General features: G+C 32.6%; 1 protein-coding gene across 3 annotated transcripts; it reads right to left on the reverse strand.

Moving 5' to 3' along the window:
• Positions 1–12821: 12821 nt before the first annotated feature.
• Positions 12822–60308, reverse strand: LOC148610035 (DNA damage-regulated autophagy modulator protein 2-like). 3 transcript variants are annotated; one of them, XM_088541942.1, is made up of 9 exons: positions 60144–60308; positions 21715–21814; positions 20797–20850; positions 20166–20233; positions 19132–19292; positions 14884–15070; positions 14455–14516; positions 13908–14063; positions 12822–12941 (listed from the first exon to the last, which is right to left on the reverse strand). In XM_088541942.1, exons 2-9 carry the CDS (start codon positions 21804–21806, stop codon positions 12903–12905), a joined length of 819 nt encoding a protein of 272 aa, XP_088398068.1. In that variant the 5' UTR covers positions 21807–21814; positions 60144–60308; the 3' UTR covers positions 12822–12902. The 3 variants fall into 3 exon arrangements, with proteins under 3 accessions (XP_088398068.1, XP_088398069.1, XP_088398070.1); XM_088541943.1 differs by lacking the exon at positions 60144–60308 and adding an exon at positions 31580–31714; XM_088541944.1 differs by lacking the exon at positions 60144–60308 and adding an exon at positions 23812–23976.
• Positions 60309–60948: the final 640 nt, after the last annotated feature.

Raw genomic sequence — 60948 nt, forward strand, 5'->3', positions numbered from 1 at the left:
ACAAGAATCCATACAAACAAGGTTACATAGCTGGATCTGCAAAATGTACCACGACACCTCTTTCGAAACATTTGACTTCTATACTCACAGCTGACTAAGAGGGTTTGCAGTCCTACCACAACACTTGTTACTCCCGTTGTGGTATTATTTCAATGTGGATCCTGAAAAATTTTGAAAGATCTTTGGAGACAATCAGTTCAAGACTATTATCAGAATATAATAGCATTAAAACCTATGATTTTTCAACACTGTATACTTCTATTCTACATGCTCAGTTAAAATCCCGACGTAAAAACATTATACATCATTATTTTACCAAAAAGGATGGTACACCTAGATACAAATATATAGTTCTTGGTAGATATTATTCATACTTTGTAAGAAATATTTCCAAATCGTCTTCCAAATATACAGAACAAAATGCTGGAATTTTTAATCGACAACATGTTTGTCCAGTGTGGTGGACGCGTTTTTCAACAAACGGTCGGTATTCCAATGAAACAAATTGTGTTCCTCTACTTGCTGACCTATTTCTTCACTCTTATGAGGCTGACTTTATAGCTGATCTGATCCGAAAGAAAGAATATCGTTTGGCTTGATCCTTTAATATCAGTTTCCGCGATATAGAAGACGTATTATCTTTAAACAATCCTAATTTCGGGGATTTGATACATCGCGTCTACCCCAAAGAACATGAGATAAAGGATACTACAGACACTGTGAAATCAGCCTCATATCTTGACCTACACTTCAAAATCGATGGTAAAAGGAAACTATTGACCAAACTTTACGACAAACGTGATGACTTTTCATTCAGAATTGTCAACCTCACTTTCATCTGTGGAAACATCCCTTCAGCACCTGCGTATGGAGTGTTCATATCATAACTCAAATGTTATGCCAGAGCTTGCCGCAACTACGCTCTAGAACGCTACAAAATAGGCTTCTGGAACAGGGTTATGTTGCTACAAGATAGAAGTCATCACTACAGAAGTTTTATGGTTGTTATTATGAACTGCTGGATCGTTATGGTGTATCCATATGATTTATTCAACGGGTCATAGTTTTCCTTTCCTCGTTTGTCTACCCCGAACTTGACTTTTTATGAGCAACTCGGTGGGTGTTTCTAGAAAAGCAGAGGACGCTTACCCTACCGATGCATCTGTTCCATGCTCCCAGTTTTTAGTGGAGTCCGAGTTGCTCATTTGCTTTTGTTACTTTGTATGTATGATTTAATTACTTTATGTTCTTTGTTGTGTATGTCTGTTTTCCATGTCTGGTCTTTGTCCCTGGATTGCATTCTTTTGATTACCGGTATAACCTTGGTTCCCTTGATTACTCTTCTACATTCCAAGCCATGTACTCAACAGAGAGTCAAATAGTAAACAATCGACTACATTACTGACACTGATAAGCTGAAGGCCCTTGATAAATATTTTCAGGTCCTTACTATGTATTAGTCACCTAAATTACAAATTATTCAAATTACGTTCTAATTCAGTGTCCAGTAAGTGTAGTACACCTACATGTTTGTCCTATTACCAGTGCTCTTATTTATCATAAACTATTTTAATAAAGCCTACCAACATGATGGTGTTAGCTATTTTTGGAGTGTGAACAACTCGATGGAAGTTTTGGATAAATAACATGCTTTGGGTAAGTCCGTAGAAACTGTTGACTGCTACTATTTCTCCTCACTTTATACCACATTTCAACATTACCTTATTAATTAGCAATTTTATCATCTTATCGAATGGTGCTTCGATAAAAAAATAGATAAAAAAATATATTTATGCTTTCATAAACAGTGGTCGTTTTTCTCAGAGACAAATATGAAAATTATGCTTACTGGACTTGTGAGGACTTGATATATTCAGTCAATTTTCTTCTTAACGATCAACATTGATATTCGTTTCGGCGATATAAATATCAACAGGTTGTAAGAATTCCGATGGGCACAAATTGTGCTCGTTCAGTAGCAAGTCTACTCCTGTACTGTTATGAATCTCAGGTTATGGTCAAACTTAATAAAGACCCTTCCAAATCTGATTTAATAGACTTTTATGATACTAATCGCTTCCATGATGATATACTTGCGCTAATAACCCTGACTTTTTTTAAACACACTGTTGAAACGTACCCTAAGGAATAAACTTTAAATAAGGACAGTTTTAATTGTCTTTTCCTGGATATGGATGTTTCTATTTCACAAAGTAATCTCAAAACTAGAATTTCAGACACTTGTTACTTTTCCCTTCCTTGACGGCGACGTTCATACAGTGTATTCATTTCTCAACTAGTTGGATATGCCGTGTTTGTATCGATGTTTTAGACTTCAATGAAAGAAATATCTGTTTTATAACTTTTTGCGCATGCTCAGGACACAAATGTATTGAAAAATTTGCTCCAACGAAATGTTAAAAATATGTGTTTAAACCTCTCTTTTTCGGGAAGAGGTTTGCAAAATATGTTCGTGTGTACCATAGATTGACTTTATACCAAGATTCGTGTAAAAATGTGAAAAGTGGGAAATTGGTTATTTACTATTTACCGTATAATCGAGTATGTGAGTACATTTAATCACGGTCTTTCCTACGTCACGCAATTATATTGCCAGTCAATATATAGAACAATAACACTGTCCAATACAAACAATCATCTCATGTGTCATTCAAATGAATCCTACCATATACTTATCTACGCCGGGTACAAGACCATGAAGGCACAGTAACCCTACTCCACCTGAACCAGAATTTCCAGTAAAAAAATATGCAACAAGTCTTCTTCAGAAACTTCACAAACTCAACCATATCCTCATACTAGTACGCAATATCAACAATACTCATCTCCTCCACCTATAACCTTTGATATCATGAACATTGTGATGCAGCTTAAGGCTGTAATTCACGTGAAACTTCGCGGTTCGCGGTACAATAAAAAAAAACATAATAAAGTAAAAGACGCATTCCAAGAGTACATCTTAGAACTTGAAAATCGTAGACAAGTGGACAACAAACTTCGCGACGATTTAGACTCAGTGGAAATATACGGAAGGCGTGAATTAATGAGGTTCAGTGGAATCAAGGAAAACCTATCCGAAAATACAGCTATTGTCACCGATATTGTCAAAAGCATAGACAATGATTTCCAGGATGGTGATTTCGTCAGATCTCACAGAGTTGGTAACCCGGTGCGTAAAGATCGATTTGGTCGGCCTTTACCTACGAGACAGATAAGAGTCAAAGACCGATCACCAAAAAAAAAACAAAAAAAAAAAAAACGCATTCTGTACTCTTGTGTACATTCATTTTTATACTCTTATTGAAGTGCATATTTCTTCTACATGTATATGTTTTATATCTTTTCACTATGTAAACTACTTAACTTGCTCGGACAACATTAATCAGATCAAGGGTTACGCAAACATGTATGTTATTCAGGAATCATTTTTATAGATAATTTTCACATGTATATATAGGCCACTCTCTATCGCTCCTGTACCACTCAGGAGTGACATGATGGGTGTAGGGATAGATGAGTATAGAATGAGAGTAGGCCTCTTTCATGCAAAGCATACTATTCATGGTAAAAAGATCCTTAACTATGTAGAATCGACGTGTATTTATATACTATTTTTTTTCTAGTGACCAACAAAAAGCAGTATCTGTTGTCACTTTATTGTTTGTGTTGTTTTCTTATCTTGTTCACCATATAAATGCACATAAAAAAGGTTTGTCAAATGATATATGTGGGTATAGAGCTCAAAAAAGTATTTTATCTGATTGTGTTGTCAACATTGCTTTTATTACATTTGTTGTACAAATTTCGCTTATTATATCGGGCATTGAGTTTAATCCGGGGCTAATCTCAGATGATGACATTTCATCTGTATCGGATGCGTCTAGTCTCTACGACACATTGACGTCTCCAGTATATTTTTTTCATCTAAACGTACAGAGTCTAATTCCAAAACTCGATCTCATAAACGTCGAATACACAAACTTCGATATTTTATCTTTTACTGAGACGTGTTTAAATACACACCATTCCAATGATTCTATCCTTTTCATAATCCTTTCCGTAGAGACAGAGTTTCCCACAAAAGAACTGGCGGTGTTATATCATATATGCATGAAAACGTTCATGCCATCAGACGGTTAGATCTCGGATCCGACGTATTAGAGTTTGGGTCCAACTCAAACGAAATCAATCTTATCCGGTACCTTTTACGTCCCCCCGAATGTGGATGCTGAAACTTGGAAAATTGTCGATTACTAAATCGAGGCGGACTGTGACGATGCCAGTATCCATTACGTGATAGTTTTGCTTTCCACCAGTTAATTGATGAGCCCACCAACTTCAACGATATCTCTTCCTCGATCATAGACTTGATTTTAACTAATGACGTAAATGTTGTTCCCTATTCGGCAGTTGGTCCAATGTTATTAGATCAAATACGATACCATTGTCCTGTATTATGTTATATTAACTGCACTAAAAACGTTGTCAAAACAACTAAAGGTAAAGTTTGGTTGTACAATCAAGGTGATTAACCCAAATATCGCAGAAAATTATCTGCTATCGACTGGGACACGTATTTCCTGAAAGATGATATTGACCGGATTACGGAGAACATCACAAATTGACCCAGCGGAGGCAGCTATTCCAAGTAAAGTTAAAGCCGTCCGTAAGGATGAATTGCGTTGGTTGACTAGCAATATCCGCCGTCATATGCGACATAAAAACCGGCTTCACAACAATGCCAAACGTACTAATTCACCCGAGGACTGGGCGATGTTTTGTAAAATCCGAAATGAGGTAACAGGTCTCATACACAATGCTCAAATTGAGCACCAAGATAAGCTTTTAAAGTCTTTGTTTGAATATTATACTTCGTCGCGATCATGGTGGAATACATGCAACCTTATTACAGGCATGAAATCCGCTCACGCTGGTATCCCGCCGCTACCTCGAGATGATAACTTAGTATTTGACGATCTTGAAAAAGCGAACATGTTCAACGATTACTTTGCTTCTCAGGGTTTACTAGACGACAGTAATGTCCGTCTACCTAGCACCCCGGCGAATGATGTAAATAGATTGGAAAATATTGCCATTCGAAATCTCGATGTTTTTGATGCATTATCTATATCAAATTCAACAAAGACGTCTGGTCCTGATTTATAAGTCCTAGGTTATCGAAGGAAGCGTCTCGTAGATTAACATTTCCGCCATGTAAACTTTTCATCTTGTCGGTTTTACAAGGATTTTTCCATCACTTTGGAAATTAGCAAACGGACCCCCTTGCGATGTGACGAACTATAGACGGATATCGCTTTTAAGCGTGATGTCAATGTATGGAACGGTGCGTTTACAATTATATGTATAATTTCTCGTAAAATAACAAGATCATTTCCCCTCAACAATCCGGTTTCACCCAAGGTGATTTGATGGTGAATAGGCTTGCTAACATATCGGACAAGATTGGGAAAGCGCATGACAGTGGGAAGGAATTCAGGGTTACATTTTGTGACATCAACTAGGCCTTTGATCGTGTTCTACACAAGGGTTTGCTTTTCAAATTGCAAAAATGCGTGTTTTTTGATGTTGTAAAAAGGGTTGAAAATGATATTTTCGAGAGACGTCAGAGAGTAGTTCTTAATGTGAGTAACTCAAACCTGGCGGATATGAACGCGGGCGTACCGCAAGGTTCCATACTTGGACCTTTACTATTCATTTCATTCATAAACGATATTGTAACGGATATTGATGCCCAGACAAAACTTTTCGCCGATGATATTAGTATATGTCTCGTAGTTGACGATCCAGTGCAATCTGCTGAGATTCTGAACTCAGATTTGGAAAAGATCCATAGATAAGCTCATACCTGGTTAGTAAATTTTAATCCCCAGAAAACGGAGACTATGACTATATCTCGCTAGGTCAATAAGCCTATTCATCCGAGCCTCAAAATGAATTCTGTTCAGATTCAGGAGGTACCCAAACACTTCGGAATTACTTTCTCTAGCAGCGGTCTGTGGCACGACCATATGCACACTGTTGTCGATAAGGCATATCGTCGTCTTAATATCCTTCGAAAATACAGGTTTACTCTTGACAGATATTCTTTGGAAAAACTCTACATGTCGTATATTCGACCAATTCTTGAGTATGGCGATGTCCTCTGGGACAAGAGTAGCATCAGTCTAGTAAACAAATTAGAGGCTGTCCAAACCGACGCAGTCAGGATTGTTACGGGTGGTACTAAGCTTACTTCATTAGATAAGATATATCAAGAAACGGGTTGGGAGAAATTGGTTGGCAGAAGGGATGGTCATAAGTTAGTTCTTTTTCATAAATGGTTAACAAACTTGCACCACCATATTTACAAAACTTGCTGCCTAACTCAGCCGAAGGCCGGCATTTATACAACACTCGACATTCGAATAGCTTAGCTGTCCCTCGAGTTCGTACCCAATTGTACAGAGATTGTTTTCTTCCATCGACTATAAAACTTTGGAACAATCTGCCAACGCCCATTCGCAGTACCGATTCTATAAATAGTTTTAAAAACATGTTATGAGGAAGACAAATAAGCCCTGATTTATTATTATGCAAGACATCCACGTCCGGATGCGAATGTAATGTGCCTCGCTTATATGCTCGTAATTTGGTCGATTCTCCCCTCTGTTCATGTGGACAAACCGAGACTACAACCCATTTCTTTTTCTGAAGATTAGGTCGATTTCCTCTTTCATGAATAGTTTCACTTTTTTGTTAACTTTTAGGGCCTTTTACAGCTTGTTTTGTGGTATTAGTGTTTTGCTCATTATTGGAAACCGTGTGGTGACCTGCTGAAGTTTAATTGTTCTTTGTTTTGCATTTGTTGGGTGACTCCCTCATTGGCAATCACAAATTTGTCAATATTCATACTTTTGTAGCAATTTATTTTTGTAAACAAATCCAAAAAATGTCTATAAATACTTTTTTATCAAAAATATTTAGAAACGGATGAAAATTGGCATTTTCGTCTAAACACTGAGTTCGCCGTGAAATATTAAAATATATTTAAACTATCTGGGCGGGTTAACAATTTGTTTCTTAAGATTTAGGACAAAAATCATGATTTAGATGCCTTGGTTACTCTAAATGAACAAAGAATGACTTGAGGCGGAATATGACATACGCCAAGCAGCAAACTATTTTCTTGTGATAAACAATTTCAAGACTGTTAAATGGTCTGACACAAACTGGCCCACAAAATGATAGCTCTGACGCTGTGACATGTCGTACAGCCAAAAACACGGGAAACCTCTTTTACGTATGCGCAACTGCACATTCAACGCTGAAAATACTACCCGAGTGCTATATGGCGTCATTATTTCGAATAAGCTTGGATTCCACTATATAATCCGGGAATTGAAATTCCGGATATTTATTTTGATCGGTCCATGCTAGTTCCTGGAACTGCAAGAGGAGTCGTTTTTTCCCTTTTACTTTGTCACGTACAACGTTAAATAAATAAATGTTTTATCTATTTCATTTTGTTTTTCTCCAATCAGTAAAATCTTATGTTTGATATAAAGAGTTGTATCGTTTCTTTAGTTGACTAGTACATACATAATACGTTTCATATGTTTAAAGTTATTTATATTTTTGGTTGTATGTGATCATGTTCTTACCTCTAAAATCTAGACCTCTTTCAAACCTTTTTTGTAGCATCTTTGAATTCCATATAAGACATTTGATGTTGCCCATTATGACAGATGACAATTTCACGCTGCCCGTTTGTATTTTAATATACTGTGATAGTTAACCGTAATGAACGCTAGAGGGTAGTTGCCCCATAAAAAACTGGTTTAAACCACCATATCCATTGGACATTTGTTGTACGGAATTTCCTGTTTGAAAATTCTTTTTCACTGTTGCCTAGAGTTGACCAGTTTGGTAATTGTGTTATTACCCTTCATCTACTAATTATGATATAATTATGATAAAATATTGAAAATATATTACAAAAATACTCCAAAAGTCCATATAATCTTCAACTACTTATTATATGGATCAACGTAAACCCAAAACAGAACAAAAAAAATGGACACCTGAGACACCTGGAAACTTAGACTCGAGAGTTTCACCCTACATCCCTGAAATAATCAAGGTAGGTTTTTGTATTTTATGTCATGATAACAGCGGATTTATACACCTAAGACAAATGGAAGCTTAGACGCGAGAGTTCCACTATGTATCACTGAATTAATCCAGGTAGGTTTTGGTACTTAAAGTCATGACAAAAACGAAATGAGACACATCGGACACGTGGAAGCTTAGACGTAAGATTTCGCTTTGTATTCCGCGAATAACCCGGGTAGTTCTGGTGTTCAACGTCATCACAACAGACAACGAGTGTTGGCTGTTTCAAAATACAATGAGAAACTAATTGTATTCGATTTTGTGAGACAGATTCATCTTTAAAAAAAATAAACAAATACTTATTGCAACAGATCTAAATATAGAAAGGCTCGAATTTAACATGTTTTGGTTTTGCTTTTTATGTGTTTTAATGACTGAACTAAAATTCATGTATGTTGCGTTTTTGATAAGATAATAATTCTATACTGTTATATATATTTTATAGTGATGAAAATATAAACCTTTATCCCAGGATCAATACCTTTTTGTCTTGTTTACAAAAGCTAAATACTTTCATTATACTTTGAAATCTTTCTTTTTTCTCCATAAAAATATATAATATTGGTAAGTGAAGGTGAATTTCCTTTTTCACAGTAATGACGTCAACTGAAGTCATCTAACCTTACTATAAATTAGTTTTGGATTTCCTTGAAGCCATGTATAAGAGTTGATATGCTAGTTGTTAAAATCATGGCAAAAATATCTCTCGGCTGACAGAAACTACAACTATTATCGTACTTTATAATATCAATTGACAGCGATGTACTTCAAGTGCTTCATGTTTAGCGTCAGAAGTAGCAATATAGTATTATTAGTGTCAGTATTGTCAGACACAGAAAAAGCTCCAGATTTGTATTATTTACTACTTTAAACCACTAGCCGTTGAATGCATTTTTCTTCTGTAAAACTCTTGCGTAATTGTGATTATAATTATGTAGTTGCTTAATAACAAATGAGACCGTAATTTTGTTTTGTTGGAAAATTCATCCTAAATGTAATCAATTCAAGGTGATGTAAACATAATCAGAAGTGTTTTTATGCAATTAAATGTTAAGAAGTCTTATGTTTACACAAGGAGAATTTGAATGTAAACAAACTGAGCGTATTTCTGACAATAACTTCCTTTTTTATTGTAATTACATCAACCAAAGTCATCAAACATTGCTACAAATTAGTTTCCGATTTCCCTGAAGCCAATTTTAAGAGTTATAACATATAGTCTTGATAACCGAATATCAGCAGATTGCTACGCTATTATCAATTCCACTGCACTCTTCTTATGTGTCTTTTAATTGTGTAATACATGACATTAATTATGAAATAATTGGAGTTTTTGAAGCAAATGAGTGAGTCGAAACGGCAATTTGGATAAAAAAAAAGACCAGAGAATATCATATATTTTAATAAAAAAAGGAAATTTAATTTCACGAAATTTTATGACGGTACAATCATATCAGTATACTACGGTGTATATATGGAATTGCTTTACAGATTTATTCCTAATATTATGTCATAACAACGAATGTACATGATGTATATTGACAGGTTTTCATTTTTTACTATTTTTACTGAAGTCATATCGAGCTTCACCCTATCAAATATAATGATCTCTACTTCTTGCATTTACCATGTAAATTATTAAGCAATGTATATACATGCTATAAAAATGACAGTGTATGCCTCAAAAAATGATATTTTCAGCACTGTTTTCAGTGTTAATAACCCTGTTAGTAAACCAAGTTATAAAGGATAGACACGAAAGTACACCATAAGTAATGTTATAACCAATGCTTTGTTTGTTCATTGTTTTTACAGATGTAGAAAAGAACGTAACAAAAACATGTCATTAAATAAAATGTATTCAGAATAATGAGTTAGGTTATCCGGGACAGACGTGACAAGAAACGATATATTAAGGGTCTACTTTACGTCGATGTTATATTTGTTGCTGATCCTGGGTCGAATAAGCTACTAATGACTTCCTCATATGTATTATCTAATGTGTTGCTTAACTTGCCGTTACCTAGTCGGAAGCACTTTAACGAAATATTCATATAACTTTACTTCATGAAGAAAAAAATACCGAAAGTATCACTAATTCCCCGGTTGTTTCATATTCATATACAAAGTGTTTCAAGTAGAATGTTACTTCTCTATTTTTTGAATAGATGCAATGTATCTATCACAAAATATTTGAAGTTGTAGTTGTAAACCACTTTTCAGTTATTAAATAATGGGTTTTTGTACAGATGATTATTCATGTAAAGTGTACAGATGTATTTCAGTACGATTATGTCAGGCTTTAAGACGTTGGTATTTTCGTGTCAGAATACTTAACATGGAGATTTACTAATTCATTTTTTTCTAAAGTATGCATATATTTTACTTTCATAATCATACAAAAGTATGAAAATGGCGTTTCTATTTGTATTTTCTCTTTTGCCTACATTTAATCTCATAAATGTTTCATACGTCTTGATATAAAAATCATGTAATTTTGGTCTTTAACTAACATTGTTAATAAGAAGAAGCTGGCAGAATGTTCTGTTTCATTAAACGGTATTTTATTGTTCATAAAAATTTCTAATTTATTTTCAAATTTATTTGACCTGGGTACGTCATTTGTCAGATTGTCTAATATTTTCGATTTGTCTCACTTTAATTGGTCATTTTGTAACTTTCCTATTGTTTGTTAGTTTCAGTGTGACAATAAATTTTATAAAAACATAAAAATTTGGTATTTCACGACGGAATACACTTTATCAATCTAAACTGTACAAAAGGACACATCATTTGTTTTGAATAATGAACTATCACATATACTTCAGTATTGAGTGGTATGAATTATTTCACCATTCGAGATTTTAGAGAGCTGTAGAGAGCATGCTAAAATCTTAGTAAACAGGGTGGCGGAGTAGGTTAAACCAAGAAAAAGTTGAAGGAGAATCAGTTTCGACAATGAAATGTATAGTGAACTTAGAAAATGTAAAAAAATTTCGAGAAATTTCTCGGTGGTTAAATTTTAACCATAACTTAAGCTCAGTAAGGGAGATAAGTATATATACAATTTCATTACCTTTTTGCACATGGCTGAACATCATAGATAATGCACTGTCACAATCAATTTGAATTTATTGTTATAGATTCGGATCATATGCCCTTTAGGTTTAGAGTAGTAGACACTTTCTAGATTTAAACGAATAGTTTTATAATGCCGTCCGTGGTAACAAAGGCAATACAATTTAGTATTAAAGCTTATTCGCGGTTCTTAGAAAATAATAAACGATACATTGAGTTTTCAAATGTATAATTATTTTTCCATACTGACACTTCGTATACGTTCGCTTCCTCAATTACAAGTCAAAACGGGCCTTACGAAATTCTCAGACATTACTTAAATCATACATCGCTATGGAATTGGATAATACAGCGTTAAAATCATTCACTGTTTGATTTGTGCATTTAATGAGAATGCAGTAGTGCCTGGAGTGAGTTTCAAACTGTTCGGCGGTTGCATTGACATATTACTTTGATTTGTCTGATGTTACTCGGTTTGAGACGGCATTGGCAATGATTTCCATAACTATATTAGAGTTTATTGTCAGATATGACAATTACAAATATAATTGATTAGATATGTTTCATAAAAAGCAATACACAGTTGAAATGATAAAGGGAACAGGGCATACATGCCGCGTCTTAAAATTAAGCAAATTTTGAAAGAAAAAAGCTTTCCTTGTGTTCTAGTGACATTTGTTTTTGTTTTTTTTTGTTTATGGAACTTGTAATAGCAGATATGCATTATATATTCAATGCACGGGACAATTAATACAAAAACACTTTATAACACGTTATAAAAAGATGATGAAAGAGTAATCAGGGGAAGCAAGATTCCAGTGGAAAACAAACGAATGTAATCCAGGGACAAAGACCAGACAAGGAATTCAGACACACACAACAAAGAACATAAAATCACCAAAATAATACGTACAAAGCAACAGAAGTAAATGAACAACTAAGACTCCATTAAAAACTTGGAGCATGGACCAGGTGCACCGGTAGAGTAAGCGTCCTCTGCTTATTTGGAAACCCCCTCCGCGTAGCTCATAAAAAGTGAAGCCAGGGTGAGACGAAAGAGGAAGGGAAAACTATGACACGTTTAACAAATCGGTTCTCAGATTGTGCAGATAGACAAATCACACGAGTCCATGATAATTAATATAATTATAATTAAAATAGTTTACAACAGGCTAGAATGTACTGGAAAATATATCTATTCCACTGTATCCTTCAAAGGCTACATCTTTCTTATGTTTCAGCACTATTGGTTGTTATGGTTGTGATATCGTCAATTAAAAAATCCCGCAAAAAGTATAGAAACTTACTTTTTACACGGATCAGTACCGTTTGTTTGTACCGATTGTACACATTTATTGGTTATTTTTTGTATTGAAAATCAAATTTATTTTTTTTTTGACTTTTTTTCTATTGTGTCGATATAATGATAGTTCTTGCCAAAGGATTAAGATTATCTTTTTTTAAATATTTGCATAGTGAAGCTCTGGTTTTCTATGGAGATTACTGAACGAATATTTAAACGTTAACAACATAAGATAAAAAGACAACCATTGAACAGATACGATACAAACATTTTATTTGGAAACAATGTTTAAAAAAACCCATCTCAACAAAAGTTTAACCAACACATTTTAAATACTACAACAGTCCACCATCCTTCCACACAGAACCTGCAAAGAGCAATAGCAGTTTTTATTGTCAAACATAGATATGTACCCTTAATTCGTCATATATTCGTAATATTCCTAAGTTCACGCAACATTCTTACGCACTCTAAACAGAATAAACAAATCATTGTACATACAAAACACCCGAAGTACCTTTTAGAACACAGATCTATGATGGGTAGGAAATATAAGATCATTTTAACTCTGATAGAAATGCACTACCAAATTTGGAGAATAACGCAATTTATTTCTATAAAGGAGTTTTGAAGCGCTTTGATTCGTGCCAGGGGTAGTTCTATGCGTGTTAAGTGCATTTCATTAAAACAAGATACTTCATTTTATATAAATTCCTGGTTCAGATTCTGTTAAGTCAATGGTACATTAGTCGTAGAAGTTTTATAATTTTGAAGAAAAAATATAGATATAGGATCCCTTATATCTTCAGGCGGAGGTATAAGGGTAGCTGAAAATGATATTTTGGATGGGGGGGGGGTGCCGGGGGTTATCTCGGCCCACGTACTTTTCTATCTTCAGTATTTCGTATAAATAGATACTCTGTTCCCTAAAAGGTATCTCTTTTGTCATATATGTTGTGAATATACATACATATCCAAATGACACATTAAACAAACATAAAGGTTAATGATTATGGAATAAATGAATAGCGCCCGTTAAAGCTAGTATCAATTGGAATAAAAAAACATAAATGGTACAGTACTTGGATGTGTAAATTTACCACATTTACGAAGTCGATACACGATATACAATTTACGTTATACGATGTGCGATATACGATGTACAATACTCGATATATGATGGAAAGGTAACTTTACATGATCCGAGTACTGTTAATAAATACACTAATCTTGAGACCATGTTGAATTGACTGTCATTGTATCGGTTCCAGAATTGATAACATTGCTTTGTGCATGGTTAAAGTATATATGTTGGTATATATATTAAACTTACCGACTTTTCACTTCCTGGCACCTTCCATTTGGTCATAATAGAATCGAATTCCATCTTTTTAAAACCAGGGACAAATGTAAGTAAAAATACAATAATAGAGAATAATAATAAAAGTTCTGATACTGTTGATGTTATGTGAACATCCCATAGATCTTCCTAGAAGAAACAAACAAAATGAAACTTACAAATCGTAATGAGTCGGTTCTGTCATGTGGCATGTATTATCACGTGATCTAAAAGGGCTCGTGAAGGTTATTTGGTTTTCAAAGTTTCGGCGATACAATATCCTTGTGTGAATCTGCTACATTTTGTATAATTTGCCAGTTCAAAGAAGATTCATTAAAGCCTTGTTTATTCAATATGTTGCATTAAAAGTGTCACTCACCGTTGTGAAAAATGGGTTAAGTGATATTAGTAAAATGTACTCGTTATAGGCTACTTCAATATGTAAGCTAAAACTAAATATATATTATAGATATGAAACTCTTGCTAAATGTTTGTTTAAATGTACCCCTAGAAACTTACAACTCTTATTACAAGAACTCACCGTAATAATAGAATCTTCTTGTGGTTGCTTCTGATAGTGGTATGACCCAAATGAGCCAGAAACTGGCACAGTTAAGGATAAGTATTTATTGTTAACAAAGAAGAGAGAGTAAAGCTTCCGATTTATTGCATTTGTATGCTGTTAATCTACCTTTATTGGTAGAATGAAAATATCATTCCAATTTTAAGTTTTGTACCTTGCTATAATGTTCTTTTTACAAAATCAACCTACATTATAGCCTCAAATTGCTTAGTTACCAAAGACAGCTCCTCCTTTCAGTCACATTATATGTAAAATCCAACAACACTCCATACTACTTTTTGTTCAGTGAATCTTTTTAGAATGTTTGGGCTTTTGCTTTTACAGCCATGAAAGCTAATATCTAAGGGTCATCTGAAGAGAAAGAAAAAGTAGATATACAAAGGATACACATTATTAGTAAGCAAGATGACATAACGCTCAATGCCACTTGACACAAAAATGTGATTAAGAACTCAGTCTTTCTTTCCTCTTTATAGGTCTTCCATGTAATGGCAGAATGTAACCAGCAACATACAGGTCCAAACACAAATGTTAAAAAGGCACCCAATAGATGAGGAGCATTCATAGCATCAAACTGAAACAAATATATATTTGTATTACTAAAACTAAGTTCTAGTGTAAGCTTCACAACGTTGTATCTGCATCAAAAATATTTTGACAATTCATCGCTGGAAGTACTTTGATACATTTTTTTTATAATAGAAATATGTGCAGCGGTTATCGTATAAAGTTCTTGAAACTGTTGGTTGGCATTGTGGCTATTTTGTTACAATTATGACTAATCAGTGATGATTTCTGATTTCCAATACATGACGTCTCAATTTTTTCAAATATATTTCGAAAAAAAAAAACCATACTTTCGGTATATCCACAATTTGTTTTTTTTCTCCAATATAAAGAATGTCTACAATGAAATCGATATAGCTTTTATAACTTAATTTTGATCCATTCCTTAAAGAATTTTGAATTCTTTGAACACAGACATGTCTTAAGATTACAATTTTCTTAACTCAAATTGCCCTAGAGAAAAACTACTTTGATCCTGATAAAAAAAACCAACCTGATAGCTTCCTATACAGGAAATAAAATTAAAGTATTAGTTTGTCTAAAAATCATGCACTTATTGATTGCCATCATGTGCATTTATTTGACTTGTTAGATAAGTCCTGTACTGTCTTGTTTTCCGAGAAGTGCATCGTCGGAAACCCGCAACTGACTACGCTTCAAACCTGTACCATGTACAAGCGTAGTCAGCTGTCGGTTTCCGGTGCAAGGCACATTATATTGATATGATATCAGTTTGCCTGGTTATAAAATAAAATGGTGGGCAAAAACATTCTTTTAGACAAATTGTACATCATTTTTCGTTGTTTTACGCCCCTCTCTGAATAGTTGCAAATCAAAATAGTTTTCGCAAAAGATATCCATGACCAACGTGTTGTCTATCTCTTCATGATTTTTAAGTTGGGCTATACCTAAACCTCTTGACATTAAACTGGTCTCGTGTCTTGATTCAATCAAACAAGATTTAGACTGCTTATTTCACTATTCAATCATAGTACGAGACGCTGAGGAAATATTATCCAATTCATTTCTAAGACCAGGAGAATAACAGTAAACTAATTATCTGGCTTTGTGCTAGGAATGATTGACATTCTATACTATAAGGGATGCCTTACTCTGACAGATGTTAGGAACAAACGACATTAACCGTGTGAAAACTTTCAGTAAATGTCGTAGAACTGATACGACAGTGCTAACAGTAGTGTCCGTTTAGGTGTCATGTCAACTAAGTGAAATGTTCCAGGAATAAAGTGAGGGACTATACCAAAAATGTTTTATGCTAAAATATTTGATATGAATACAATGGTATATAATCAATACAAAACCCTATTTATGACTACATTTTATAGATTTTAGTAATTAAAAGAACACCAGTAAGCCCTTATTCATTTAAGGTAGTAAATCTGGGGTATCTCCAAAATTTTCCCATCTTTCAATTTTCTTTAAATTTGAACATGATATTACACTAATTCTAGTGGATCATCTGTTAATTTTTTAAGAAAATTCACCTTGCGGAATTTAAACAATAAAGACTAAAATACTGCTACGTTTAGAAATCTGAATCATTGGGAAAACTGAACAATCTAGTATTTCAGGGTCATTTTGAAAACAAATTAAAATAAATAACTGAATATTAAATCAAATTCATTTTAAAATGATTAATATTTCAGATTTAATATGAAATTTTATTCTGGCCATTTTGTACAAAAGATAGTAGGCTTTTAATTTATCAAAATAACCAAAAAAGGGGATAGTTTCCATCTATTTGCTTATATAAAAACATTTATTTTGCGAAAAATCTATAATTAAGTTTTCGTACAAAAGTGATATGATATGAACCATTCATATGCAAACCAATAAACACATTTTCAGTAAAGTTCACCATGTTTTTTTAAATGCTTTAATGATTGTAAGGTAAGGCATTGAAAAAAATGTTTCATAATTAATCATGGTGGCTAAAATCATGTTAATATTTAATAAGAGTAATCAAGGGAACCAAGGTTATAGCGGTAATCAAAAGAATGCCATCCAGGGACAAAGACCAGACATGGTAAACAGACAAAAACACAACAAAGAACATAAAGTAACTAAAATCATACATACAAAGTAACAAAAACAAATGAGCAACTCAGACTCCACTAAAAACTGGGAGTATGGACCAGATGCACCGGTAGGGTAAGCGTCCTCTGCTTTTCTAGAAATACCCGCCGAGTTTCTCATAAAAAGTCAAGTCCGGGGTAGACAAACGAGGAAAGGAAAACTATGACCCGTTGAATAAATCAGTTTTCATGGTGTTGATGGATACACCATAACGATCCATGATGACGAACATAAAACTTCAATCTTGTAGCAACATAACCCTGTTCCAGAAGCATATTTGTTAGAGTTCTAGCCCGATACAAAAAGTCTGCGTAGTTTTGGCAAGCTCTGGCATAACGTATAAGTTGTGATATTAATACGCAGGTGCTGAAGGGATGTTGCCACAGATGAAAGGGAAGTTGACAGTTCTGAATGAAAAGTCATCACGTTTGTCGTAAAGTATGATCAGTAGTTTTTCTTTACCATCGATTTCTAAGTGTAGGTCAAGAAACGAGGCTGACCTTACAATGTCTGTAGTATCCTTTGTCTCAAGTTCTTTGGGGTAGATGCGATGTATCAAATCCCCGAAATTAGCATTGTTTAAAATAATACGTCATTTATATAGCGGAAACTGAGATTAAAGGATCAAGCCAAACCATATTTTTTCTTTCGGATCAATTCAGCTATTAAGTTAACCTCATAAGAATGAAGGAATAGGTCAGCAAGTAAAGGAGAACAATTTGTTCCCATTGGAATGCCGACAGTTTGTTGAAAAATACGTCCACCACACTGGACAAATATGATGTCGATTAAAAATACCAGCATTTTGTAAACATCTTCCCCTGTAAATTCGAAAGATGATTTAGAATTATTCCTTACAATGTATGAGGAATCTCTACCAAGAACTATATAATAATAACAAGGTGTCCAAATATCAAATTATAATGACTTGTATTGATGAAAGAGCATTGCCAGGTACAGCTTGAGTCAATTACAGTTGCAAAATTGAATGAAACACAAGTATTCATACATCTGCATGAAGGTAAAAACTTATATACAAAACAAAGTTCAATGTTGTGTAGAGTTGTACAATTTACGCTAAACAAAGCAGCAAAATGAAAACAGAAATCTTAAAGTCCAATAATGAATTATAATAAAGAATATATAAAACTGGCAAGGTTATTGGTTAGCCGTACTGTCTCATGACAGAGATTATTTTCATATTTCAATTTGAATATTTTATCTAAAGGAATCTTGGTTTGCAATAGAAGGTATAATTTCAGACAGTTTCCCACCTTATAGAAATAAAATCCTCAATATACCCATTTGAAACAATTAATTAATACTTCAAAAGAGCAGAGCTCCTTGGGGCTGACATCTTTGACCTTGTTCTAGAAGTTGAACCCTTTCTTGGGAGATATTTCCCCTTTACATCAGTATCACTTTGAGGCTTGCATATCAGGAGTCATTCAAACGCTCTAGTAGCTAAAATCCCTTCAATTTGGATTACCTCCCTTACCCCAGGCCTACTACCTTAATTGTTTATATTAAGTGAAAATAACTACTGTTTATATGTGATATGATATATGCACACAACGCAAACACAGATCTTTTCAAATACAGATATTAACAATAGGCAAATGTTTAAGCACAAAACGCTATACTGTATCTAATAAGTATATGCATTTAAGCGTCGTTCGATATCATGGCGGAAATTCTAGTTATTTTCTGTCTATGACGCCAATAAAACGAGAGAACAACGTTATAAACGTCTCAACGTGGCTTTCGACCGATGTAAATGCGATACAATCACAACAACCAATTGCCCCTCTCCATTTCTTCTATTTCGACAAATCCTAGCCGTAGAACTCGAATCTCTCTTGAGACGAGAAGTATTTTTCTCACACCATTTACGAAGTGTGAAAGTTAATTAGAAATAGAGAATCGTTATTTGTGTGTTAGGTATATTTTAAAATGTATTTGTACACATACCTGGAAGCTAGCCAGCATGACGAGACCTAGAGATGCTATGTGGCTTAAATACAGCGTCATTGTATTTGTTGTCATCCACCTTGCCTTCTCTGTCGGAGTTAAGGACATCTGACTAAAGTTCAACTTCACATATTCATATCGCATCTCTATATTCATACAAACTGTTAAAAGACACTAAAGTGTAATTTGGATCTGAATAACTAGCACACTAGACTCTATGCATTATATTGTGATTTTTAGAACTTGGACTTAAATGATAAGATAAAGGCATTTCTACGTGTAGCGAAGTTAAATGAAAATCTCTGCCTAACTTAGAAATCGTGATATAAACTCCATATTGAATATACGTATATTTTAAATATACCAAAATTGTATATAAGGTGCATGATTTTTTTTAAAATTTTTTGTTTAATAATTAAATCACTTCAACGGTAACATAGCGTCCGAGTTTGACTAATTTAATGACATGTGGTAACTCGTGAAAGAATTATTAAATCGATTTCAAATTATTACTTGTGTTAATGATATCGTCCAGAGAGTATGTTGTACATGACAATTAACCTTAATTATAATCGTGACACGATGTGAGCTAAAGTAATAGTGTAGGAAATATGCAATAAGGACAGCGACATGAATTGCAGCATCTTGATATGCACATAATATTAGAGACTTAAGAAAGGTCACTGTGTCTACTTATGTAATATTTATCCATATGATTCTAGTCCGAACCCAATTTTTATACATTGAACTTGTAATTGACCTTGTGTCTAAAATGGTTTTGTTTTTATTTCTAATTTTTTTTTCACATTTTAAAATTGAATATTATCCCCGGTACTTCTATAAAAAGCGTTGTAGAAAAATTTTCCTACTAAGAGTGAGTGCATAATGTTTGGCGCTGTTTTTTTTCGGAGGCAGGAAAAAATGAGTTATTTACAATATTATATCTGTCTCGATTTACCACATGCGATAATCAACTACTTACATAAAGAGTAAAGTACACACTTCTATTTCATGATTGACAATATAAAACTTACATAGGACTGCTGTCAATGTCAAACCGATAGTAAATATCCCTCGTTCCGGAACTTCGGTACCGGTTTTGCTGAAAATAAATATATTTGAGTACAGGTATTTTTATCTTGTTCTTGCATTTTGCACGTTTTTCGTTTTTTATTTCATCCAACCTGTATAGTTTTTTTTTTTAATTTTGTCTTGGATTTCAGTAAATCTTATTTTGTTTATAGTTATCTAAACTGCTTTAAATAAATATATGTTAAATCGAAGTTTCATAGTGCCAAGGCAATACAATCTAAATGCTTATAATATTGTATTTTTTTGTTTGCTGATGGACGGTTTTCGTGATAGATGATTTCTAACGTAAAAGTGTCATTATGAGACAAGTATTAACAATTCCTAAGAGGGGATGGGCTCATGTGGTAAAGAGAGAAACATTAGCGGATGTAATCTATATTTCATGCTTAAAATGTTGCGTGATACATTTGTCAATGTCCTGATTATTTTAAACAAGCATAAGACAGGAAAAGAAATTACTTCTAAGTAAAATATCAAACAAAGGATAACAACACTAAATGTAATAAAACAGTCCTGACAATTACAATTTCAATTACTTGCAATATCTTTAAGTTTCTAGTATTTTTTATTTACCTTACATACGGGAAACTAACTTGTGTGTGGTTCAGGCCGATAGCTATCCCATATCTAAAATAAATGGTGCATGTTATACAGATACATTCTTTTCATTTCGTATTGTCAACCGTTTCATCTGTGGCAACATATTCCATCAGCACCTGTGTATGGAGTTCTCATATCATAACTCATACGTTATGCGAGAGCTTGCCGTTGCTACATAGACTGTAACGCACCAGACTTCTTACAATTAGCCGTCTTGAACAGGGTTATGTTGCTACAAGATTAAAGTCTACCCTGGACCTAAGCAACTCGGCTGGTGCTTTTTTTTAAAAAGCAGAGGACGCATATCCTACCGGTACACCGGTTCCTGGTCTATGCGTCCAGTTTTTATTGAGTCCGATTTCCTCATTTACTTTTGTGTCTGTCTTTTCCCTGGATTGCATTCTTTTGATTTCTCATAGAATCTTGGGTCTGTTGATTACTCTTTAATAATAAACAGCACCCTTGATAAAATATTAGCCACAACATGTTATCTTTCCACTAAAACTGATTTTAGGGGTTACAGTTTAACTGTTCATTCGATTTTTATCCACAACTCCAAATTAACCGTTCGACGGAATATAACGATATTGCCATCATGTGTTAATGCGTCTAAAGGAAGATTGAACGGAATTTTATCCCAAAAGCTACACAACGTTTTAATATAAAATTTATTTTTGTTAAAATGTTCAAAATATCTAACAATTTATTTTTATTAGACGGCAAAAGGGTCTTTATCATCAACTGTCTTGTTACATGTATTCATCACCATAAGATCTTTTACTTACATAGTATACTTATTAACAGATCATATGACTTTGTTACAAATATATGATAACATTAATATTATATGACGGTATTACCCATCTTAATCGTGTGGTAACAAAGACTTACGTCGTGCTGACTGTCATCAACACCAACGTTACTGTGAGAACTGGCAGTAACCACAGGGACCTCTTTAGAAGGCCATAAAAAGTCAGGCACATCGTTGAATCTGTAAAATAATTAAAATCATTAACAACAGCTATATACTTCGTGCCTGGTATGTTCCTTCAGTAATACTCAAGCATTTGTCTTTCGTTGTTTTTTTCAAGATTTTGTTCTTTTTTGTATCTTTGCCTTTTTTCGTTTTCGTTTGTTCATTCTATATCGTTGTTGTTGTTCTTTAATGTATTGTTTACTGTTTTGCATTTTAATATCCTACGCTTTATTCAAACTATGTATGTTTTTGTTTTGTATACCCAATAATGTATAGGTTCAAATTTAATACAGAAACTTGAATACGCAATATCCGAGAGAAAAAGTTAAATTGCCACACGCAAAAGAAATATTTATTTAAAAAGGAAAGTCATTATTTTTGTCATAAAGGATTGAGTGTTTCTTCTTTCTCTTATAGTAGGTCAAAATATGAGACAGATTGCTTAGTAATATGCTGAACTGAATACTTTTTTTGTTAGGGTTTCGTTTTGTTTCTTTTTATTTTTGTTTTCTTCTTGATATCTTGAGCAGTTATTAATGTTTCATTCAACATTGCTAAAGAAGTGAACAAAAATAATACTGCCTTGGTGGTGGTTTGATAGAAGCGTGCTTGCTACGGGTGCACGGTGTAAGCGGGAGTAAAGACTTTAAGATTTGTAATCACGTTTTTTATTTGTTTTGGGTTTTTTTTGCCCAGATATAGTTTGAGTAGTGACCTCGGAGTTAGACCAAGTGGTATAAATGCGTATGTGCGACTATTGTTTGTTTGAAATAACACATTTAAAATTCTACAAATTAGTATATGTTCGCTTCATCCAACGTTCTAGTCCTTTAATCTACGGATTGTCTACAACAGGGTGTATATCAATCAATCAATCAATCAATCAATCAATCAATCAATCAATCAATCAAAATTAATGTCTTTGAAATGAGTCTTTAAGAAGCAAGTTTCAGCGGAAATGTAAACTTCTCATCAGGGAACAAACTATAAAGGACATAAATCTGGAGAAATTCTGGATTGTGCATTATGTAATTGTTTGATGCATATCCCATGTAATTTAAAACGGCGTCACTGATAATTATCAGGAAGATGAATCCGGGTTTATGTTCGTCTCTTATTACCCAAAAGAGAAAAAAGTATAATATGAGATGGAGAGTGTTCCGTACGGATATGTTGATGTACAGGCAGTTTTCGTCTAATTAAACAGGCGCTTTACTTATTAGAACGGATGAATGAATTTACTGCACCGGAAGGATTTTCGTATGCATTAATAAATTGAATATTATATGATCTAGTTTGAGCCATTGAAAATACCCCAGACGAATCGAAGGGATCTGTAATGGGTTTGAATGTACTTTATTGACGTTTAAAAGTTATTTCAATCAAATATAAAGTACATATACATGTATATGTATATTGGGGTCCCATATCGAACATCAAAGTATTTAGTGCTGAAATTCGTTTAATGGAAGGAAAAATCCCTTTACAAACTAAAGACCAGGCGTAGAATTCACAAGAAGTCGTAAGAGTAAAGTTGATCGTAAGCAATGACGTCACAATCTAAAATAGCATGGTGGTGTCATAATTTACGATCAATTTCACACTTACGACACCATATCCAAAATGTCAATTCTGCTAGAAACGTTCTGCCGACAACATGACATAACCAAAGAAATCCCGTTAATCATATTACAAAGTGCAAATGTCAAGCACCGACGAAGCTCAAAATACCATCTTAAAATCAATTTAAATATGTTAATAATGTTTTGAAAATAATCAATTACTTGATTTATCAAACAATGTCTTTTTATATAAACATACACTTACATATATCATTATATCATATTTGTGCATTTTCGATAAAGGTAACACTTTCTAAAACAGAAATCGAGTATATTAATCGATTTTTCTAGAACATTTGAAATTATATCAATTTTGTTCCTCCGATCATAGAATATAATTTCACGATATTTTTATTTCCCTTTTAATTGAATTACAAATTAAGTACTTACCTTTTGATAATGTTACTATTTCAACTCTTCATATAAGTATACTACACTTTTATAACAAAATATTGTTTTGAAAAGAGTAGACATCCGGGATCATATAAGTGTCACCGATAATAAATCAAACTCTTCGGACTCATTTACATATTAACTGTCTGCCACCTTAATCTCAGAAGTACTAATATTAATCATCTGAATCGGATATATTGATAATCTGACAATATAATTTCTTTACAAGCCAATAAAAACAAAGTCACATTCCTTCAGCTAATTCTAGAATCATGACTGAATTCAATTTGAAATAAGATATACGAGCCAAGTTTCATTATTTGGTTTCTGTTATTTTGCAACATTTAATAATAGTCAAAAGTTTCTAGAATCGCTATTCGTTTCGTTTTTAATCAGTTACAGAAACTTCACAAAAAGTAGATATAGAATAAAGATTAGTTTCATACGAAGCTGAATTTGAAGAAATGAAACACAAAGTAGCATAAAATTGCAAGAATAGCAAGGTTATTTATAAAATCGTTAACCCCTCATATGAAAGGAATTCATCTTTTGTCGTTCTATATAATTTGTGTTTCTGATTATACAAAATAAATGTTAATTCTTTCTACTTGCACAATATTTCTTAAGATTACAATCCTATTCTCTTCTCTGTCTTTCTATGCAAACATTCCGTGTGTTGAAAAAAATAAGCAAATTTTGCAACAATTTTAAATTATGCAATCCAGTAAAGCGATGCAAATCATTTATGTATTAGAGTACATTTCTAAGAAGAACCCGTTGTTACAGTAAAATTTAATATTAAAAGTCATGCTGCCCTGACGACACTTGTACATGTAGCTGGAATTAAAGTATTGGATATCTATCAAAATGGTACTTGAACTGTAATTAGAAATCCAATCATTTAGACTTATCGTATCATTTAGGGTTTACCTTATATGTTTGCATAGAAAGACAGAGAAGAGAATAGGATTGTAATCTTAAGAAATATTGTGCAAGTAGAAAGAATTAACATTTATTTTGTATAATCAGAAACACAAATTATATAGAACGACAAAAGATGAATTCCTTTCATATGAGGGGTTAACGATTTTATAAATAACCTTGCTATTCTTGCAATTTTATGCTACTTTGTGTTTCATTTCTTCAAATTCAGCTTCCTATGAAACTAATCTTTATTCTATATCTACTTTTTGTGAAGTTTCTGTAACTGATTAAAAACGAAACGAATAGCGATTCTAGAAACTTTTGACTATTATTAAATGTTGCAAAATAACAGAAACCAAATAATGAAAAAAATAAGCAAATTTTGCAACAATTTTAAATTATGCAATCCAGTAAAGCGATGCAAATCATTTATATATTAGAGTACATTTCTAAGAAGAACCCGTTGTTACAGTAAAATTTAATATTAAAAGTCATGCTGCCCTGACGACACTTGTACATGTAGCTGGTATTAAAGTATTGGATATCTATCAAAATGGTACTTGAACTGTAATTAGAAATCCAATCATTTAGACTTATCGTATCATTTAGGGTTTACCTTATATAGATATGGGTTAATGCACTTTTATATCCCGGTGTACTTTTAAATGGGATAATTGTTGATTGTCTTCTTGTAAAGTGCGAGAAAAACGATAGTTTTGAATTATGCTTACATGTACAATTTTAAAGAATGTATACCTCTCTCTCAAAGTTTGCAATAAAAAACATCTAATAAAAATAAAATTAGAGACGGATTAATGATGGAAAAAAATAACAAAAACTTACTGTATATACACCAATAATAAACAAACATACATCTAGATGAATAGAGCGGAACGAACAAGACCGAATCAGAAATTAAAAGCATAGTTTTTCATAATATTTCAAACCTTTCGCACTGAAGTTTTCTAAACCATTGTTAGAATCGATAAGTTGAAGACACGATATTTGTGTTTTTAAGGTTAAATTAAAATCTTTGAGGATGAAGTCAGATGAAAGAACCAAAATGTTGTTATTTTAAAGGTTTGAGGAAGCAATCCTGCATAAAAAAATCAATGGGAATAAATTGATAATTGCATGACTTATTCTTCATTCTTTGGTATACATAAAGTACATCAGTATCGTTTGTTTCGTTCAAAAAGTCTGATGGTGAAAAATAAATCATTTGATACAGGTTTCGTTTCCTTTTTGATGTTTAAACATCAAATTACCAAACAAATCAACACTTTGTTTAATGAGATGCAATAGTTTTGGTCTAGACAATTTATGGATACAACGATTCTGACTTCAATTATCAGGCCGTCATAAAGTGTAAATTCTCAATTTCTTGAAAATAAATCATTGCTTTCTCTGATCCTCACTACATGATATGGAAGCTTTATTAGCAATCATCAGTTAACAAAACATTAATGGCAGTATACTGCACTTTATAAGGTTATGTTACATGAAAGGTTTGGTTCCGCCTAATGACTTTTGATGATGGATGCATTAACACTAGTACTTTACCAAACAGAAGTAGATTGTCTGAAGACATATAAGCAGGTGTCCACAGAAACTTCTTAAAGATTTTGTTAAGCTTTGACACGAATCACTTATAATATGATGTAGTGTTGCAATTGATTCAAAGATTTAAAAAAAAAACTAGTATTCTTTTCTCGATATATGGATACCATACGCCTTATATCAATGTGAGAAAAAAAAATTAAGTGTAAGTATTTGGAAGAATCAGGCAACATGGGAAAATTCAGAAACATGAATGTCAAAAATCCCACTGATCTGACAATGCAACATCACTCAAGGCTACTTTCTTTTTGCAGAGACCATTATTCAACTCTGCCTTGGCTTCGCCCAGAATGTTTTTCAATAGAATCTTAGAAAAATTCAAGAGTTGTCTGCCAATGAATTGTTCATTTTCAGTGCATTTCAATGAAATTGTAACTCAATGGTCCAGCATGATATGGCAAATCTTGCCTGTTTTCATTGATTCTGATGATGCAAATAGTCAAATTGCACTGTCAAATGAAGGTTTTTTTTTCATTCCATGTTTCATCTACTGCCTAATTCTTACAGGGACTGACACATAATGGCATATCCTTATATTTGAAGTCAAATATTTGTTATCTGTCTTTATAAACTTTTGTTATTGCATTAATACTTTTGTAGAGCTTTCGAGTATATGGCTAAGCAATTTGAATGAATACATTACTTTTGAAGTGCAATAATACACATGGTAAGACGTTTGATGCAATCGCAAGACCTGTAATAGTTTTGTTATGAGATGAGACAAATTAGGGACATTTAAACTCATTTTGCTTTGGGTATTACAAACTAAGTTAGATTTGTAAATAAATTTTCATATGACATACTTAAAGAGCGGCTTGCGGTCAAATTAGTTTGTTCTTCAAAATAAAACAATTTTGAAACAAAATTCTCTTTTATTATGCTTGATATTAGTTCTAAATACTGGTTTGTGATTCAATTTATACATAAAAGAAGTATTGGCCTGAAAGCAAGATCTCGTTACGGTCAAGTTATCTTACCAAAGACAGTACATTAGCCTTTCAGAGCTTACTCGAAAGTGTGTTTACATTTCAACTAATATCAACAAGTTAACCGTTTTGTAGAAAACGAATTTAAGCTCTATAGATAAAACATCTATTTTCTAACGTTTTAATAGACGCAGTAACAAAATATAACTTCTAAATCAGTGTCTGGACAAAATACGGGCATATAAGAGGGAATAGAAAAGTAACCTGAATTTCATTTTGCTGTATTGAATAGGGAAATAATCGCATCATTAAGCTATAGTTCCCTTAATATGACGACAGATTCCTAGGATGGTACTTTACGCAATCAATGTTCGGTTGCGCAGGGGGAAAATATCTTTTCCGGGGTCGTGACGTTTCCACGTGTGACGGCGACATCATTTAGTGAGCATGAGAATTAATTGGAATAGCCGCGTGCTTGGTCCCATCCTGAATTATTCTTACCGTCTTGTCATGCTTATTGGTAGTAACCTAGCTTGCAGGGATTGTTTTCCACTTTGTAGGATATCAAACTGTTGACCCATTGCAGTAGCCTAAATATTAACAATTCACAATTTTAATCCTTTAGAAATTCATTGCAAACTCGATGACTGGACGGAAAAGTAACATTCTGGGTTTAACATAAACTGCTAAAGAAGTTTAGATTGAAAGGTATATAAATATTGACAATTTTAAATTGGTATCGTTCATTTTTTTGACTAGTATTTAATTTTATTATTATAATTGTTTATAATTTACGTATTTTTTTAAACAGGCTTGCATTATAAAACATGTTTTGATGATCAATTTTCAACTTTCACTCAAGTTATTCCAGCAACATAGAATAAATAATCGAACTAAAAAGATTATTTCGTCAATTTCATTTGTACCTATAAAGATTATACTTCCTTTATGATGATAAAGTATGTAACTAACGGTTTGCAAAAGCTGATTGTACAATTAAATACACATCTTACTTACTGAGCTTAGAATCTTAACGAAACCTTTGTACAGATATATATATATATATATATATATATATATATATATATATATATATATATACAGGTCGGTCTGAAAAATTCCCAACGATGTTAGAACTGTCAAATTTGCGATGCTGTGACATCTATGGCAACACCGCCTGCACAAAGTCCAGCGCCCTAGACCACTCGGCCAGCTAGGCTATATTAGAATATAGCTTTCGCTGGCCGGGTCATTCCTCCTCGTAGGATTATGGGCTTTGTGCAGGCGATGTTGCCATAGATGTCACAGCAGGGTTCGAGTCCCGCGAGTAACATCGTTGGGAATTTTTCAGACCTTTCTATACGTTTACATATCTTCCCTGTATCAATTTGATCCGATGGAGCAGTGTAGCGAATAGAGTGGTCACATTCTGAGAAGTTGTATAATATTGATTTGTTGTGGCATGCATCATTAATTTGATCCTCTATCCTACATAATAACATCTAAATGAACTGTTCCGTACTACCATACATCGTGTACTAAGTTACAGCCCTAGATTAATCCTACGAGGAGGAATGACCCGGCCAGCGAAAGCTATATTTTATATAGCCTAGCTGGCCGAGTGGTCTAGGGCGCTGGACTTTGTGCAGGCGGTGTTGCCATAGATGTCACAGCATCGCAAATTTGACAGTTCTAACATCGTTGGGAATTTTTCAGACCTTTATATATATATATATATATATATATATATATATATATATATATATATATATATATATATATTCCTATACGTTCCCTACTTTCTTTTCGTAGTTTGTTTTGTTTACTTTTTACGTATGGTATCGAATTGTACTTTGATATTTAAGAGAAGTATTGCTACTATTGATTTCACTGTTTATAAAGTTTTCATCAATACAAAACACATGACAGCATTAAATCAAGATACTTCTTTAAGGTGAGATATGTTTAGAGTGCTATTTCATATGAACCATGTCGTCATACGACATATGAATGCTTTGTTTATACATAATCACTACTAAAATTTAGGAAAGACCTAGTAAAACGATAAATTATTTGCATGGAAAGTTTGAAATATATAATAAATGAGTTTCAAATTAGCGTACAATATTGTATATGTCTTGTTTAAAAAAATCAATGGCGTTATTTTATCGATAGAGGGAACAACAGTTGAAAAATCCAGATATAAATAAGGTCGGTGTTGTGAAATGAAACTTTTATAATGGAAACGCAAATTGCAGTCAATGTTAAGTGATTCAAAAGTTGTTTTGTTTTAAATTAATTTACTACTTACTATAGAGTAACACTTATAACCAAATTTTATTTTTCCAACAAATTTGTGTGTTAAGGCAGAATAGCATTCAAAATTAGACAACATTTTATATTTATCGGCAAAACAGACAAACATACAATAGTTGTTTCAGTCTGATATTGGAATCAATGTATTTACTAATTTCATTAAATTAAAACTGCATATACAAGTGAATTATTTCACAGATAATGGCAAAATCATCGTGTATAAACCTTTACAAATAACTTGCAGCACAACTTGCAAATGTACACTGTCATACAAAATATAAGAGGAACACACATACATTGTTAATATTTCCATTATTTTTAAGAGATAATAAGCTTTATGTAATGAAAATTCATTTATATGGGTATGAGTGCGTCTTAGATTTCGATGTTTGAATAACTCTAAAAAATAACTACCGTTTTAAGGTCTTTTTTATACCAGTACTCATTCCATTTAACATACTCTTTAGATTATACCCGAGTTATCAGTACAATGTTATTGGTATTGAATTAGCATAGCAGTGACTCTGACCTCAAATTACTTCATTTACACTCGCTGGAAATATACATTAAATCAATGCTTGAGTAAATTATTTGTATGCTGCCTTTTTTGCAAAGAACTGCCTTCTATTCTAGAAATATTCTAATACTGTTTCAATTGGGAATGAGACAAAACAATATCTGGCTTTTTAAACAATATCGATTTTCACAAAAGTATATTTGTTGAAATGAGGTTTTAAAAACAGTAAAAATAAATTGTTTCTAATAAAAAATACAGTTAAAAAGTCGACTAATAAAACAACCGTTTTCCTTATGATTTTTGTTGTATTTCTAGTTGGCTGGTATCCAAATAATTGGCAAAAAATAAAAGAGTAATCAAGGGAAATAAGGTTATAGCGGTAATCAAACAGTAATCGAGGGAACCAAGGCGATACATAAAATCAAATTCTTATAATCAAATTTAAGTTTCTGGTTTTTATAATGGGCAATGTTCGCCCCATGGATAGACTTTGATGCAACTTGTTGTAAATGTAATTAGGTCAGTGGAAATAAAACCTTATCCCGATAATTCTTCATTTCACGTGACAAACAAAAGGATATCGGTAATTTTATAATTTCGTTCATTGTTATCTTTAATGGCGGGCTACTTCTGTAAAAAAAATATTGGCAACATCAAACATTTCGTCCAATCGACTGTGACATCAGACAATAAGAATAGTATGTTCTAACACATAAATGCGGATTAAAATTAACGGGGTATCTTTCTTCAAAAGTGGAGCGTAGCGGTACGCGTAAAAATACTAATAATTTATCTACCGAGTGAGAGATTAACCCGATCTTTGATCTGCAACGAGTATAGGTACCTAATTCCTCTTGAAAACATGTATATATGTTCACATCTCCTAGACAGTACCGCCATTTCTGGATTTTTTGACGTGAAATTGGTTTACCTATGTTTTCAATCAACTCTATGACGCCGACACTTTTTAGACCTTTCATTGATTCAGAGAACAAGTAAAGACGAAGGAACGTGATCTCGTCTTACAGTGGTCGTCGCGACTTGCAAAGGGTCATTTCCGAAAAATAACATAGTGTATGTGGACGTCCCGATGAAATATTACATCTTGCCGTATAAGGCTGGCCTTGAATGGTAAAGCCTCTACTAAAAGAACTGAATTTTTCGGTAACGTTGTTTTTTTTAATTTACACTTATGCTTTACCTGGATGATTTATGCCAAAACAATAACTAAAGTACTGAGTTTTGAATTTATTGTATGCGTTACAAAACTTAGATATTGGCCTATAATAAAAATGAATGAATGATATAATAAAATTAAAAAAAAAAAGAAACATCTAAAATGTTTTTGTTTTAGGTCCACAAAAACAAAAAAGTTTCTTTCATAATTCATATAAATATATTTCCTTCATTAGTACCTATTAAAATTGAATTTCTTTTTATTCTGAATATTAGTATTGCATACCGTTTCTAGAAAAGGTAAGTCCTTTTTAGCCAATTAAAGATGGTTCACAAATGACTAGACTCTATGTCTTTAAATATATCCAGTAGCATGAACTTTCTTCGTGTGTATCGTTTTCAGGATAACCGTTAAGTAATATTGTCCTTTTTATCAATCTCTCGAAAGGAATTCCATATGGAATCCAGCCAATAACAGGATATTGATAGTACAAAAATAGGTAATTAATTGGATTTTAACAAGGAGGGTATTTTAAAATGACGTCAATCTGTAAGAAGAGTATTGACCAGGACAGCAGTGATTTTCGAAGCTATATTCAGCGCATTTCAGAACTAAATTTACAAATTATTACGACGTGTCAACTGCAAATACTAGAATAGAAGAGAACAGAACAGAATAGAATGTATTTTATTTACTAATCATCGGGTATTTCTGAAAAAAAAAATAATGCGACAGAATAACAGCGAAATTTTTCTTGTCGATATGAATATGATGATACATTTACATTTCATAACACGTCATTGAAGATACTTTATACCTATTTCACAAACTTGTAATTCGAGAAAACATTTTGAAGAAAATTGCAAAATAACCCATAATGAAAGCAAAGGCAATAGTGATAAAATTATCTGATTGAATACATACAGAATGGCAGACGATATATTTTTCTTAGGAGATAAGGCTAACGATTTCTATTTTCTATCAAAAGCCAATTAGAGAAAAACACCATAGAATAAAAGTGTACAAACAGGATGGTCAATTCTGCTCTTCTTCGTTTCTTTATTTGGAACAAAGTGATTGTCCAAAAAGCAAACTAAGGGGTGATACATAAGAGATCTTATTCAGAATAGCGTAAGGAAGATTTATAAGCACATAACTGCTGAAGAAGGTTTGCGATAAAATATAAATAACTTCGTCAAGTGTGATTATATCAATAGCAAAGGATAAGGTACGATGCTCATATGTGGCCCCTGCTTGACTGAAAAAAAATAGAAATTTGATATTGAGAAAAAATCTATAACTATCGATTAGACATTAAAATATATGATTATCATGTTCAACCTCATTTATAATCATACCAATGTAAATGGTTGACAATATGATGTCCAAAACTTTGCAAATCTGTGAATTTCTAATAAACACCAAAAATTGTCCCTTTTTTTTTAAACGTTTTGCAATTTTCAGTACTCCTGCAAACTTAAACGAATGGCATTGATTTAAATGAAACTTTGATAAAAAATAAAAATAATTTAAGATATCCTATTTCACTGAGGTGGAGGACTTTGAAAATAACAAAATTAGTATTGCAAAAATGGTCATTTTCTTCATTTTGTTGTATATGGCAGATTTTAGGCTTCCATAAAACTGAAAAAAAATAATGAAATGGAAAAAAATTAAAACTATATCACACAAATTTTAACAGCAAATATTGCATTTTTGTCATTTATTTATAAACTTATCTTTTCTGTAAAATAGAGAGCAAGGTATCAATTGTACTGCGTTCTTTAAATTGTGGTTTAGTCCACTTTTCCCATTTCCTCTAATAATTAATTTGTGTGTATTTTATGTAAAACAATATGGTGTAAGTTGATAAGATTTCATCTACCAAATGCGTGTTAATTGATCATTTTATAAAATACAACTCTAAGAAACATATATATCACACAGACTTGCATAGAATTGCATGACCAAGTTTTGAATTACCAATTCAAAAAGCGTTTCCGTCTTTAATATTTCAGTGAAATATAAATAAAAGTATAATGATAGAAATAAATGTTTACCCTTTCGTACGTTTCCAACCCTATTTATGATATTCCTGATAACCAATATAAGAAAAATCCAGCTTATTCAAAACTTACTTCTTCGAAAATCGATTTATTTAAATCATTCAATCAATCAATCAATCAATCAATCAATCAATCAATCAATCAATCAATCAATCAATCAATCAATCAATCAATCAATCAATCACAATATAAATTAGTGTACGGTAAAATAAACGAAAACGAAATCTTTTCATCTGGCTGATTTTTCAACAAAGTAAATATTGATTCATTCAACTGCCTCTCTCACCAACTATGTGAAAGGAAAATTTTCTATGTAAATGAATATGATAATTAAATTGCTGATTTAACAAAGTGAGTAATGGGGGTTATATAAAGGTATGCAAGATTTAATGATAATACATTAATGTTTGATTGAATGATTGATTGATTGTGATTTAGAGACTTATGATGCATTTATCTGCGTGTCAGGACGATATCATTTAATACATATTACAGAGCGGAAGCCTTTGGGTATGCATGGCAACCTACTATAGCACAGTCTAATTCCAAACCCACCTGTTATTACGCTTTTTCCGATATGTTGCATGTACTGAGAAACAGAGACTGTCAATTTTAAAGTTACTATTATGACTCGGCCTTGGATCGTACTCCACTACCAAGAATCCACTTGGGCGGTTACATGATATCATTAGTTGACTTATACAATTATCACTATTTTTCAAATAAAACGACCAATATTCCACGTATCCCTTTGGTTTCATGATTTCATGATGACGACCATAAAACTTCTGTAGTGATGACTTCAATCTTGTAGCAACATAACCCTGTTCCAGAGGCCTATTTGTTAGAATTCTAGCGCGATAGTTTGGGCAATCTCTGGCATAACGTTTCAGTTGTGATATGAACACTCCATACGCAGGTGCTGAAGGGATGTTGCCATAGATGAAAGGGAAGTTGACAATTCTGAATGAAAAGCCATCATGTTTGTCTTAAAGTTTGGTCAATAGTCTTCCTTTACCACCGATTTCTAAGTGTAGGTCAAGAAATGAAGCTGATTTCACAGTGTCTGTAGTATCATTTGACTCAAGTTCTTTGGTGTAGATGCGATGTATCAAATCCCCAAAATTAGGATTATTTAAAGATAATACGTCATCTTTATAGCAAAAAACTGTGATTATAGGGTCTAGCTAAACGATATTCTTTCTTTTGGATCAGATCAGCTAGAAAGTTTCTTTCGGATCAGATCAGTTATAAACTATAAAGCTGCAAAAGCGTTTTGTTATACACGAGTCAGACTATCTTAGAACTGAATATATTTATTTGAACGTTTAACCGATCATTCTTGTTGAATTTAGAATTAAATAAGTGCACTTAAAAGCATAAAAACTCCATTGCAAAACTAATATAATAGAGCAATATCATTTCGAATATGTTGTGTCAATTTTGCAAATCGCCTATATAAATAAGCAACTTTTAAATATGTAAACAGCAACAACCAAAAAAAAAAAAAAAATAGTAAATAGAAAGTTTTAAAGGTAATGTGATGTTGTTGCTATAATGAAGATACTAATGAAATGTTGGGGATACTAATGAAATGTTAAAACGTTTGTTTTGTTTTGTAACAGTACTGTATTAAATATTGTACCTTATGTTTAAATAGATGTTTTTGTGGACCTAAAATGTTTGAATGAAGTTATTAAAAAATATTATTTAAAACTCAAAGGTCCAACAAAATATCATACTAGATATAGTTTAATAATTTTAAGGAGAATTATATCAATTCACCTCTTGGAAATGAATGACATATAAATAAACAATGATCGTCTAGTGTCTGTGCTTAGAAATGGCGAAAGTAAGTGATATTTTGAGTCTCTTCCAAAATGTTGAAAACAAGTTTATAGTCTTGTATTTCGTTTTGAATTCATAACAAGAACCTTGCAAACAGTTTGTGACAGTAATGAAACCAAAGAATTGCACTTAACGTACTTCGTTAGTTATTCTCCTTGAAAGAAAAACATGCAGTGTTTATTTAGAATAGGGCCCCACTTTTTGAATGTCACTGTGGTCGTTTTCAGTACTAATTCATATGTATCATGCCATCTCTGTTTGATTAAGGATTCATGCCATATTCTCATAATGGAAAACATATTCACCGACATGCATATTAATCCAACCTCAAAATATATCAATATTTGGATTACGTAATCTGAATAACAAGTATCTTATCTTTTCTGGCATACATGTTCATCGAATTGAGTCATCAAGTACTGCGTGGTTTCTAATCTTATTAATTAAAACAACTCAGTAAAGTACTATTTGAAGCAATGATGGTATCAAAGGTGTACGTAACAATGTGAAATATATTTAGTAATAATCACTATTTATTTTTAAAAGGGTATTATTCCCGGGTAAGTCAAACTCATTATATCTGGCACACTATCAGTGAAGACTTGTGGTGTGTTCGTAAACCCGAATCATACTTAAACAAAATAATGCCACATATAGCTACCACACCACGTAGTTCCGTGTCATAAAATTAGAAGTTCGACAAGACTTATTCACTTTTTCAAAGTTTTAGAATATTGCCTTAAACCCTACGTTAAATTCTCCCCCGAATCAGTGGCGGGTCCAGGGGTAGCCCCACGGCGCACTGGACTACCCTCTCGTCGAACCTCATTATTTAAAAAGATGAGTGTTCTCAATGAGCTAATTAAAAACAAAATAGTCTTTCGTCGTTATAATTGATTTAATTACAATAGTCTGATGTGTCAAAACGACAAAACAGGTATCATTGAGTTTTAACTTACTATCAACTACCTACTATAAACCCTTGCTTCTAGGAAATAATTTCTTTCTGTTCCAGAAATAAATAAACGTTCCTAGTTAATGGGTTCAAGAGAACGACTCACTGTTCTTGCAATTTGGTGAGAAAGAGATGCTGGACTCAAATATAAACCTCCTGGTAATTGCTGCTTTTGCATTTATTTTTTCTTTCTTATTCTGAACAGACGATGTCATTATAAAAAACACAGTGACAGATGATAACAAATGGTCCATGTACATGACCAGCTTACAAAATCTATTTGGAAGTATAAAAAAAGAAGAAAAAACATGAAGTTATTAAAAAGGGGGCCGATCGATTTTTAGGTTGATAATACTGACGATGGCATGGCGTATTACTTTATCACACAATGCAGAAGTTATAAAAAAATGTGAAATCGTTCTGATCAATGTGGTCATTGAAGTCGATGACTCATTCACCATGTTTACACTGTGCACACCAGTAGTTTGAACTCGACTTTCGTATGGATGCTGGGTGAAACAAATCACGCAAATTAATGTTAATGTAGAATTTTACTTGGGACCACCCCAAAATTTCTCTCTAGATCCGCCAATGCGTGTTTTTTTTTTTAAATATTCATGTAAATATAGTAATTGTTTCTTTACAGTCCAAAAGGATAATGTCTCCGTATGCTAGTCCAATTTGTCAATATTCTGATGGTTTACCTCCCCTCCCTGTCTTACAATGTATATGGGGAAGAGTTAGGAAAAGTAGATGGTAATCATTTTTGGTACATGGTATAGGTGGTATATGTAATTGTGAAAAGTAAAACTAAAATAGCAAAAAACAAATGAATGGCCACCTAAAAAATAAAAGAAAACTCATATGGTGACTCTTAAAAATAATGTTGAAATTTGAATTTTCAACCTACAGACATACAACATTTATTCAAAACGCTTAACCTTTAATGGAAAGAAATTTTGGTTTCTGATAAATGCGGCCTAAAGACGGTTAAAAGAAGTATTAACAGGTAAATATCTACGGATGCTTTTATGTGTATATGCTTTTTTCCCCCAATGAACGGTATGAACCAAATTTCTCTGGGTACAAACCAATAATGGAACACGAATGTGGGGTTTATCATAAATTACTTCTGTAGGACTGTCTTTTTCATACGAAAAAAATGAAAAACATACGGAAAAATAATTGTTTCGTTTGTTTTCAAAACGTATACAAATCATTTCACTTGTGTCTATTAATGGCAAAACCGAATGCAGCACCACGACGAGGGTGTGACGTAAAAATAAACTGTTAAATTGGTAATGAGGTTTTGAAAAGGTAAGATTCAGATATATATTCGAATGCATTTAAGAAGAGATAACAGTTTAAATGAATAACAAAACACTATCAATGGATTATCACAGCATGTACATGTACGATATATGCAAACATGGTTGTTTGAATGTCAATATTTTCGTTTGATCCAACTTTGAAAGTTAATTTGGTGAGACGTAAAGAAGGAAAGAAATTCATTGTAAGACATATGTATGTTTTGACACTAAGTATTCAAAAGCAAATAAGTCTCAAAATGTGCTATTGAATGCAATATACGAGGGTAATTTGGTTGCTGGTACTTCATAAAATTTTTTATCTCTACATGCGCATGTATAAATATATGTACCGAACTCCGTCAAATGCACAATTTCTTTGTTGACCTAATACCGCTATCTGTTTAAATACGTATCACAACATAGCTTAAAAGTTATGAAGAATTTGAAAAAAAAACCAAAGTCATAGGGCATGATTAAACTTTATTGCAAATCCGAAAATCGGTCTACGGTATACTCCATCATTTGCATATGGGACGGGGATCAGTATTTAAAGTGGCAAAGCTAAAAACATTTTAACAGCGAATTTACGCTGGGTTCATCATACTGATTCATAAATTAGTTACCTTCTGTGTTTTTTAATGAAAATATGTGTATTATTAAGTTCTGATTGTGTAAATTAAATAACTGAGACATGTTTTCGAATCTGAATTCTTTCTAGGTTGTTCATTTCAATTTAAATTATTGAAAACTTCATAGTGAGGTTTTGTTATGCCAAAAATCTCATACAAAGCTTGCCAGAGACTAATGTTTTTTAATGTATTTAATTTTGGCAAACCTGGTTCTAAAAACTGCTTTAGTTTTAGCCTAATAAAACAAATTTCGAAGACAAAACTTTGAAATGCTAGATTAATGAAAATACCAAGTAGCGGTCTAATAAAAATAAAGAAAGTAAATGATTGCTAGATTACTAATACGTGATAGATGGTAGTATCGGAAGGACCCCATAAGCATGCAAGTGGCCTTTCGCAAGTCTGGAATTTCTGGCCGCCTCATTTATTGTTCGTCTTCATTTCCAATTTAAATTTATATTGCTAGGGGTATATAGGGGCAACTATTTAGCTGTACCTGCGTATTCTGTTTTTAATGCAAGTTTTTTGTTTGTCCTATGGTTGAGGATTTCCTTGTCGTTTTTTGACGACCATCGGTGGCCTTGAGGTCACATTTGTCATCCCGATGAGGTTGTTGTTTCTTTGATATACTCGCAATTTTTATTCTAATTATATTAAAATGCATTAAATATATATACTATTTTAAAAATAGATATTCTAGTATGATCATTTGGTGTTTGAAACACCACGTCTGTTAATGAAAATCGTAAATATACCGAAGTTAAGATTTCCTGATGCCTTATACTCATAACATCACTTTTCCAAATATGATTTTCCTAGCCATTTTGATATGAAAAATAGAGTTACAGCATGGCTTAGTGTTTTTAAATTTTTTTTGTTTCATTTTATTAGACCAAGTATAGCCATATATGATTCATGGCTAGACTTATTGCTTTTAAGCACTTGAGCAAACAATCCTACAATAAGTATGTGCAGTTGATGGGTGTTTTTAGTAGACTTTCGTCTCTTTCAGATTCCATTTAAACCAACATAATTGGCTTCAGCCTCTTTTAAAAGGTAACAAGTCATGCTAGTAATTTCGCGCTCGGACGGAAAAGCTACATAATAGGGCATTGGGATTCAAATATGTATTCCTAAAATGTTCTTGAAAAGCCTATGGCAATACACCTTTCAGAAAAATAATTTACCAGAAAGAATTCAGCATTTCCTCATTGTTCTAAGAACTGGTTCCTCGATTTCTTCCGTGAACCCTTAACTGTTTCCTAATTTTCTAAGCATCACTGCAATATCTATTTGGATTTGTTAAATAGGATGAAAAAGAGTCACGGGGCATCTATAACACGTCTCATTGCAAATTTGCGAAATTTGTATAGTATATACTTGCAGAAAGATGCATAAAGAGTTTGACATAGGTGCAAAATATACATTTTAGAGAGGAGATTGCCGATTTCAGACATGTTCAAGTAGTCACTGGCAATTACAATAATAAAACAACCGACGCTAGTCTTGATTTTCGTTCCATAACAATCATAATTTGTAAATTATCGATTTTTAATACTACGTCTTAGTACGAAGAGTTTTTGTTATTATCAATATTTATTCGTTTTCTGTACTACTTCCCCGTTGTAATATTGTTTCATACATAACTACCTCCTATATACTTCAATAATGACAATTTTAACGAGGACATATTTAACAATATTTATTAACCTTTGAATGCACATTTGGTACCTGTATATTTAGCTGTACTCTGCTACCCCAAAAAACAAAACCAAAACAACCAGTTTGCCTGTTTCTGGAATTTGAGATATAAAGGCTGATGATTGAAAATACAACATCCACTATTATGACTTACAACGACATTTTGTGACACATTCGTAGGACTTAGTTTTCATAAATACTTTTTATGAACAAGAATGGCAACATTTAACGAAAGAAAAACTGAAATAACTAATTTGTAAAAATTACGAAGCGTACATGAATGTATACAACAATTTGAAACCCATTAATGTTAATCAGTTAGTTCATCTGAGATGTGCTTCTTGTAATGGTATGATTCAGATGAGAACCCTCTGATAAATAACTAGGAGCATTGCCATGAAAAATATTGAAAACATGGTTAAGTCTAAGCTGTTTCACTCTTATATTCAACAGAAAGCACATTGACACATTGATGTCTAATACATCACGTTAGAAAATTTAAAACCACTATACTCGACGTCACATACAGCACAATTTGAGGCTCTATTTATTAAACTGTCGGGACTTACCGCTAGAGTTGTCTCTCTTTTATTTAATCTGAAGATAGTTCGCATACATGCATGACGTGATAGTTCCAACGAATCAATTTTTGGCTGAAATCGTGCGTAACAAATCCTTACGGGAAAATTCTATACTAATATTCGCCATGTTGGTTTCTACGGGACGATTTGTTTACAAACGAAGTTCGTAAGTTCCCGTCGAATTCCGGTGACAATCGTCTGCTGGATCTACTTCTCGGTGTTGTACGATTTTTGCGTAGAATAAATCCAAGATATCCGAATAAGCGCCGAAAAGCATTCTGGGTTCTTCGGTTTTTGGACAAACCATTTAAACGTAAAGAACATCTCCTAGCAACCCGATCACTGTAAACATGGCCGACTTTTGACAATGTAAATATTGGGACCGAGAATTAAAATGTCACCGGAATTTAACGATTCAATGTTTAAGGAGGAGCCGTTTGGCTAAACAAGTAATTTATGGCAATTTAAACGACGATAGGTGTCAATAGAGTCGTAGAAAATATTTTTTAATCAAATTTTAACAGTATCTTAGTGACGCCGAGAATAGACCCATAATCATTTTCATCTACAACTGTCTCATGGCACAAATCTACCTACCTTTATGTTCCCAACAGTCCAACTGACACTTATAATTATGTAATTGTATATAGTCATTCTATACAAGTGTAAAATTGGATGTTAATCCATTCCTCACGAAAATTACAAATAGTAAAAATGGAATAAGAGCTGTCAAATTGATCAACTAGATAATGGTAATCATTGAAAATGATTCGTTATCAACAGGTTGTTTTACACCATTCATTTAACCTTCATTTATATTTTCTTCTTATTTTGCTTGTTATGAAAAACATAATCCATGTTGCCGTGTTCAAATTATATTAGTACAGACATAAATGGACTTGGCGTCTAGTAACGAATATTTTACATTTTCCCTAAATTACTTTAAGTTCGTGTTCGATATTTTTAACAGTGGTAAAACAAGCACAGTCAATTTCGGAGAAATACAGTCCGTAAATACAATCATTCCAGTATGGATTTCTTGGCTAAAACATTTAAATATTTCCATATATTTTTTTTCATTTTTGACATTATCACAACAAGAGATTTAATAAATTGTTTGAATGATGAAATGACTCATAGACCATTACAAAACTATGCAAATTTAAATTAAACTTAACATAATAGTATTTTTAAAGGTGCAAATGACTTAAAAATGTTGTATGACCGCTACAGACAAAAAAAACCTAAAAGAAGATGTTGTTTTTGTTGCAGTCAATATTATACTATAACAACAATATACATCAAAAGCTTACTTTGAATAGATAATCTTACCATAAATCATAAAGCCTTTTTGCCTTGAGAGATGCCTTTGTTCAGCAAAATACAGAAGAGAAACCAATATTAAAGCCTTTGAAAAAAACCTTTAAAAATGCTTAATTGTCTTTGATGTTATTATTAGATTTTGAGAAGGATGAAGGCATTTGTTATTTTATTCAACTGTCTTGTAAAGTATTCAAATTGAATCGAAAACACAATCAACTTATACAGCAAGGTGGCTTTTAAAGAAATACGCAAGTAACGCAAACCATTCCGATTATATTTATCAATGTAGAATTATTCATTATTGCAAAATTAAAATGTTAGTTGACAAATTGAAATTATCTTCATTTGAGATAAACTTTGTACACACAACAGAATTTCCTAGACAAAGTATTTTTTGTTTTGTTTTATTTTCTTTTCTAGGGACAGAAATCGTATTTCGGATGTTCGTTAAATATAATCATACAGATTGACATTTTCGTCTCCTCTGGGTTGTTGTCTCTTTGACCCATACATTATTAATATTCTTTTTTATAGATGCATTAGAAAATAACATCACATTTAAGTATATATATACATATATATTTAATTTCCATTGTATCTTCTTTTCCATTTAAGGAATGACTATTATATATGTTCGGTCTACGAAATAACCGGAATCATATGATGCACACTACATTACCTGCGTAGCAGGTTATTTTTAAGTGTGCACCACGGTCATTGAGGTAATTTGAAATAGACGGAAAAGTTCAACATGTCACATTCACATTCACATAACAAAATTTGGTCTATGAAATGAAGGACAAGTTTTCTTACATCCAATGAGAAAGCGTGTTACCTCTGAAATTAAATTAAATGATTTTAATTTTTACATATATCATTCTAAAGGTTGGTGGGTATTTATATTGATATATGACCACCAATTTGAGACGTTAGCAGTAAGTTTTGGCCATCTATCTATTCCATTTTAGAATTGAAAATAATCATTTATGTACATCATGTATTCCTGTAGTTGGTTCAAACTAAGTTCGAACCGATGCCACCTTCGTTTATCTTCAGGGCGAACAATAAATGTTATTATGAGTAATTCCATGCCCTTCCAAATTGCATAGTAATTAGTTTAACTTTATAATTAGGATAAGATTACGGAAATAAAAAAAATGTCAGATGCATTTGAATGTCTTTCGGAGTAGCTATGTTAATAAGAAATCAATGGGTTACGAATTTTCAATTTTTTAAGAAATAACACACGGTATTGGTGACTTAAACACATGAGTTTGGTTCTACGTTTTTATGTCATGCTATTTTAATACCATGCTCTATATGTTAAAATCAGAACCTGGGTACCTTTAATGTAAGGACCAGACGGTTGTAAAAGGTGAAGCGTTAATTGTGAACTACTATCAATAAAGTCACGAATTATTGTTTTAATACTACATATTTATGATAACCAGCGATAACAAACAAAACAAAACAAAAAACAAAACAAACAAAACAAAACAAAACAAAACAAAAACAAAAACAAAAACAAAACAATGACAAAATAATGAAGGGAATGAATCTATATTTTTGTTTATGTAATGCATCTGTCAAATGTTTAACATCCTCCACCACAAAAACGTTACCAACAAAATTCCCCCATATTTATTTCATATGGCTATACTTCACCCATTGCTTCCAACATTTTCAATTATAAAAGGCTATTGCATAACCTCGAGATTGAGGACTTCAAGGCTAAACCAACTAACTGTTCTTGCAAAACCTCTCCATTCAGATATGGTCCTTCTGGTCACGTCGTTACGGGAGATTTAACCATCATCGAAAACGAATCTCTGCGTAATATCCTTTCTAAAGGTCCCAAGTACCGTGAATCACGCTCCATAAATTGGAATTATAACTTTAAAGTTCTTATTGATGCCGTCGAGGACTATGCAAGAAAATGAATAAAACGAGAACAAGAAGACATTGATTCTCTGTCAGAGTGGTTAAAGGCCGTGAGGTCTTTAATTATGAAACGAATGAAAATTTTAAGTAGGTCAATGAGTGCCAAGGCTACATCAGTTTTTAAAGACCCCGGATGTAGCAAAAACATTGTCTACTATGCATGACAAATATGTTCTCGTACCAGCAGACAAAGCCCAAAACAATATTGTTTTTGTCTGCAAAACGTTTTACGTCTAATGTTTATTATCAGATGTAGACGTAGAAAATAATAGCAGTGATAAGACCTATACTGCTATCACACTCTCGAAAGAAGAAATTGTTGAAAACCATAAATCTGTGCTATCCATTTTTGGTCTCTCTACCAAGGACGATGATTGTGATTTACCGTCTATGTACTGGATTCCTAAACTCCACAAGAATCCATACAAACAACGTTTCATAGCTGGATCTGCAAAATGTACCACCAAACTTCTTTACTCACAACTGTCAAAGAGGGTCTGCAGTCCTACCACAACTTGTTACTCTTGTTGAATATCTTTTCGCTAGATCCTTCAAACTCAGTTTCCGCTATATAGATGACGTTTAATCTGTAAACAATCCTAATTTCGGGGATTTGATACATCGCATCGACCCAAAAGAACTTGAGATAAATGAAGTGAAGTCAGCCTCATATCTTGACCTACACTTAATAATCGATGGTAAAGGAAAACTATTGACCAAACTTTACAATAAATGTGATGACTTTTCATTCAGAATTGTCAACGTTCCTTTCAAATGTGACAACATCCCTTCAGCACCTGCGTATGAAGTGTTCATATCACAATTCATACATTATGCCAGAGCTTGCCGAAAATACGCAGACTTTTTGTATCGCACTAGAACTCTAACAAATAGGCGTCTGGAAAAGGGTTATGTTGCTACAAGATTGAAGTCATCACTACAGATGTTTTGGGTCGTCATCATGAACTCGTGGATCGTTATGGTGTATCCATTTGCACCATGAAAACTGATTTATACAAAGGGTCATAGTTTTCCTTTCCTCATTTGTCTACCCAGAACTTGACTTTTTATGAGCAACTCGGCGGTTGTTTCTAGAAAAACAGAGGACGCTTACCCTACCGGTGCACCTGGTCCATGCTTCCAGTTTTTAGTGGAGTCCGAGTTGCTGATTTGCTTTTGTTACTTTGCATGTATGATTTTAGTTACTATATGTTCTTTGTTTTGTATGTCTTTTTCCATGTCTGGTCTTTGTCCATAGAATACATTCTTTTGATTACCGCTATAAACTTTGGTTCCCTTGATTACTCTTTAAAGCTTTACTATTCGAGCTCAGACATCATACAAGAAAAAACCCACTTTAATAGATGTTCAATTTTGATATTATCAACATATTCGATGCAAGAGAATCTATTGCTTAAAAGGGAGAAAAAATAAAAGAGTTGATCGCACCAATCCACCATATGAAATGAGATGAGAATTTCATTGCGTAAAAAATTACTTACTAGGGAAATTCTATGTATTGTCTACACTTAAAATATTTGGTTTTTATAAATTTGTGTAAATAAGTGAGTACAAAATTCAAATTCTTTTACTTGCTGAAGATAATATCAACGTTCGTACATTTTTGTAATAGTACAAAAACCAAGTTTAGTTATCAAATCTCAATCATACTTTTCCATTTACAAAAATAGTAAATCATAAATGTAACAATGATAACAACGACGGAACTGAAAAAAACATAATTTATTTGAGTATGTTGATCCGCAAATTACTAAACCAGATATTGTTATAGAATATGACTGTAGAAAAATGTATATTCGAATCAACGATCAACGAACAGAATTATAGCACACTTACGAAATTTGATTTGAAAAATATTCCTAACACTTTTCTACAGGAACATTTGCAGGAAATTGAAGAGTTGATTTTATCTCTTTACTTAGAACGTATTAATCAACAGGATTTGGATTAAGTTTATAGTAACTTTGTCAACCTATTGAAAAACGAAATGTTGGAAAAATTGCACCATAAAAGTATCAAGCTGTCATCAAGGACCAATAATAATAAACGGCGAGTGAAAAAACCATGGTGGACAGAAGAATGTACAAATCTACGAAATAATATGTGCGCTGCTGAAATGGAAATGCTTAGATGTACGTCCGAATCTGGAAAACGTGCGCATAGACATGAATTCACTCGTAAACGGAAATTGTTCGACAGTGAGACTCAACGAGCGAAACGACGATATTGGAGAGATCAATTAAATGATATTGACAATCTAGGAACATCAAATAAGAATAAATTTAGGAAAAAGATTGGGCGAGTTGGAATAGTCGAAGATTGGAAGAAAAGTATCCCATTGTCCGTGACATTACAGAACGAACCGTCTATCACGGCCGCAACACTATTATTAACGAATGGATGCAATCTTTTATTAACTTGCTTAACCCTACTGACTCTGAAAATATTCTTACTGTGGATCTTACTAGTTCGCCACGAAATTTCAATCGAAGAGGTTAAACTGGCTGTGCAGAGCCACTGCTGTAAACATTCGAACTATAGATTACATCAACAGTTTCTAGGGTGTGATACTGAAGATTGGTATGACAATATGAACATCCATGAAACAACAGTTTTCACGAAAGTATTAGATAAACTGCTTTTTAATTTGAAGAATAAGTGTACAGGAGACCGCCATCGTGATTCAGCGTGACAAAATGAAACTGGCGGAAATATGTTACGGACATACAGACTCTTTAAAACTAACATTAGTTGTGAGATGTATTTTCGTGTTTTACAATCTCCGGCTCAACGTAGGGCGTATTCACAATTTCGATGCGGGGTTGCACCTTTGCGTATAGACACTGGACGCTATGAACGTTTGCCAATTAACGAAAGAACTTGCTTTTCCTGTGGAGATAAAATAGAGACAGAGGAACATGTACTATTAGAATATCCATTGTATGAAGACTTGTAAAAAGAAATGTGCGATTTTATTGTCAAAGAACACGAAAACTATAACATGTTTACTAATAACGAAAAACTGTCTATAATATTAGGAAGCCAAAAGATCAATGTGATTTATATGTGTGCCAAAACCTGCTTTTAGACAGGAGAAGGCGTTTTTTATACCGATAATTTATTATGGTTTGATCTTATTTTTTAGACTTGTAAGGTGTAATATACTTGTCTTATTTATCTATCTATTTTTGACAATATTAAGCTATAAGTCGGATAAATGTTTAGTATAGTTGTCTTTTTAGAGTTTTATTTTTGCTATTTTTATCGTCTCTCATAATTCTTAATAAAATGGCATTAACATTAATATTTTTCTAATTAGTGTGTAATTTTTTTTATGTATTTTATATGTATATATTAATGGTGAGTCGTAAATAAAATAAATATCTATCTACCTATAACAATATCTGATTTTACAGTATACAAATATAGTTCTCGTTAATAATTACACTGTGTGTGTTATAAGCCTACTCAGTTTGCTATCAAACCGTAAGATAATTTTCTTACAATATGACCTGTGAATGAACTGCTTACGTGTGTAATTAAACTTCCAGGATAAATATGTTTTACAATGATCAATAAAGAAACAGTATAAGACCCTTCGTTTCCGTTATAAAACATAAATATAACGCATATTAATTAAACATGACTGGGATAATTGCCTTCCACTAGTATCATAATTGGAAAATGGATAGAAAGTTTTCTTTTGGTCACGGCTGCTATAATGATACGAGTAACACAAATGAGAAATATCTAATTTATTAAATTGAAAGTTTGATTTTGCTGAATTAAAAATTTCACAAACGGAAACAACATTTCGAATAAGGAGTGATTTTCTTAAAAAGCAGCAAAGAAAAAAAATGAATATGCTATTTTAGAGAATTTTTTGGGATGCCAATATTGGTCTTTACGACTGCTTTAGGAAGAGAGAGAAAGACGTTAATATGTTTAATGAATAAAATCTAAATTGTTTATTACCTTTGCATACAATGACAATGTAAAATGTTCCCTGTGGTTCAAAGTTTTATTTTTGTTTTGTTTGTTTGTACATGATTGCTGAAGATTGATGTCGTTTGATATCTGAAATATTGCTGTTCACCGGATATAGTTTTAGAAAACTATATTTTTATGCTCAATGTATGACCAATGATTACAATAACACTATTAAAGCAGGGAAGGAAAGTTCATTTGGTCCGCCATTTAAGGAGGTAGACCTAGGGTAAGGGACATAACTCTTGAAATCAGTAATATGTTTGTATTACATACAATTTCACCAAAGCCTTTCAAGCTTTCATCTGAAATAGAATGAAATCAATCCAAGTTATTTAGATGCTTACCTGAGCTTGGTGTCAAATGCTGAATACAAACATTCCAATGATTTGTAAGAGTTGTGTCCCTTACCCAAGGTCTACCTCCTTAATTTCATAAAAAGTATGAGGAAAATTCTATGGAATTTCAGGTTCTCATCCTAATATACACTTAAAAAAATTACTCATTATATGATGAGATTTGTCATTATTTTCCATGTTTGCTTCTAACTAACAATAACTTAATCCATGTCAATTGTTTCAGCTCTTCTGATTGTAACGTAAAGCTCGTATTATCCTCATTCTTCATAGCAAGATTCTACATTTTCGGTTTCCAATACACATTTCCCAATTTCCCAATGCTTTAATCATTTTGACATCACAATAGAATTGAAACCTCGATGTCCAGAATAACATACTTGGCTGTTTTATGTATACAATATTGTATATAAAGAACGTACAAATCAAAATCTAATTCAGGTCAAAACTGACACGTCATATCAAAAGTTGAGAGATTTTTTATTAAAAACAAAGAAAATTTGAATATTGAACTTTTAGTATCTGGGAGGAGTCAACTATGTATTTTTTTTACTTGAATCGACATTACTGAACTCAATTCTCCCCTGTGCACATCGATTACACCATACACATATATTGCAGCAAGTACTTGTTATTGCTTGCGTTAGAATGTTACTTGAATATATGTTTGTTACACTTCTGGCATGTTTACCATAGTATTGTATGTTATAGGTGACTGCCTCTCGTTACAGCTCTGTACTTTCTGACTGTATAATAAATTCTAAATATCTGAAAAAAGATTGTTTTCCTTTCCTCGTTTTTCTACCCCGGACTTGACTTTTTATGAGCAAGTCGGCGGGTGTTTCTAGAAAAGCAGAGGACGCTTACCCTACCGGTGCACCTGGTCTGGTCCATGCTCCCAGTTTTTAGTGGAGTCCGAGTTGCTCATTTACTTTTGTTACTTTGTATGTATGATTTTAGTTACTTTATGTTCTTTGTTGTGTATGTCTGTTTTCCATGTCTGGTCTTTGTCTCTGGAATACATTCTTTTGATTACCGCTATAACCTTGGTTCCCTTGATTACTCTTACAGGTAGAAAAAGAAAAAACAAGGAAATATTTATTAAATATAAACAAAAAAAAAATTGCTGATTTCTTTGGCATAAAAATGCCTATGTGTAACCCTTCCCTACGGTTCAATGTTTTGTTTATGTTTTTTTAATTGTTATAAATATACACGACTGCTGAATACAATAGATGTCGTATAACAGTTGACGTACATTTTGGTATTGCTGTTCACCGGATACATTTTCAAAGATGTTAAGTAAAACATGTAATACAATGTTCATATGTGCAATGTACTATGATCTGTGATGACAAGAATACTATTGGAGCAGGATATTAATGTTTTTTTGTCAGTTATTTTAATTTCATAATAAGAGTAAGGAAAATTTCTATCGAATTTCAGATTTATTTTCCTACTATTCACTTAAAAGTTTTGACTATATATATATGCTCCTAACTAAATCCATGTTCTAATATGACGCGCTTCATATGTCTTTAGACCACAGCCGTGGTAAAAAAAGAGATAGAAACATAACCAATATTTCATGCAACACAAAGACTGTGTATATTCAAAATATACCAAGCTTGTCCTATAAGAATCGAAATAAAGCACGTAAACTGGCTATATCATGTATGCCGTTATCTAACCCCTCGCTATCGCTCGCGGTAAAACAATGCGACATAAATGGCCTGCTCCTGGTAAAACATTGATAAAATAAAGTTTCCGTGATTTATTTCTTAAACAACTATTACAGTTCTTCTGTTAGGTAAAGCTTGTATCTTCCGAATAGCCCTTTCCTTTCACATTATTGTCATATTTTCAATTTTCCATATCCCATACCACAATTCTCGATAATTTCATCAATTTAAAAACGCAACAGGATTAAAAATCTCGATATTAAGAAATAAAGTTCTTAATTTTGTTATGATTTTCGTTGGTTCTCGAACCGATTATCGCTATTTGGTAAAAAAAGGCAGTATATACTGCATAATCGTAAAAATGAAATGAATGAAAATGTAAGTTACATGCCTCATGTTAATGTGACATATTTAATTAGGCTTTAATTATTAGATTATTTAATATTTTTTTCAACAACAGGGAGTTTTTCATATTTTTCGGTGGAGTGCTACGTGACGTCAAGGATGTTATACAGCTATAATATCATTTTCATTCTCAGTCGACTGATCGTGAAATTGAAAATTATCGTATAGCAAGATCAAAGAGATTTTAAACAAAATAGGATAAAATATTATAAAGATACTACTATAAATATTATGAGAAAATTAAAAATGGAACATTCTGAAATTCGACTTCGGTAATTTTCCAATTGCCAGTTCACTAATTTCTGAATAGTTAAAAGCATGTTATTTTTTTTTATCTCAGTTACAAAATACAAAAATCTATATTGCACTTGGTGTTAAAGACTATAATCAGTTTTTGAAATATTCCATCAAAGGCGCTCAACAGGCTGGTATAATAAATTTGACACACATTTAACACAACCGTTTGCAAACAGTTAACTAAATGTGGTAAAATGCATCTATTGTGGCATTACATTTCTAATAAATTATTGCCAGTTTCCGTAGTATTGACCTTGGACAATGACATAACCGATTTACAAATCGTTGTTCAGATGAAATAGGTAATAAATTGCATATGGTAGGGGAAGTCATTATTCTGTATCAGGAAATGGTTGGATTCATCACTGATGTGTTCATTTTTATACAAATCGGTCGACTATCTGAAAAAGTATTGGTTACAATGCTACTTTAACGTGAATAATGAAACATTCAGATCTATTTAATGTCTAACGTACGTGGCATGATCATTTGCTTATTAAGTGTACGTTTTTGTAGGAATCAGGCAAAAAATAAGGGAAAAAAATCAGAAACATGCATGTCAAATACCCACCGATCTGACAATAAATGTCACTCAAGAATGTTTTCTCTATTTGAAAAAAAAAATATTATGTGATCTCTGCATCATTGGATTTGCTCAGAAATTGTTCAATAGAATCGTAGACAAATGAGCATCTTGACAGAGTTATCTGCCCTTGAAATATTCATTTTCAGTGCATTTCAGTTAAATTGTAAATCAACGGTCCAGGATGTTATAGAAAACCATGTCTGTTTTCCTTGATTCTGATGGTGCAAATAGTCAAATTAAAAATGACGTTTTTTTTTCATAGTGTTTCACCGATTGCCTGATTCTTACAGGAACTGACACTTAAACAAAATATTATTGACCTATTGATTTATCCTCATCGCACGTGGTGTAGTAATTTTGAAGGCATTGATTTGTGCACGTGCTATGGAGATACCAATAACTAAGAATTAATACTAAGAATTTACTCCTATAAACTTATTCATTAATCCAACCAAAATTGAATGATTGCTAAATTACATTTAACTCCGTCAATACGAACTACAGGGACGCCAATTTATGTTTTATTTGTTACAACAAAACGTATGATATTTATATTGATTATTAAATAAGAAAGAAATGTGTTTCATTAACCAAACCTTTTCAACCTTATTTAGTACAGAGAACACAATATTCAGAGATAAAAGATGTTTCTTAATTTTTTGTGTGTGTTTTTTTATATTCTCCGCTTGAAAAACAGAAATGAATAATAATCATGTTGTCCATCCGTCCGTCCGTTCGTTCCGAGTTTTGTTCAACAACTCTTGTTTAAACTTCAACACAATGCTATTACATGTGCTTTTGTACCTCCATTATTATTTTCCATACGCATTTTGGGGGGTTTCTTCATGGAAAACATGGATTTTATTTCTTTTCGAACAGGGGCATCTTCTAATCTCTTAAATCGCTGAATAGAATATGATGAAATTATCACATATTATTTATGAAATAATGCCATGGTGCCCTTCTTATTTTGTTAAATGTTCCATCTTAATTTGAGTTTTTTTCTAAATGGTTTCTAGGGAGGGGACCAAGTGAGCTTAGCTAAAAAAAATTGTAGTTTTTTTAGCATTTAATTAGTTCTGCCCTATGTTCTACAGTACTCATAGAAGATACTCAGCGTTCTCGTCACGCTAGATCTCTATCAATGCATCGGCGACAGAATAGTTCCTCTTATTATGCAGTACCATTATGAATAAGTCGGTTGACGTCTATCGAGTGATTTATAACATAAGAATCACATTAAGTAGATATTCTGATGAGAAATTGTGAAGTATTATGCGATCGTTTTGTCCACATCATCATCCTGTACGTTTTTAAAGTTATCTTTCAGTAAACTAAATTTTCGTCTTAAGGGGTTGGATTTAAATATTAATTTGTATGGCTGATTGGACTATTAAACTTCTAATATTGCTTTTATGTTGCTATCGTGTACAGTAATTTACGGATTTGTTCAATTTGGTTTATGAGAGGAGACTGAAACAAAGGAGTGGATTTTTTTTTATAGACGACTGACAACGCTTTTGCTACCTAATTGTACAATGTAGCCAAATCAAATAGAATAAAATGCAAGTATCAAGCAAATCAATACATTTTCAACCTAGCTTTTTAGTTCTACAATATAGTTAGGTTGAGTGTTTTAAGAAGTATGAAAAAAGATGAATTTTTTTCAAAATTGACGAGTACATTTAACGAAAAAAATCCATCTCTGATTCAACTGATTTGTTATATGGTTTGAGTCCACGTACGCAATCTGGTAATGACATTGAAGTGTTATCAAAGTCTAAAACACGACAGGTGTCTTGCAAGAAGTAGCAACTGTTTACCCTTCCGGAATTTTTAGTTCCTGTTTGTGTTGCTCTTCTCTAATTGTAATTTGATGTTTTGACTCTATTCGGTTGTCCTTGCCAGTACATGCATGTGCGTTCTCGACCATGGATTCCCCCTTTGTTTTGTAAAATCCCTTTTCATCGACACTTCGTTTTTTTTTTTTCGCTTTTCTAAGAACATGGTTTATCCTAGCGAGTCAAATCGCTAATCTAATTACAGTATGCATCCAAAGGGAATATTATACATTCAGAATGGCATTAATTTAGTCATGCAATAGCTGTTTCAAGTCAAAAATGAATTCATCAATGTTCAAAGAGATACCGAAATGAATTTAGAGATTTAAATATCGAATTCTTTTTTAATCATAACTTTATAATAGCTTCCAAGGAAAATGTCGTTCAGTGAAAAATGGACAACCAACGAAAAGTTGAATTCAGCTATCGAATTATCTAAATTTGTGTCAATTACAAGGCTTGGATTATTGAGAAAATAAACACAAATAATCAGGTAGTTTTTAACGACATAATAACATTGAATAATTAAACTTAACATGCATTTCGGGCTTTATTAGATAGTGGGATGTCAGATGGTTAGATTTATAGGCTTCCAAAATAATTAAATCTTAATATTGCAAAATATTTATTCAAATTGTGAACAAGTATCTGGCGACTTTTTTTTCTTATAGTTTTAATTAAAGATAGAGCAATGTACATATTAAAGAACATGTTTGCTTTCGATAGGATTGCACATTGTAACAAATAACCAAACTCTCCAATAAAAAAAATAAGAGAAGCCATTTAGTATGGTTACAATGCTATCTATATTGTTGACATTAAAAATTCTAAACAACTGTTTATTTTATTTTTTTTATTTTGTTTTTGTTTCTAAATTTAGTTTTTAAATTTAATAAAACTAATGATAACAATGCATCTTTTACATTCAAATAAATGCAAACTGACAGAAAGAAACAACGTAAAAACATTTGAAGTCATATCTATTCAAAACTAATTTAAAGTTAAGTAAAAAAAATGTTACATTTTTACATTATTATCACTTGCTTAAACGTATATATATATTCTGATAAAACCGATGTGGTACAAAGGTATGCAGAGGGAAATACAATCATAGTTTTTGTAGATGTCAGAGAGAATCCAGAGAGTCATTTATAATTCTAATGAATTTGCACAATTTTCTTAGTTTGGATTGCTGTTTTTTTATTCATAACAGCACTAAATTTTAAAATATTAGAGTTAGATATGGATTTTTAATCAATGTAAAGCTTTCTATCGTTTCGAAAATTTGGACATTCCATCAGGTAGTGGTACTCATCACGAATGGCCTCTCTGCATACAGGGCATGTTCGTTGAATACGCTCTATATTTTGCCATGTGCCGCTTTCTATTGGTAGTTTGTGGTTCGTTGTCCTAAACTTCGAAAATATAATAACATCTTTGTCGTTAGGTATGTTAAAATATTGTTCGAAGTTATGTGAATTCTTGAATAACCGATAGTTAATAGTTTTTGGTGAGTTGTTGATGTTTCCTGCCCATTTATGCTTATACTGGTCCTCTAGTCTTTGTTTTATTACGTGTTTTATATTAGTTGTATTTTGAAAAGTCCAAAGATACGAAAATCCACAATTATCGAGAATATTTTTCATCTTGTCTAGAAGTCGTGATCTAAATGTAGATATTTGCGTTAATCTAAATAGGTATTTTAATATGATTGAAGCAATTTTGTTTTCTTTTCCTGTTATCAGTTTTGTCCAAAACGATAACATTTTGGTTTTTATGTCTATGTATAACGGAAACAACCCAATTCTCCATAAATGACATCATTCTGAGTCGATGAGTTTAGGTGTAAGAGGATCTTATAAAATTTTAATTGTACTCTTTCCAAAATGTCAATATTTTCAAATCCCCATATTTCACATCCATATAGTAATATCGGTCTGACAAGTATATTGAATAGATCTATGTGGCACTTTATAGATAGATTATGCAGACGACCTTTCCTTAGAACTTGATACATAACACAAGTTGCTTTGTCCTTTAGTTGCTGTTTGCATTGTTTCAAACTGCCAAATTTACTAAAGGTAATTCCTAAATAATAAAGTTGTTTAATACTTCGATTTGACGTCCGTTGTAGTAGAAATTTGGATAATTTGTTCTTCCTCTTGAGAAAATCTTAGTTTTGTTAACATTAACTTTTATCTTCCATGTCTCGCAATAGTTTCTAAACTTGTTCAAGGCTTCTTGCAGTTGTTCTGATGTTTCAAGTAAGATCGCTGTATCATCGGCATGCAAGATTATAAAAAAAAATTAGAAATATTCCTAGCTGTTCTTCAATATCTGAACTTATGTTGTTCAATCAGCCAATATTTTCGGAAATTAGGTAATCTTCCAAGTCATTTAAGTACAAATAAAACATAAAAGGCGACAGATTTTCACCTTGTCTAACGCCAACTTCACATGGGAATAATGCCGATGTTTGATTATCATAACTTAGGCTTTATTTTATATTCTGGTACATATTGTAGATAGTACGGAACATTTTACCGTCTATATTGTTGCTTAATAATGTATTCCAAAGAGATTTACGATCAACAGTATCAAATGCCTTTTCAAAGTCTACAAATACGCAGAATAGTTTCTTTTTAGAGTGTTGTTGAATTTCTATCAGGGAATTAACTTAAAGGATGAATGCACAATCAATTGTTGAGTAGTTTTCTCGTTTGGGTTTTCTTTTAACAGTGATGTTTGCTCAGCAAATTTCTTGAGGCGCTCATTTAATACGGCTGTAACAACTTTTCCAAAACAGCTAACAATGGTTATTGGTCTATAGTTTTTGGGGTCACCTTTTTCTCCCTTGTTCTTGTAAATCTGTTTATAGTTCCTTGGGTCCATTTCATAGGAATTTTTCCGGATTCGAATATCACATTGAATATTTTCACGTACACGTCTATTAGGATATGGGACGGTGATTTTAAATATTCGTTGATCAGTCCGTCTTCTGCACAAGCATTATTATTTTTCAAATTTTTTAATGAATTTAACATTTCATCTTTTGTTATTTCACAGTTTAACAAGTTATTAATCTCCTGTCCACTGTATCGTGTATTCGGGTAAATTTCGTGTGCTTCGTCTTCTTCGGGTGGAGCTCTGTTAAGTTCTTTGAAATAAGTGACCAGTTTTTCGAAGTCGATATTAGATTGGTTTGTAGTTTTCTTTGAGTTTAGGATTCGCAAAAATTCTTTGGAATCATTTTGTTTTAAGTTATCCATTTCGTTTCTAATTTCTCTTCTGTGTTCCTTGTGTGCTTTATTTAAGATATTTTCATATTCTTTCTCGACATCTTTAGTTATTTGTCGATGAAATGGTGACATGTTTTTCTCTCGTTTCAGCTATGGAATTTTACCCTTGCTACTTTGCAATTATTGTTAAAAAACGGTTTGTAATCTTTAATTTTTGATATATTATTTCCTCTGACTTTATAATATCAAAACGTTTTTTTCTGCCGCATCAATTGATACATTTCCAATTTTATTAGTTATTGAGTCTACACTTTCTTGCGTTACTTCTATGGCATCGCCCATTTCAGAATTTATAATTTCTATTTCTGTTAAATTCAGATTTCTAAATAAAGGTTTGATTTATCATTTTTCCATTTTCTTAGGGACTTAACATTTTGCTTGTTAACTAGGATCTCGTCGTTTTGGCAGTCGGTATACCTTTTTTTGTTTCAACAAAATATCTAATGCCAAATGGACATCTGAGTAGAGACATGAAAATTCTAGTACTGTCAAATCTATGAAGTTTTTGAAAAAGGTCTTCGTTGCATAAACAGTAGTCAAATACACTAGAATAACGGCATGTAAACTTTCCGTTTAAGTCGCCCGGTGTTCTGCTATTCATTATAAAAAAGTTATTTCCACGACAAAATTCTAATAATTGGTTTCCGAATCATTTTCTTTTGTTATCCCTACTATTTCTTTTGCGATTAAATCCTAACTTTTCTAAAGTGCAGATGGCATTAATTGACATATTTTCCATTTCTACTACATTCAAATCACTATCAGGGATATAGATAAAATCGTCTTCTGAACCGGTCCTTGCATTAAAATCGCCAAGACTTTGAAAATTTGTTCGACAGCTCGAGGTATTCCATCCCTATTTCATTAATTGCATCAGGCGAAGAGTAAGAAGTATATTCTGGAGGAACATAAACAACTCCCAAGAGTATATCGTCTTTTGAACTAATTTTGTTTGTTATTTTACACCATAAGACATTTTTACATTCTGTTTTAATATATTCAATAGTTTCCTTAAGATTTGTTTTGTATGCTATAGCCAAACCTCCTGATCTTCTCTTGCCAATTTTCGATCTGTTTTTGAAAATAAATTCGTATCCTTGTAAATCAATACTATCGATATCACCAAGTTTTGTTTCTGCAAAGCCAGCAATGTCATTTTGTTTGATTAATTCGCAAAATTCAGGGTATTTAAGTTTTGATATTATTCCACAACAATCAATGAACATAAGTTTTAAATAATTAGAATGCGTATTTAAAATGTTCTAGGAAACTCTCGATCTGTCCTACATATGTGTAGTGACATTTTCTTCATTTATAGGTTCCTTTGAGTCAGTTTCAAAGCGAGCTCTTTTGAACCAACGTTCTGCTACGATCTTGTTTTCAACTTCTCGTGTTTGATTTTCACGGATGAGGATATCTCGGTATTCATTGCTTTTAGTTTCAGATGATTCGTACGGTTTTCCGTTTATATATAATTTGTCTCTCACCATTTTAACTTTCTTACCTTCGCTCTTAGCTTTTTTCATGACCGGGTATAGTAATTTCCGTCTTTTCTCGATTTCGGGGGGAAATTTTTCACTAATTCCATAGCGCTTTCCCTTCAACTTATTTTCGTTGTTTAGAACTTCTTCTAATTCGTAATGGTGGATAAATTTTGCTATATCGGGCATACGCCGTTTAGTCCTGGCTTTCCAAACCTATGGAAATTGCCTAGATTTACTCTGTATGGTATTCCGAGCTCGTTTGAGATAAAGTTCTCCGCTTCAGTTGACATATTTCATCGCGCTGAAATGCTAAACCGGAGAAAATCAGGTTGTCTTTCATACTTCTACACTTAAGATCTAGCACTTCTGCCTGTAGTTCTTTAACAAATTCGTGGTTTGTATTCCCTGTTCTTTCTCTATTGTCTCAATTTTCCTTTTATTTCGGTTATCTGTTCCGCATTTGTTGAATATTTGCCAAGGTATGAATCGACTATTTATCCCATTTGTTCGAAGCTATGCTCTACTTGCTTATTTTTCTCTTGTAATTCTTCTATTAAGTCTTCGTTCCTGTGAACACGCGTTGCTAGATTTGATAAGTTTTCACTTAGTTGAGTGATTTTCTGCACCTCCCGTTCGATGTTCTCCATGCGTGTTGATAAACCATGGATCATTTTCGTTATTTCCAGGAGAATTATTCTTGAGCCTTTAGGTCCAAGCTCGTTTTCTAGTTCTAGATCATCATCAGTTTGTAGAGGAGTTGTCGCCATTTTGACATTACTATTGTATTGAATTGTTATCGTACGTTGTGACGTCCTGGTTTTAGAAGTTTCTATCGCATATCAAATATTAAATTTAAAAGTTCATTTTCTAGGTAAATTATCGTCTATTTAGCCACAAGGAAACCAGCACCGACGAAACTTGAAATTTTCACCAGGATTTTATGCAGACATTACGTTATGGCATCTTTGAAACGGAGTTTTCAGCAGGAGCAATTTTCATGCAGCTTCCCTCAGCAACGTACCTGAAGTCCGTTATAAAAGCAACGATACCATGATCAGACGAGTAAAATGATATCCTTAATACAGTACCAATACTAAACAATGAACAACGACAAAACATAATAAATAAAACTTATTTCAATAAGCTATTGTTATATCATAATTTGGTTAAAACATGACCATGTGATATTCATTAATATGCGGTAAATGACAAAATGGCATTACCATGTGATAATGCCCAGGTCACTATCACATGATGATGCCCTCTTCAAATTGTTCAATCAAATATACATAATAGTTACACACGTAGACGGCATTGTCGATAAATTTACTACCCCTAGGGAGTGATTATGCCTTCAACATTGAAAATGCCTTCACTTGCGGCTCAGGGCATCATCAAGATTTCAAGCAATTGTCTCGTGGACAATCAATGTATCACGGTAATGCTATATATAAGCAACTGTTGTATAATTACCGACTAATAGAATACATTGAATCACTAAGCAACCCAGAACCCATTACTAATTGGGAATATGTACCTGGTGAAGTGTAATGGTAAGCGTCCTCTTTTTTTTTCAAGAATAACACAAAAAGTACGCATTGCTTAAAACCAAATGAATCATGCTTGGAACATGTAAATTCGGCGTGCTAGTTACATAAACATATAATGCTGAAGAACTTTTATCTGAAAGAGTGGTCTATCCAGAATATTACCCTATAATGATGAAGTATAAGTAAAGCAGGTAAATTTCAAGATGACGAATAACTAAAATAACATTGGGGATTAATAAAAGGGGAAACAACCCACACTAAGTTTTGTAATTTGTTTTGAAAATTGCGCGTATGTATGGCCGATAAGGTAACGTCGGAAGACTTATGGTCTAATAACACACATTTCCGTTTAAACACATTTTGCAACTCATATAAAAACTAGAAGCTTTTATTCATGTCGTTTTCCTTGAAACGAACAAAACCGAACTTGCAGTGTTAATTTCTGAAGGATTACAAAATTATATTTCATTGCCTTGAACCTTCATATAGGAAGGTCGCAAACTTACAGGTCGTTAGCCTTTAATTGGACATACAACACATATATCTTCGTATTCCAAAGGCCTAACTTAATCGCAGGATCGATGATTGGTATTTCGATTTATTTGGCTATAATGGTGCGTTTTCGAATAAAAATCTCGACGCCACGTTATCAAAAACCGTTATGTTTATGGTTTATGTTTACAGTCGAGATTATATATTGCAATACGAACCGAATAACAACTTTAAACTGATATTCAAAATTGTCTAGGGCTTAACAATGGCACCTTTTCTCAACCTAGCATATAAATAATCATCATCATCATTGCTATTATGATTATTATTATTATTATTATTATTATTATTATTATTATTGTTGTTGTTGATGTTGTCATTTTATTTTAAACAAAAAAGTCCTGTTTTCATTAGATTGTTTTTCCCCCAAGTCACACAATGGTTCTCTCCTTATTTTGATAAAATCTATAAAAAAAAAAAGAAAGAAATACTTACATTCTGTTGTTAAATTCCTTGTATATAATCTAAATGAGGCACATCACCTTCTCTGTTTCATAAAGATCGATTCGTGCCAATGTCAAAACAAATGCTAATCTATTAATTGTCCGGCGAATTAAGCACAGCTCCTCAAATCTACAGCTATCTTGTTAATACGGTAAACGCTGAATCGATCCAAGAATCTTATTCATATCGATGCTTTATTTGTACGAAGATTTTAATTGCGTCAGGCGCTGTTCATTTAACAATATAACAATATATGGATTTTAGGCCGCAGTTTTATGTTTTATATTTTACCAATATGCAATTCGAAAGAATTAAATAGATGGTAAAGAAAGAACCCAGTGATTTCATATGAAATGTTTGGATTTGATGAAAAAGGACAATGCAAGCAAAGCAACATGAAATCACTGACATTATGAACGTATTTTAATTAAGGCAGCTTAATTACATTCACATTTTTCTTACGGTAAAAAGGGGGTAAAACGTTCGAAGGGCTGACGTAACATAAGCATTACTTGGCCTGTCTCCCAGAGTTAAATATACCAGGTCAACGAGGACCTCTTAAAAATGGCTACTTTAGGAGAACATTTCGCAGCTCTTTGTCATGTAAATTGTTGTCTGGTAGTGTTCAAAGCCATTATTGGTTTGATAGTCGATGGTTATAGATAAAGCGGGAAATATACCCTGAAAGTCTATTGGACATTTCATATAAAGACGCAATACTTCCAGAGCAATAGAATGGATTTGTGATCGATTTTATTGAATGCCGTGTAACAAAATATATCTGTCTCAAGATCTA

The sequence above is a fragment of the Perna viridis genome, chromosome 8 (assembly GCF_037379345.1).
Source record: "Perna viridis isolate PV_CMFRI_1.1 ecotype Kerala chromosome 8, ASM3737934v1, whole genome shotgun sequence".
NCBI classification, from domain to species: Eukaryota; Metazoa; Mollusca; class Bivalvia; order Mytilida; family Mytilidae; genus Perna; species Perna viridis.

Excerpts from the sequence above, each read along its gene's own strand:
- LOC148610035 (XM_088541942.1), bottom strand. The coding sequence starts at position 21,806 with ATGTGCCTGACTTTTTATGGCCTTCTAAAGAGGTCCCTGTGGTTACTG. Across the intron at positions 19,293-20,165 it reads GACATTGACAGCAGTCCTAT|TTTGTATGAATATAGAGATG; the intron begins GTAAGTTTTATA and ends GTCTTTTAACAG. Across the intron at positions 14,517-14,883 it reads ATCTTGCTTACTAATAATGT|TTTCTGGCTCATTTGGGTCA; the intron begins GTATCCTTTGTA and ends TAACTGTGCCAG.